Source organism: Zootoca vivipara, chromosome 2, assembly GCF_963506605.1.
Source record: "Zootoca vivipara chromosome 2, rZooViv1.1, whole genome shotgun sequence".
Classification (NCBI taxonomy): Eukaryota; Metazoa; Chordata; class Lepidosauria; order Squamata; family Lacertidae; genus Zootoca; species Zootoca vivipara.
Window position 1 is genome coordinate 67378593 of NC_083277.1, and position 72089 is coordinate 67450681.

A 72089-nucleotide genomic window follows, 5' to 3' on the forward strand; every position below is an offset into this window, starting at 1 on the left:
GTAATCAATAAAAATTATTAGAAAGACAAAAGGGGGAATAGAAAAAAGGTATGGTATTTATGTTGTGGGCTTTTTGTATGGCTCTGGATATGATAGGGTGTAAGTACGGTAGCACTGCGTGTGAATTTTTGCAAAAATAATAATGCCATGAGACTGAGATTGAATTTGTGCAGCTGGACACTTTTTCCATGAGACCCATCTTCTTCACATCCTTTTTCACCATGTCATTGATATAATACATAAAGGAAATTATTCTATTGGTTGGGCTTTGTTGCATGCCAGAGAATAAGACAGGTGGAGTGTGACAGAACTAATTTCCAAATTTATGGAAAACTGCCTTCTGTACTATTAAAGCTTCAAGGAGGCAGAAAGTGACACAAATCTGCTGTGTTAGATCTGTAAGACTCCGAGGGAGGTCTTGAACTGGGGCTTCCAGAAGCCAACCTTCAGGGCTTTACCTCTGTGCCCTGAATCTTTGACCAGCTAATCAGACTAGGCTCCATACTTCTTAAATCAAGCAGTGCCATCAAATGTCATTTCTGATAGTGCTGTTGTTGGCACATGATGTCTTATTCATAGCATCTCCCCAACTGTTTCGCCATTCATCTCCACTGATAATAGATGTGTGTGTGGATGTCACATGTATCTGTTAGCTATACAAATCTGATCTTAAGCCAGAGTCTGACTTTGCCATGATCAAGAAGTAATGTTCCTCATGCCTAAGAAGCAGATACATTGTTTTAATAAACAGAATGAACCAAATGAGAAAGCTAAAGCAATATAGTTCGCTGGCACAGCTCCACTTCTGATAAAGCAGTTACGATGTGTGCAACATGGAAAACATACAGGAAATATTTCGTTGCTTTTATATCCCTGCCCCCCCCCCCCACTCTCCAAAATGTGATAGCTTCAAAGGGCCTCAAATAATTGCCTGTTTGCTCAAGGAAGACATTATTTATGGTGGTATTTTGGATTGCTGACACCTGCCATTATTTTAGACCACTTAAAAATAAATGGAATAACTCCACCCAGAGACACAAGTCCTAACGTGAGAAACTAAACAATCCAGAAGAGATTCCCCTGAGGACATTGAAGAGAATTATTATCAAGCCCTAGAGGCCTTCAAGGGAGAGCAGCCAGAATTAGGAATCCACTCATTTTCATATATAAATTTTATGAGTGTGTGAAGAAATTTAACCATTGTGCTTCTTTAATTTCTTGAGATTTGGCTGCTGAGAGCATGGTAACCCTGCACTTTCTAAGGTGGATTTGTTTTATGAAGCCTTTATGGCTATGGCTGCCTTGTGGGTGGTTCCCTAGACTGGATGGATGTGAGGGTACCTGATCTTAATGGGGTTACACTCCCTCTGAATGAGTGGGTATGCAGCCTGAGGGGGGTACCTATTTCCTGTTGCTTGAGGCTCAGGTGGCCTCAGTGGCACGGAATGCCTTCGATCAGCTTTAGCTAGTGGCCCTGCTGCACCCCTGTCTGGACAGGGATAGCCTAACGTATGTCATTTGTGCTCTGGTAACCCCTAGGCTGGATTGCTGCAACACATTATACATAGGGGTTCCTCTGAAGATGATTCGGAAGCTTCAGCTAGTGCAGAATTCGGCAGCCAGGTTTCTCACTGGGGCAAGACAGTTTGAGCATATTCTATTGATCCTGTCCCGACTCCACAGGCTGCCAATTGGTTTCCAGGTCCAATTCAAAATGCTGGTTTTGACCTATAAAGACTTAAACACCTCAGGGCTAAAAGGAAGCTCTTTTCTTTGCATGGCTCATCCACTAGAGGTCTGGAAGAAGGCAACACGAGAACTGTCCTTCATTGCAGTGGCTCTCCATTTGTGGAATGCTCCCTCTAAGGAAGCTTGCCTGGCACCCTCATTACATATCCTTAGGTGGATATGTAATGAGGCTCATCCTTAGGTGGATATGTAATGAGGCTCATAATGGCTCATCATTGCCATGAGGCTTCTCATCCTTGGCCATGTACTTGGTTTAGGGCCTTGCCTGAGATCCTGGAAGTCACTGGTTCAAGACCTGTTGTGGGGCTCAACCCCTGACTGCAAACAGGATTTGCACCAGGAAGAAAGTGCATGTTTAAAGGATGGCTGCTTAGTTTCCTGGCTGGATTAGGAGTTCAAGCAAGGCTTGTTTTCAATGGACAGATGCTAGAATAATGAATCTCTGGCTGCTGGTGTTGCAGGATTACAGCTCCTATAATCTCTGACCGCTGCCCCAACCACTGGAGGGCACCGCCATGGGGATGGCTTGTAAAATCTCTCTCAATTTTATTTTCTGTTCTTTGCAGTTCTCTCTCTGATAAATCTAAAAAAAGCATGTTTCACGGTCATGTTAAGCACATTTAAGCAGAAAGCTTAAATACACTCTATACACCCCTTTGTTCTGTTTTCTCACTTGATCATTGATAAACGGGGCACCACTTCACAACGTCCTTAAAATGTAAAGCCTTCAGCCTGTGTTGGCCGCATTAGGTACCGAAATACGTGCGAATAATTCCTGCCTCACCCTTGAAAGAGTTTCCTAGCAGCACAAAACAGAACACAAAGAATGCTGAAGACCAACTTGTCTTATCTTGCTTCCGTTCCTGCATGGGTTTGTGCAGACAAGGATATAAATTAAAGGCTAAAATAATGGCTTGGCACTTGAGAAAACAAATTAAAGCACATACGCTCTCATCTGCTCTACACGAACTGAATGCACATTTTTGTGACTTGGGGGTTAACAGCAACATGAAATGCACAGGAGTGTAGCATGGAAGGAACCCCCCATGCCTACTGTCTGAGGGACAAAAGAAAGAAGGCTATGATTATGTATTCTATAGGAACAACTTTGGTTAGAGAGAGAGCTTTTAAAATGTTCACCTCTTTAAAATGGACAGAATGAAAATGAAGGGCAGAATCCAATGGTGGGCCTTTGAGGTCAGAGGATGCTTTTGATGCGGAAGGCACCTCTGCTAACAGAGCCAAGCTACTTTGGCCAATTTGCCTTTCATGGGGGCTTCCCATACCACCTTCCACCTGTTCTGAAGGGCCCCAGAGCCTTATGGAGCTCATGTTCAATCAGGAATGACATAGTTAATCAGCAAATATTGCCTTTCCTCCTCTCCTGTTGATGGAGACATCAGCTGGTCCCAGGCATACAAACTCTAGGGGGCAAAGGTGTTCCGTCCCCTCAGTATTTGTTTGAAGGGCCCCCCGCGCACGCACACCCCAATATTGAGGGGGCCCAGCGCAATGGCATAAAAGGCTGCACCAGCCTGCACAATGTTGGGAAACACTGTGAGGACCACACGCCTGGCACAAGGTCACCCCAGCTGGCCGACACCCAAGGAATCCTGGGAAGTTTGTTAAGAGTGCCAGGAATTTAAGCTCTGAGAAGGGTGAACTACACTTTCTAGGATTCTTGGGTTGGCAGTCGGAAATGTGCTTTAAATTTGTTTTAAAGGTGTGGTCTGTACATAGCGCTAGGTTCTCCCATCAGTTTTCTAGTCCAGAATCTGGCCACACAGAGGGACTTAATAGTCTGTGAAATAAAACCAATGAATCAGCCGTGTTGTAAATCAGGCGTCGCCGACATGATGCGCTGCAGATGCCATTGGCTGCCAAGTCCCAGACAATGTGGCCAATGGTGAGGGATGATGCGAGTTGCACTCCAACAACATCTGTAGGCCCTATGCTGGCTACCACTGCTCTAAATATTTATCGATGTATTAATGTGCTTCATGGCGAATGCACATGCAAACACACGCACCTATACAGGTCCCTACTTGCAAATTCAAGTGAAGTTTAAGTAAGTGACCGGTACGCCTACCAAACAATGGGAATGTGTGTGGAAACACTGCCCAAGAAGAGGCAAATCCTTGCATAATGAACATGTGGTGTGTGTTTTTTCCATTGCTCCCTAGTGTCCTTTGACAGGGTTGCTCAAAGTGGTGACTCACTCCCCCTCCAAGCCAGAACCACTGGGCATGGACATGCCCGTCTCCTTGCCTTCGAAACATTCTCCTTCCACTCCAGCGCAGCAGTCTTGCAGCTCTTCTCCTCCACTGCCTTTCCATGGGATCTTCCTCGCGTGTGTGAGAGCACAAACGCCTCTGCTTAGTCACCTGGTACACAGGCACAAGCAGCCTTTCCCCCTGTCTCTCGCCGCCGCACAAACCCAGAGACAGGATAAGAAATGGAAGCTGCGTGGGCTTAAAGGCTGCTGTATACATTTGAATAAATTGAATTAATTCTACCTGTCCCGTCTATCACCTGGGGAAAGCAGAACAAAGACTCCCAGTTCAGACAGAAAGCAGGCCTGTTAAGATTTTCTAGTCCGGCTACATAAGGCTTCTTATCCCTGGCCCCTTCAAGCATGGGAGCAATTCCTTCAGAGGTGAGGACCATTTAGTCACTATGCAAGATCTGGAGTTAGCTCCCTTAGCTGTCTATCAAGCGGTGGAGGCTGCAAGCATGGAAATGTTTATTTGTTTCACAAGATTTACGTACTGCTTGACTGTAATAAAACCTCAAAGATGTTTACAAACAGATTGAAACAGTAAAGTTTAAAAACTATTTAAAATATTCAAAATGAATTAAAATGAATGATGAGCTGAAAACAAGATTAAAACACTTCTCAACATTCTACTTCTCTTGATAAGCTTGCCTAAAGAAAAATGGTGAAAAGAGCACAGTGAAGGTTACTGCCTGGTTGTCAAGTGCCAGGGAGTTCCAAATAGTGGGCGCTGCCACGTTAAAATATATACAGAATGAGTATTATGTGGCACCTGTAACAAAGCCAGTTCCACAGATTGAAGTGGTCAAATGGGCATATACAGTATGAGGTAAGGCAGAGATAAATAGCTAGGTTGGCAGAATCTGGGAGAGAGCAACAGGAGCTCACCACCGTCGCATGGATAGTAATAGTAACACCGTAAACTTGGCCCAGTAGCAAATAAATAGGCAGCCAGTTCATATCTCTGAGCAGGTGTTATATGGCGACAGGGTCTCGCTCCTGTCAGGAATCACACTGCAGCCTTCTGCGCCTGGATCAAGCTTAAGGGAAGCCCCACACATAGTGCATTGCAGTGACCCAATCCTGAAGTAGCCAGTGAATGAACTACAGGGGCAAGTCTTTCCCGGTCCAAAAATTGCCATAGCTGTTGCATCAGTCACAGATAGCAAAAGGCACTTCCGGGCCCTGAGGCTACCTGGGCCTCCCTCCAGGGACACAGCTGGATTCAGCAGCACGCCCAGACTGCAAAGCTGCTCCTTTGGGGGGAGGGCAGCCCCACCCAGAGTAGGTAATGGACCAATTTCTCGGACATGGGAACGACTCGCCCACAATGCCTTCGTCTTGCCAGAATTCAAGCTTAGCTTGTTTTTCCTCGTGCTTTTCATCACTGTGTCCAGGGCACCGGTCCAGGCACTCGACAGCCTCTCCCAATTCAGATGTTGTGGAGAAATAGAGCTGAGTTTCACCCGCATGCTGTTGGCACCTTGTCCCAAATCTCCTAATGACCGCTCCCAGCAGCTTCGTATAGATATTAAATAGCACCGAAGATAAGGCAGCATGAGAGAAGGGAGCGGATTGGTCAAGATCAGGTCTTGCACACTCATAGAGAGAACCTCCCTATGTGTTTGCCCGTTGCAGTTTGTTAGGCGGAAATGTTTGGTTAAAGCACTTTCTAGGTCAAAGGTTGCAGGTTACAGATTGTATATTTGAGGGAGTGTTCCATTTGCCTGCTTGTTTTCCTCGTACCTTTGCTGTAACCCAAGGATATGTGTGTATGCTCTGAATTCTTATTGTTTCTTCACATATTTTTCTTCATAAACTCTTTTTTTAAACAAAAAAGTGGGAGGGTTCCGTATCCCAGCCGATTGCTTTCGCCTCTCTCATGGCCCCTCTCCCACCTGCACCAATGAAATAGTTTGAGAAGTGTGCGCAGATGTGTGGACGGAACGATAAACATGCAACATTCTGCAGACAGATAGAAGACAACAGCAATCAAATAGCGGAGCCAAATTTTCATGCACTTTGGAATCAAAACCTGAAGTGAATTCCAAGTTGCCTTAAAGAGGCCCAGTTAGGTCCACAATGGCAGGAAATAAAATTGGAAAACAACCATGTGCTTATCCCCAAGATACTTATTTTGTCCCACATTTGCTCAGTTCATATCTTACAGCAGCCTTACCTAAGCTGGTGTCAGCCATATGTCGTTGGACTTCATTTCCCATCAGCCCCACCCAGTAATGACCAGTGGTGAGAGATGAGACCATTGCATTCCAAAGGATATGGAGGGCACCAATTTAAAGAAGTCTGGTTTGTGGAATTGGTCCTGAATTGGATTGGTCAAATCTAAACCTAACTGCCTAGAGTAGATGGAAGGTTCCTGTGGGTGCCACCATTTTAGTTCCTTCTGGCTTGTAATGTGAAATTAATTATTTTCAAATGCTGATTGCTCCACTGTCTATGCCTGTCTGGTGAGCTAATGTCTAGCAGTTCTTCCATGCAAGAACTTCCAAAACTTGAAATCTTCCACATTCTCCCCAAAATGGCATTGGTGAAAGATTACATCTGAGGTTGTTGAGGGTTGGGACTTCTAACATGACATACGGTATCTATTCTCAATTGACTGGAACTAAGTCTACTCTCGACCCACTTGTTTTGATGGCAGCCATTATGATGTCAGTGTTTATTTGGGGAAAGGGTTGAGAGAAATAAAAGACCTCCCATTTTACTCAATGGTTGAACATACATGCTTCACATAATAATAATAATAATAATAATAATAATAATAATAATAATAATAATTGTACCCTGCCCTTCCCCACTCTGGGCGGCTTCCAACAAAGATTAAAATACATTAAAATGTCACCCACAATCAGGAATAAAGAGACAGGACTCGGGTATTGGGTTGATTTAGGGCAGGCATCCCCAAACTTCGGCCCTCCAGATGTTTTGGACTACAATTCCCATCTCCCCTCAACACTGGTCCTGTTAGCTAGGGATCATGGGAGTTGTAGGCCAAAACAGCTGGAGGGCCGCAGTTTGGGGATGCCTGATTTAGGGCCACAACTGAAAGCTGTGTGGGCATATCTGAAGCAAGAGATGGCCTTACCACTTTCTCCTAACCTGCATTCTCTGGGCACACCAATCCTGCCCTGAGAGCAAGTGCCTTGCCAACCCCCTCCTGCTTGAGGGAGACCCCCTCAAGTCTCCATTCCCCTCAAGCCCCATTACTTTAGGGGCATGGTTTGAGTGGGTCTCAGAGGTGGCCCTTTCTCTGCTCCAAATAGTCCTATAGCCCTTTAGGGCAAGCCTCAGGTTCCCCTCTCCACTGCCAAAGTGCCTCCGGGTGTTCACCATTGGTCCTAATTCTGATTTAATTCCTGCACAACCCTGCCATGTAAAGGGGGCAAGCCTCTTCACAACTGGCTGAACACACTTTCAGGCCACACTTGAAAATATAATTGCCCTGGTCAGAAAAGCAGTGCTCACAACATGGTCAGGAGGATGAAAACAATGGTGTAATTTTAGCATACTACAAGATCAGGCTGAGATTATAGAAGTCTAATGAAATACGAGTGGTGATGGATCAAGAGTGAGATACAATAAAAAGACAAACAGGTACAGAACAGTGAACACCACTCCTGATATGGAATGGGGAAATGGCAATCCCAGTGACCAGGACAGCAGTAACATCATAAATAGCCATGATTTAGAGGAAGAAAGTTCATTCGGTGGACTCATAAAAACACAGGAAGAGTCCTGTTGGATCAAGCTAAAAGGCTCATCTAGTCCAGTATTCTGCTTTCACAGTGGCTAAGCAGATGCTTGTGTGAAGCCCTTTGGTTAAAAAATGCGGAAAAATATAGATGGTTTTTGTAGCATAGAAACAAGGAACCCAGCAGTCTTATAAGATGTGCCCTTTGTGCCTTGTTTTAGCAGAGTGCTTTGCATTTTTAAACTTGTCTGTGGACTGTTTCACACAGTATCTCTCACTTGGCGAGTTGTGTTTGCTGTGCTTTTCGCTTCAATATGATAACATTGCCACATGCACGTCAAGGAAAAAGGGATGCTGAGTCATGTTCGTTTCTGCAGAATTGGAGAATGGATATAGCTGCCAACAGTTTAACAATTACAGCTCCCGATAAGATCTTTACCACTACACCTGAAAGCAGAAATTGCTAACCTCAGTTTATTTAATCTTCTGCAAACTCTTCTAAGCAGTTCCTCTATGTTTTTTTCCCTCTGAAATTGTTAGAAAAGAATGTTTTATTACCTACTGACTGTGATATGCAAATCAGAATCAGTTATTCTAAACTATATCGAAGTGGCATAGTGGTGTGCAGAAAATGGTATCACGGTGATCTATCTTAACATTGCTTGCAGGCTTCTTGTGTGAAATTATGTAGAAGTAATCTGGAGCTTCGGTTACAGGTAGGTAGCCGTGTTGGTCTGACATAGTCAAAACAAAATAAAAAAATTCCTTCCAGCAGCACCTTAAAGACCAACTAAGTTTTTTTATATTTTGGTATGAGCTTTCGTGTGCATGCACACTTCTTCAGATACACAGAAATAGAAGTCCCCAGATGCTTATATGTAGAGAAAGGGTGGGGAGGGGTATCACTCAGAAGGGTGGTGGAAAGGGGTGATTGGTGATTGACTGGCTTCAGTGGCAAGGATGAAACTATGGTCTTCCTGGAGAAATGGCCAGCAAATGGGATGGACATGGGGGAAAGGCTCACACATTGCTGGGATCCCTGATAGGGTATGAGTATAGAGATCCACTAAGGCTGCCATTCGTTCAGATTCTCCTGGGGGAAATCATGCTTTTGTGTGTGTGTGTTTTCATAAAGAAGAGCTCAACAACTTCTGGGGTGTCCTGTTGTTTCCTTTTTGAAATATGGCAACCCTAACATCCACTGCAACATGTGGGAGAAAAGCTTGTGAGGAAACGTGCCATGGATCCTTTCCTTTTACGTTAGAGCTGGAAAATGAGAAGGGTCAACCTGGAGATTAGTTAGCCAGCCACCATTAGCCAGCCATGTTCAAGCAGTAATGCTTCCAAATACTAGTTGCTAGAAACCAAGGGAGGGGCGTGTGATCTTGACCTCATGTTCTGCTTCCTGGTTTCCCACAGGCATCTAGTTGGCCATTGTGAGAACAGGATGCTGCACCAGACAGGCCATTGGCCTGATCCAACAGGCTCTTTTTATGTTCTTACATGCTCATACAACAAGTCCATAGCGGCCCATTTCATCCCAAATGCCCTCAACCCAGATGCTGCAGATGTTCCACAGCTTTGTCTCAAGGCAGCATAATGAAGGCAACGACCACTTCAAAGTAAAATCATGCTTCCCATTAATCTCAGTGCAACTTGGTTTCACTGTTGATGAATGGGAGGGATATGATGTGGTGTGAACATGATTTTCAAAGAATCCCAGTTATACTGACAACTCGTGTTTTAACAGCCAATGCTGGCAAACAGATGCAGGAAGTTCCGAGGAACAACTGAATGACTATAAAACTTCCAAAATGCCATTTTAAAAGTTACACTATACAAATAAAGCATGCTTTATTAATTCCACCCTAGGAGAGAGAAAGGGGGCAAGGGCCCAGCCTGTCAGCCATTTCAAGTTTTCTGTCGTTGTGTGGCAAGGGAAGGTTTCCAAGCAGTCGGATCCAGGGGGGGAAATATTTCCAACCCCCAATATGGGAAACGGTAAATTCCAAGCATGAAAGCCCCATTCATCTAATATGTCATTTCAGCGAGTTCTGGTTGTTCATCTTCTCATGTTTTGGAAACACCGTGAAAGTGTCTCTGTTTTCACTTTTTTTCCAGAGTTATTCAAGAAGTGTGGAATGCACCCGATATAAGGAAATCAAGATAAGTCAGACCAGTGGGAATTAAACAGCGTTGTTGCTTTACATAAATTGTCTGTAGTGGAGCCATTTTTCCTCTTAAGGCCACCACTCAGAGCATACGTGAATTGTAACTCTGCAGTTTGCCTGCCTGCTTCTATACGCTGATGGCTCTAAGTAGTTTTGGGCACAGTGTGATGCTTTTGGTTTTCAACAGCAATGCTCTGTTGGCAAGCAACTTTTGAAACTTTGAGAATCTGCCATATGGTTTGCCATACAAAAGTGGGAGCAGGTGGTGGGGTCTGTGTGTGTGTGTGTGTGTGTGTGTGTGTGTGTGTGTGTGTGTGTGTGTGTGTGTTGAAAGTCAAAAGTCCAACTTGAAGACTTCAAACCTCCTGAGTGCACCTAATGATGGGGGCCTTTCTTTTGTCATGCACACTTTTGCTTATTTTGCCTGAGATGACGCTCTTTGTATCTGTACTTCCTTACTCTAAGTTACAGTAATTGATGTGAATTGCTTTATGACTTTGTTCCGCGAGAGCTGAATTTCTATGGTTGCTGGACAAGTATAAACATCTAGGCTATCTCTCAAGCAAAATATGCCTTTTAAAACACACACACACCTGTGAATGTGAGCTATGAAGGGCAGAATCTGCCATGTGCGCAGAGCTTATATGGAGATAAATTATTCTATCACAAAAGGGAACCGCGCTATAACTATAGCTCTAACTACAAAAAAGATACATTTGTTCAGTTTAATATCTGCCTCACCATACCCAAAGCATCTGGATGGATTATATAACATTAAAATGGTGAAAAGTAAGAAGCAAAAATATACACCCTGAAACCAATTGCAGTGTTCATCCACTCATTCATTTCTAAACCTCTTAATATTTTACAAATCTCTAAGCCAGGTACAATACAAAATCGAATAACCTTCATGCATTGCTTATCACAATTACAGCCTCCTGTGTAGCTGCGAGCATTAATGGTAGCCAGATCTGTGGTACAGAAAGCCACAGCATGACCTGCCGGTGCAGGTCTTTTCATGGTTCCAGAAGCACCATAAGTTGAAGCAGATGTTGAAGGTTATTCTTTTTCTACTGTACTTCTAAAAAGGTCCAGGTGATGTTGAACCCTATTTGGTTTCACACTTCATTCTTCCCCATGAATAAGATTGTGTAGTTCTTCAAGGTGACCCTGTTGTTACCTGGATTTGGCCCTGTAAGTCAATACTCTCCTGTAGTCTGTCTTTGCTCCTATCGTCTTGTACTCATCTGATGAGCAATGGACAGAATGGTCTGTGTAGCAATGTCTGTCCCTCAAATTAAGCTTCCCCCATATGTCCAAGAGGACCACAGTCACTCTGGAATACCAGGTCGGGCCACAAACACCACCAAGGCGATCCTGTCCCCTATTTGCAGTTGCAACGTTTGTTACTGCAGACTTGCCCAACATTGCCAATGACTGTAGGTGATTTTATTTTTTTTTAAGGTGGGGGGGCAGATGGGGTCTCCTGCCTGAACTCACAGTGCCAACGTTCAGCATGGTTCTCAGGAGCAGTAGAAGCTTTGCAGGGAATCCTTCTCCAAGAACATTCTTGCCCAAACATTTACAGGTGAGATATTAGGCAGGGGGTGATGATACTGGAGCACAGCTGGATGCTTTGCACAAGGCACCAACCTTCTGCTGCTCAAAAGGGCTATGGGAGAAAAGGCGAGGTCTTTCCAGAAGGGCATGGATTACCGTACATTTAGTAAGCACAGCAAATGATGATTTTTTTAAAAGTTCAAAACTGGAAGTTACAGCTTTATGTGGAACCATTTGTCCACCTGCATACCACCCGTAAGAAGGCATAAAATGATTGATATTGTCTGTCCTGTGCAGAAAACTGGGGATGTGAAGTATCATCAATTTTCAATTTTCAGGGTTTTCAGGAAATCAGAGGCTTGCTAGCAACACTGTGGCTAACATTTGCCCCTTCCGTAGATGTGGGGCAGCTGTGGTTGTAGGCCAGTGACCTATGGATAATGGAGAATTGATGGATGTACAGGGTGCTCACTCTCCACATTAAACAACAATGCAGATGGATTCTCAGGTCTAAATGTAGGTTAGATAACTTTTCATTCAAGTCTGGATTTCTTCATAAGTAGAGTGATTTTAGAAATTGAGCATGGGGGGAGAGCGGGGGCACTGCTAAGCAGAATGGATAAAATGTACAAAGTACAGTAATATAGTAAAGAAGGAACTGGTTGAGAGTTAAGTACTAGAAGAAAAATAAATGGATTTTTCTACTCGACGGCATTTTGGTAAGAAGAAATTAAATATTGGCATGTTGCATTTCCTGCATTCTGGGGTCACAAAACCCTGAGCAGGTAGAGAACAGATAAGCCATTGGCCGTAATAGCATGGCCAGAGATGTATTTTGCAAATGTGTGAAACTGAAGCAAGCTGAAGTCATATGTGTTGGCTGAAGGAGATTTGTTGTTGTGACTTCTTGGAACAATATCCTTATACCTCAAGGTTATTTCTAGTTACTCCTTGCACGGGCAGGCACTGTCATTGACTTAGAGGCACAATAAATTCACATCAGACTGCAAGTACTGCGATTCAAAGTGGCAGGGGCCAACAAGTCCCTTAGCAACGCAGCTTTAATGAAACCGTGATGACAGATGATGGCAGCTATGATCTTTGCGCAATTATACGGGTTTCATGTGCCTCATCGCTGAGAGAGGACTTTCTCCCTCTCCTTGTTTCTCTTCCTCCCTGGACGTTTGGTTTGGTTTTAAATAGCTTGATTATGACATCAGCATATTGTGTACACTTTTGCCAGATCATAATCGGTCTGCGGTTGCTTATGACGGATGCTCCTGCTTTGCATTCCCCATTAGCACCTCGGTGCACAACCCAGTAAGACTGGGAACCAAACAACTCCTCCAGCCACTCTGCAGGCTCAAATAAGTGCCCTCGGTCACATGACCCATTGCACCAAGCCTCTATTCACTCGCTAAGCCGCGTCTCATCTGCTCAGTGGTTTAATTTTCACCACTGGGGCGCCGCAGCCAAGAAACTTGAGGACAAACTCTGAAAAGAAAAGCTGAAAAGAATGTTTAATGAGAATAAACGTTCGGCTCGTCATCCATCTCAATGAGGGAGACAAACAGGGTATTTTTCTTTTTTTTATCTATTCTGAAATTTGTACGGTGCTTTTCTTCCCAGGGAAAACCGCGGCAGCCGAGGGTAAGCGATGCAGACTACAACTCAATCACTGTCCGGTATCATCCGTGAGAACAACAACCCCCAAACAAAAGCAAGTGGTGCCAACATCTGTCAATATCAAGCAGGTGAAAAAAGCCCTCGGCTGGCGGAGGGACGCAGCTCTGCTTCCTGGGTTAGGAATGAACATAGTACTTGCAAAACCTATCCAAAAGGGGGAGGATGTGGGAAACCAACATTTGCACCAAGCAGGGAGCTGTGCAGGCTCACCACACCACCAGTGCAACCAGAAGCCGCACCTCACCATCACCCTCCATGGATTCCGTGTATGTAAGATGAGCCCATGAGCAGAGTTCCTCCACATAAGGGTGATCGTGGGCCAACAGGACCCACATTCCTAAATGGAGGCACTCCACGCGCATATGTTAGTACATGTGGACAGCATCTTCTCATGCGTTTCAAAAGCAGGCATGGTGTACCCCTGCATCCATGCAATCCCCTTAACACATGCATTGAATGCAGGTGGAGAGGCTCCACGCGAAGGAAAATGCATTGGGGAGGAGGGTTTTTACCCAATTCGCAGCTGTGTGGGGCTCACATGCTTTAAACCGAGTCGTGTGATTGGTCCATCTAGCTCAGTATTGGCCACACTGGACAGAGAGAGGCTCTTGAATTCTCCCACAGCCCTATGGATTGAACATGGGACCTTCTGCATGCAAAGCAGATGCTCTGCCACAGACCTTCGGCTCTGGACTAAGTTGCCAAAGCAAGTGTATCAGTTCCTTTCCAGGCTGCTTTTCATAAAGATATGAAAAGTCCAATGTGTTTAGCAGGCTTTTGCAGGAGTTGGGATGCTTCTGCTTTTAGCGAATATTCTATTTTATTCCTAGTTGTTGTTTTTACAGCTTTGCTGGATTTTTTTAATGGTTTTGAATGGTTTTTCCAATGCCTATGATTTTCATTACTTTATGTTACCTTGATCCTTCTTAGAGAGGTGGGATATAAATGGATTTAATAACTGGGGGAGGGTTGGCATGATCTGTAGCAGATATATCACCTGAAAGAAAGTGGTCTGGCGTAGGCCTGATGTGGCTCTTTGAAGACAGAGCAAACTATATTTCCAGCTATACTGCAATACAGAAATTGGGGGGGGGGGGTGATCCCCAATGTTAAAAACTTATCCAATTGGATACTGATCGTGATATTTAAAAAATTATCTTGAACTCTCAAGAAAAAAAGCATTTTAAAAATAAACAAGAAATACAAATGGTGCTTACTTTGAAAGCTGCCGTCTAAAGGGCTATTTCTCATTTATGTTAGGGTCACCTGCACAAATACATTTCAAGCATACAGCTTCCCCAAAGAATCATAGGAACTGTAGATTGTTAAGGGTGTTGAGAATTGCAGCTTTGTGAGGGGATAAACTACAGTTCCCAGGATTCTTTGGGGGAAGCCATGTCCTTGAAATGTATGCTGTGGGTGTTGAGTGCAAAAGGCAAACAGGTGACCTTGGCTCCACAGGTGATCCAAAGGCACTTCTACTTGCTCATGGCTGCCTCCCTGAACTCTGAAGATTTCCTTGTCCCACTCTGGCCCTCCATGCCCCACCCGAGACTTTCTCAGAGGGTCTCTCAAACCTCGGGAATTTTGGTGGGGCGTAGTACAGTGGTACCTCGGGTTACAAACACCTCGGGTTACAAACTCCGCTAACCCAGAAATAGTACCTCAGGTTAAGAACTTTGCTTCAGGATGAGAACAGAAATCGCACGGCTGCGGCGGCCCCATTAGCTAAAATGGTGCTTCAGGTTAAGAACAGGTTCAGGTTCAGAACGGACCTCCGGAACGAATTAAGTTCTTAACCAGAGGTACCACTGTATACGACCTCTGCAGAATCTGTGGTTTATAATAAGTACCGCAATGACCCATAACCCAGTTTCTCTCCTCAAAGCCCCAGTGAAATGTGGGGAAAGATACACACTGTAGATTCATCTGCCCTCACTTCACACCCTAAACTCTTATCCCAACTAGCTTTTTTAAAACAAAAACAAACACAAAAAGCTTTATGAATTTTTGCATCACTTCTCTCCCAAGCAACTGCCTTAAAATCTTCTAAGGCTACTAGCTTAGAGCTTTTCATGACCCTCTTTTGGTTTGGTTTGGTGTGTTTTTTTAAATAAAAATAATAATAGTGGCAATAAAAGGACTTTAAAAATAAAAGCTATTTAAGTAGGTGAGCTTCAGTAGAGCAGCTCATCGGATGTTTCTCATTTTCCATGTTTACTGCCATATCCTGCAACTTGCGAGCGCTTGTTCCTGTGTGGCACACACATACACACGCACACACAAGCATTTGATGGTACACAAGAAGCACGTCTTGGGAAGGAAACAAACACATAGATTTTCATTAGTAAAGCCTCAAGGATATTCAGGATGTTCCAAGCATGTCAGCAGCACGTCTCACATGAATGGTATATAACATGCTGGAGGAGGGGGAGAAACGGTTGCATTGTTCAGCATATTCACTGTGCGTGTGGTATGCATGTACTGCTTAACCTGCCAACACCCAGACTTTGGAAACGAGACCGGATGCAAGCTCAACACAAGGGGGGGGTGGGTGGGAATCATATTAATGGAACAAATTTACAAGGACTTGGGTCATTCTTCTGGTTTGGTTTTGCTGGATATGCATTTGTTAACTAATGGGGGACTGACCACCACCACCACCACCACCACCACCTCCTTCCAGGTTCTGCATTTACTAACGGAGACCAGGATCATCGCTTCCCATAAAGGCCTGCTTTATATAAATATGAAAATTCCACCCCTTTAGCTCCGCGGATCGCAACGAAGGGTGAAAACAAGGGATATAATTCAGCATTCTGCAAAATGAGATTGAGGGTGCACTCTGGAACAGTGAGATCCTTTGAAATCGGAAGTGTAGAAGACTAGGAAATGTGGGAGATAGCAAGGACGATACCTACGTTACACTGTTGGTGTGTGTGTGTGTGTGTCTGCACTTCCAAGTCTATAAGATGTCAAGGACAAAGAGATACATTCATTAAAAGACTTTAAAAGGCGGCGGGGGAGGGAGGTGTTTTGTTGCTCCCCACCAACAATGTGCTCAAAGACATTCCATTTGAATAGCAGTCAGTTATTGCAGGGTGTTCATTCAAGCTTGATTTACTCATGCAGTTGGTGGTGCAATGGCCGTTGCGGTTTGTGCTGCTCTACAAACTGCTGTCCATGTGATATATCTGGGCAGCACAATGCTAAAATAGCCGGAGTCACGCAAGCAGTTGCTTCACTGCATAGCCTGGCTATGATTGTGCAAGCCTTTCTAGCCAGTGCCAGGACTCTGAATAGATATGTGAACTGGGTCTCGCATTGATACAGGTACACAGAAAACTGTGTCAATAGGTAGTCAGACTGTTGGTCTACCAAGCAGTTAGTTTCTAGCGCAGCACTGTCTACACTGACTGGGAGTGACTCTCCAGGGTTTCAGGGCAAGGGGATATCCCAGCCCTACCTGGAGATGCAAGAGATTGTACGTGGGACTTTCTGAATGACAAGCAGATGCTCTACCACTGAGCTATAGACTTGCCCTAAGAAATGACCCTTCCCTATTAAATCTGGAGATGCTGCGTCACTAGTTCCAGAAGAATTAAGGAAAGAAATACAGGCAGAGAAGCTAATGAGTACCAAATAAATCTTGAAACCAGGAAAAGTCCCACGCCGAGGCCTAAAGCCACACTTCCAAGAGAAAAGTTAATTAATTCAAAGTTAATTTATGGCAAATCTGAAAGCAACCATTTATGGGAATCCCATCGGTGCCCTTGCACTTATGGAAGGGATTTAGATTTGGCAGAAGCATCCACTATTGGAAGAGTAATAGAATCACAGAAATGTGTGGGTAGGAAGGGACCCTGATGGTCATCTAGTTCAACCCCCTGAAAGGCAATAATTTCAACTAAGGCAGCCATGACATCCAACCTCTGCTTGAAAAACTCCAAGGAAGGAGAGTCCACCACCTCCCAAAGGAGACCGTTCCACTGCTGAACCGCTCTTACCATCAGAAAGTTCTTCCTGATGTTTAGTTGGACTATCATTTCTTGTAACTTGAGTCCATCAGTTTGGGTCCTACCCTCAGCGCAGGACAAACCAAGCTTGCTCCATCTTCCATGTGATAGCCCTTTAGATATTTGAAGATGGTTCCTATATCTCCTCTCAGTCTCCTCTTCATGACGCTAAACATACACAACTCTCTCAACAGCTCCTCATAAGGCTTGCTTTCCCAACACTTTATCATCTTGGTCACCTTCCTATGCACACATTCCAGCTTGTCAACATCCTTCTTAAATTGTGACACCCAGAACTGGACACAGGACAGAGTGGATTGCTTCCCTTGACCTGGACACCATAAATCTGTTGCTGTAGTCTAGGATAGCATCAGCCCTTTTTCTTTTTTCTTCTTTCTTTTTTTCTTCTTTTTTTGCTGCTGCATCACACTGTTGACTCATGTTAAGATGGTTGTCTACTAAAACTCCTAGAACTTTTTCACATGTACTCCCAGCAAGCTAAGTGTCTGCCATCTTTTATTTGTCCAGCTGGTTCTTCCTGCCTAAGTGTCGACTCTTAATTTGTCCCTATTGAAATTTCAATTTCCCAGTTCTCCAATTTGTTAAGGTCATCTTGAGTCCTGATTCTGTCTTCTGCGATATTGGCTACCCCTCCCAGTTTGGTGTTGTCTGCAAATTAGATGAGTACCCCCTCAGTACTTTCATCCAAGTCATTTATAAAGATGTTGAACAACCCAGGACACTACTCTGTGGCACTCTACTTGTCACTTTTTTCAGGATGACAAGGAAACATTAGTGAGCACTCTTTGGGTTCTGCACCCCCTGAAAATCAGCCCCAGAGAGTTAAAGACCCTCCAACAGTGTGACAGGTGGCATAGGGGTTATAAAGAGAAGGGGACTTGCTCAACAGCCTTTCCACAAATGGGACAGCAGGATTGGATTTCACCCTTTGTTTCCATAAGCATACTTCCCCTTGTTTCCCAAGACATTCGGCAGGAATTGGGTGGGTTGCCATATCAAAACATTGAAACTACAAAGCACAGCTGATGTGTGGTGAATCTTCCATGTCACCCAAAGGATTGAAGCTATTGCAAAATGAAGGATCGTCTTTGTGTTCTACGATTACAGATGAAATCCTATAGAAGCAATTCTTCAGAATGTTCAGATCTGTCAAAAGCCATCTGCCATGCAACATCCTAGCCCCCAAGGTCATTGGGCTTCCTTGCTTATTGCATATCAATGACCTGCTCCCAGCTCAGATCACAGCATTACAATGTATGGTGATGATCTAACAAATTCTGATCTTGAAGTTCCTGTAGCTCCTTCACTGCTTGTGCACATTTTTAAAATACGGTTTTCTGAAGGAGGGAGAGAGACCTATTTTATGGATCCATCTAGCATCACAGAACCAACTGCAACACCACCTTGTTAGAAAGGGCAGCCTTGCCACCTCAGAGACCTACTGGGGCAGAGAGTTAAAAGCCATCTCTTTCTCAATCCCCTCCTCCTCATCTTCTCCTTCTCTGCAGTGTATGTTATCCTCTAAAATACTCCGTGCCTTCAGCAGAATCAGTTATTTTCGTTCCCTGTAAGTCCCTCCCCCCTTTTTTTAGGTTGCGAAATTGCTGAAAGTAATTTAGTCTCTCTGCATATTAATGAGTTTGAGGAAAGGGCAGCGGGAGCTGTTTTAAAAGAGGAGGGAAGCGGCAGCGCGCAGACAGACAGCAGCTGAAACCGGCAGGGCTGCAATAGCAGCAGCAGCAGCAAACAGGAGAGAGCAGATCCTAGGCATTCATTCACATTGCAATCTATACTGTGGCAACACCAAGTCTCAGTCTGACCAGTGCGTCTGATCAAAGAGCCAAAGGAAAGACAGCAGTTATCCAAGTGAAATCTAAGAGAGCAGACCTTTAGGCTCCTTGAGGTCTTCTTATCATGAAGCCCTTGACAGCAGTTTTCCTCTTACTGTTCATTGTAATCTGCTTTACCAGCGTGGAAGGTAAGTTACAGGTTCTTCACTTACCATGCATTTCAGCACCTCTCCCTCATTCCTTCTCTTTCTTTCTTTCTTTCTTTCTTTCTTTCTTTCTTTCTTTCTTTCTTTCTTTCTTTCTTTCTCTCTCTCTCTCTCTCTTTCTCTCTCTCGCACACATTTCACTTTTACCGCTTGTTGAAATAGTTTTGAAATGTACTTAGAAGCAACTGACACCTGAACTTTAAAAAAAAATCCCAGAGCAAATATATTTTAAGCTATAGATTTGTATAGCAAGAACACCAGAAAACTGGAAACCTCAGCTTCTCCCCAAAGTTAGCTGAGCTGAAGTGCGTATCACAGGAAATATTCCCCCTTGCATTTAATTTGTGTGGACTCCTTTGGAATGGTGAGTTCACACACATTAATGCACAATGGAGACAGTAACTAGAACTTTGACCGGGACAGTTTCAGCCAAACTCTGCAACCCATTAAGTACGGGTCCCATGCTCTTGGGAATGGTTTTGAATTGGCCACCCTTTAATTTGAAGGGCTGGTTTTTGCCCAGCTCAGATGCTGCTTTGGCAATTTGTATATCAAACAATTCCGAAAGAATTCAGAAGTCTTTATATTCCTTTTCCAATTTTATAAAAGAAGAAGCAATCAATAGCAAAAGTTATATTTGACCATCATCTGAATAGTGTGACTTGACTGTTTATTTTTCTTAATGTGCAAATTTTTTACAAAGTTTGATCACAGCAGGTGCACTTTTAAAAGCCACATGGCTTCAAATATAAAAGATTGCAGTCCTGTGCACACTTACTTGGGAATTCGTCCTAGTGAACTTAGTGGCTCTTACTTACATAAATTGGTTGGGTAGGCTACTAACTTCAATGGAATTCACTTAACCATATACAGGATTGCGATCTTAAGATCTTGCTCAGTGAAAAACTTTTGTTTTTTGCAATATGTTACTTAGGAACAAGTAGCCTAGATAAATAATACAGTAATGTCCTCTTTCATATTAAACTGTAGAAAGATGAACTTTTTCCTATAATGTATATGTTTAAATAGCTCGTAAATTAAAGAGAATTTGGGAGCAGTGATAAGGGCATGTATAATATGAAATGAATTTTTATATACACAAATGGATAAATACTTTTTCTTCTAGGATCAAAATGCAGATGCGCAAGAAAGGGCCCCAAGATCAGATTCAGTGATATACAAAAGCTGGAAGAGAAGCCAAAGTATCCATACTGCAAGGAAAGAATGATCATGTAAGTCACAACTTTTTATATATATAAAAAAGGGGTATTATCAAAATAAATATGTTTTTATCAATCAGATTGTTTTTCTGCATTTTTAATATTTTAAAGAGAGAGAAAATGCCTATGACAGTATGGTAACATGTTAAACGCAGCACAATTGGTAACTGTTATGAAAATGTTCCATCTGTCCCTGATATAGTAAATCTGCTTAATTGTAAATTGCTAGAAAAGAAGACAAGGCTTATGAGGGTAATATTAAAATGCCTATAAATGTCCTGAGCAACATTAGGTGCCATATATATATATATATATATATATATATATATATATATATATATATATATATTCTTTGTTTATTTATCTTTATTTCATTGAGCTCTCTCTTATTTTTGTGGAAGCAAGGAAGCCAAATATCTGCTGTGCAGTAGAAGGCTGCAATATTGTACAAGTGCTTGACAGTATAATCCTATACATTACTCGGAAGTAAGCCCCACTGAGGTCAATGGGACTTACTTCCAGAAAAATGCATATAGGATCGCAACCTTCGTCCCATTCTCTCCAGTGGGCTTAAAGCAATTGAGTTCAGGATTGCACCATAAGGTTGCCATAAATCCCATCACACTCCGTGGAATTTAACTTCCACATAAATATAGGGTTTGTACATGTGGAACACCTCTTCGTTTGCTTGGAGTAACCGGTATCAATAAATCAAAGTGCTCAGCCTCAAATATAAACATGACCTCTCTATCTTTGGGGACCTGTTTCAACTTGCACGACTTTGAATGAGATCATTTCTGCTTCGGCATTTCTTGTGAGGCATGCCAAATTAAAAGTCTGAAACTTTTGTTTGTTTGTTTTCACACTGCCGTGTCATTTGTCAGAACGGGGCCAAGCCAACATTATGAAATAAAACAATTAGAATTCCTCCTCAGGATGCTGCCTTTGGAACTAGTTACATAACAAGTGGTAACCAACTTGTTCCCTACTTAGAAAGAGAGAGAGAAGGCTGTGTTGCATCACAACTGGGTCGTGTTTGCGTCAGCTGCTGCTAGAAACACAACCCAGCCCTGCTTATGCACGGCAGCCCTCTCAGCCATAGCAAGGTTGCCAGAAATAAGCTCGTTCCCTTCCAAATGGTAAATCTAATGTGGGGGGGGGGAATGAGGTGGGCACATGGAAAGGGAAAATAGCCATTTCCATGACTCACAACATCTCTGTTGTTGTCTGGAACAGGGCCGCTCCACTGAAAGGTTCTGGGAACCTGCTGACTAACTCATGAATGCAATGCTAAACAACTGGTGTCTAATTGTGGATTGGGACACACCTAGAGGTTAAGAACCAGTCAACGTGACTGGGAACAAATCCCAACTTAATGACCTGTATCTACTCACTTTACGGACAGCAGATTAAGGCCTCCAGTCTACCCATCCGATTTTGATTTTTAGCTTTGCTCCAGCTGCCACTGAATGGAATGCTCCTAGAAATGAGAAAGGTTATATGGTTTTCAGGGGTTGGAACATGGTTGGTATGAAAGAACATGACCAGAAATAGCATCTTTGCACTCCTTGGCTTAAGGTCAATGGGTGTGGCCACAGTATAGACCACTTATTTCCACACTGGAAGCAGCTGGTGTCCATTGCTTTCTGTTGCAGTGACAGAAATGCTCAGGTGCCCAAGAAAATGGAAAACACCTTCTGATAGGCGGATAGTTGTGTGAACCATGTGCTAAAAGCAAACCATACTACACTTGGATGAGCTGGTTTGAATCAAAACCCTGGCAATGGATGTTTCAATTACAGTGGTTCTCATAAAGTATTGGGAGCAAAGCATATTAGCCAGTGATCAGCAGTTTAACGCAAAGCTCTGTAGGCAAAGCAATGTTCTTCTATTTTATAGTAACTTTCTTAAAGCCTCCAAACATGCCTATACATCATGATCTGCTTTTCTAGTGGGAAGCACAAATAGCTTTTCTTTGGATCAAACTGAGCCTACCAAGTAAATTGCCAAAACTCATCTGATTATTTTTTTCACAGGGCAGAGTTATACATTTCATGGTGTTCTATTATTCATTTTTTGGACGTTGGGTAGAGGGACTTTTTAGAGCTTTCCTTTTACTCCATTCTCCACTGACCCCTCTCCCTGCAGCTACTTTTACTTATGTTGGGTAAAGCCTAAAAGAGGCGTTTGCTTGTAACTACGTTGTATTCCCTGATTACATTGGGAATATTTTGAACAGGGCAAAGCTTTCTTACAATTATGCTGATTAGCACATTCCCAGTAGGAACCATCAAAGCACATTTCACTACACTTTCCTTACTGATCAAGGCTTCTTTTGCCTGATTCCAGATTATCCCCACTCTCATTGCAGCCCCATAAGACACAGCCCACACTGTTCAGATGCAGAGGCTTTTCAGGGGGTACAGAGAAAGGGGGTGAAGGGAAGAGAAAGGTAGATCGTGTGAGAATCCTACGGCTTGCATGATTGGATGCAACTCATAATGGCCAAGACACTGATTTGACACCCATCTTGATATTTCTAAATAATAATAATTTCCACTTTCATAATCCCAAAATACATTATATGGGACGGACTTCTGAAATGCTGTCACAGTGACTAGGTAAATCTCCTTATAAGAAATAAGTGAGTTAATCCTCATACTGACATTCCACAGCATTGGAATGACCCAAACAACTATACTCATATAGTTTAGGAAGAAGGTTCCCCCTGCCCCCATATTCTGGTTATTTGGAACTGCCTGGCTTGTGCTTTTGGCATTGCTCTTCTCTTCAGATGCCCTGCCTTCAGCACGACTGGCTGCTAACAGAGATCAGCAGGCGCCCCCTTCTTCCATTTCGCCCATTCATTTTAACAGGTTGGCTCTGCCTTGCATACTGCCCAGTTTATCGTTGATAATTCTGAAATTAATTTTAGGAATTGGCACATGCACAATTTGTCATAGTTTAAAGTCTGTGCCTCCCCCTTTTGTGTATTTGTACAATAACATAAAGATTCATTTTTTGCTGTTTTTTTTAAAAAAAAATGCACATATGTGTGCTTCTGCAGATTGCTAACCAGTAAGGGGAGATACAACCTGAAAAACGAGTCAAACCATACGTGTGCAGAATTCTAAACAGAATCCAGAAATCAAAAACAGAAAGACGGGGGTTGCTATTGTATCAGTACTGCTCTGCAAGCAATTTCAGATAATTCAGAATCCAGGGGGAAACGCCAATGGGAAAATTTCCTAACTCACAATAAAAGGTTTTATTTCCGTGAACTTTCTCTCCACTGCGATCTGGAGTCCGGCACTTTTCTCCATGACTCCCTAGCTCAGCCTAGCCTAGTTTAACAGGTTTGTCGTAATACACTAGGATTCTGCAAGAGCTGAACTCAGGTGGATTCAGAGTTTCAGGATTCAACAGCAAACCCTTGTCTCTTTAAAATAGTACAAGGCACATTTTCTGCAAAATGCACAATTAAAAATATTAAAATACAGAAAGCATCATAACAGCACAATTATAACACAAAATGCCACCAGTTACGTCAACCATGCAATCAACATTCAGCCTGGATTAAAAGTATCATTGCTGCAGCAGCAGAGTTAGTAAAACAAGCAGTCAAGAAATGTCCTCTGAACAAACAAATATATTTCCATAAGGGGGGAAAGAAGACAGTGAGATGAACAGGTGGTTTTACCTAGTAGGAAGAATATTCCACAAGTACATAAAAAGCGAATACTGTATGTTCCTTTTTTGTTCACTACTATTTTCCCCTAAGATTTGGTACTCAGGGTATACTGCCTCTGGAAATAGCATTCCGTATAACAAATGTTCTGTGCTCTACATAGTGTTGGATTATAGTGTTGGACTATGATTTCCATCATCCTTGAACACTGACCTCCAGATGATCATAGAAACATAGAATTGTAGAGTTGGAAGGGACCGCAAGGGTCATCTGGTGCACCCCTTGTAATGCAGGAATCTTTTGCTGCATTACAGGGAGATTAAGAGTCTCACGCTCTACTTGCTGAGTGTGATGATAGATTGCATGTTGTTGGACCATGTCAGCTGGAGCTGATGGAAATTCGGAATCACCCCTGTATATATAGAAACATAGGATGGTGCCAATATATGCAGCTACATCACATTCAAAGTGGCAGCATAGCAGTGGTTGCAATTTAGAAGTCCATGGCCAATGAGTGTTGGAGGCTGGACAGCAGAAAACTGAATTTCTGAGCTTCCTTTGTCTCATGCATAGTCTGGTGGGGGGGGGCATGTGATCGAGACTCAGGTGGTTCTCGGATGGTGAGAGAAAATTGCCTTCAGAAACTCCCAGGAAGAACTGGCTAGTTCAGGACAGTAATTCATTGGCATGGCTGGTATTTGTAGCTTAGTGGGAAAAACTGGGCCCGAAAAAGGAGTGGCTGAGCCAGCCAAGAGGAAGGTGGGGATGCAGAATTTTCTTCCTACCTTGTGTACTGGAATAGCAGCCCAGACCGTTCACTCCGTCGCCAAGGAAGAAGGCCACCCCTCCCTTTTTGCTCTCTATTTCCTCCGTCCAAAAATATGAGCCAGAGTTTCTATGTGAACACCAGGAAATGAGTGTTCCACCCTCCCCCCATGTGGACCGATGTGCCAGTGACCTCCTTTCCTGACAGGTCCTTACAAATTAGCAAACTCCCATAAGGTGCGGAGGTAGCAGTTTCCCAGTCGGCTCGCATACACAGTTATGTCTCCATTACATCAGTAACCCAGGGCTGACAAAGAGTTCAGAAACGTGCATCAGCATAACAAAAGCAGTGCGAGAGGCTTTCCTGCCCAAGCCTTGGCTGCCAAGGACTGGAGTCTGGGCCTCGGAGTTTGCCTGCCTGATGGGAAAACCAAACAGCAGTATGCTCTCACAAACAAGATGCCAGCAGTAGAAGGACGCTGAAAGGCCGTCAAGGAAAAAAACAATAACAAGCTTCTCCAGGATGGGTATGGGAGAGACGTGTTCTCCAGACCTTTAGAAGCTCAGCCAGATTTGGCAGCCAAATGAAAAGGCAGAAGCCGTGAGGTACAAACATAAATGAAGTGCCCGTTAGAGAAACTTTACACTCTCCCTGAAAAATCATCAAGAAAACGCACACCGTTAAGCCCGCTTGGGAGTGGAGCTCTAGATATGAATCAAGGTCCGGAGCGCAAAACTCTCCCATCTCTTTTTCAAAAAACAGCCGACGTTGCAGATACATTTTCACAGTCCTAAAAGTTGGTTTCCTCTCAGTATATCTCCTCCTCCTTTCCCTTTCTCCCTTCTTTTCTTTTAAATGTTTGAAACTGCAATGCTGCTCTGGAGGAAATTAGTGTAGAAAAGACAGAAATAGGAACGTTTTTGTGGGTTTGGTTGCACTTTGTTGCAGCATGGAGTGTGAGTTTTGACTAAATTTGCAAACTGCTGCAAGAGCCACCTCTTAAATGTTACATAAATGTAGTTGTTGTTATTATCATTATTAGTAGAAAGAAAGAAAGAAAGAAAGAAAGAAAGAAAGAAAGAAAGAAAGAAAGAAAGAAAGAAATGTGTGGCAACCTTTCCTAATGATCTCCTCCCACATTTCTGCATGTAGAATTACTGCAGTATTTCAGAAACAAACTTTTCATGAAGAAACCATCTTGACACGATCATTTTCTTCATTTTGACTGGAATCCCATTCTTTTCAAAGAAACAACAACAGATTTGTTAACAACTGCTAGATTTTTCTGGAGTCGTTGTGGTAATAAAAAACAACAACCCAAAAGCGATTAGAATCCTTTTTTAAAAATGCATCAGACTTTACGTAGTCAGAACATTGTGTTCTGTCTGTCATTGCTTGTTTGCATGGCTTTGCCATTAAGATATTCCACATTCCGTCTCAGGTAAGGAATTTTAAGGAGTACAGCTGGAAAATATATATCTAGATATATATGAGATCCTGGAGCAGTAGATATAAAAGCTGTTGCTAATCAGGTCTGAAAATAGGAAACTGGGATAATTATTTAGCTGACTAAATAATAGTAAAACTGTGTCGGAAAGCTGAACCTTATGAAGCTGTAGACAAGAAAGAAAAGCTGAAAAGCTGGGGACACAGTACCCTGGGGTCTGAACAGACTGGAAGGAAAGTCATTATACTGTGAAGTAGAGGAAGAGAGCTAATGTCTGGCTGATGCAAGAAAAATTTATTGTTGGCCAGGCAAAGACTAAACATGACATCGAAAGCTTCATAGCTTTGCCAAATCCGGTGAAATTAATGGGCTGCCTGTATGGATATAGGGTGGCCATGTGTCACCGGGCAGTCCTCTGTTTTGAAGGCCTGTCTATCTGAAGTTCATTTAAAAATAAGAAACCACATTAAAAGGGGGAGCAGGAGCCTTGAAGTAGTCTATAAACCTTGACAATGACCACCTGGTCAGCAGACTGAGCACACACATCCCCTGGTGTCTCCCCTACTATGGTGAGCTATTTTGTCACCTGAGATAGCTCAGTTGGTAGAGCATAAGACTCTTAATCTCAGAGTCATGGGTGCGAGTCCCACGTTGTGCAAAAAAGATTCCTCCATTGAAGAGGGTTGGACTAGGTGATCCTTGTGGTCCCTTCCAACTGTGCAATTCATAGATTTGGGGGTTCTTTGGAATATAGTGGTTATTTGCACCCATACATACAAATTACCATGTGCAAATTTTACGCAGGTTGGGGTCCTCTTTCATGGTGATGCAAGTTCTCTTCTTAGGCCATGCATGCACAAGTGGCTACCCCAAGAGGGTGTGGCAACCCTGAGAATCTTCTGGCAGCTGTGGCACCAAAAAGGCTCACTAGATCCCCAGAGATCAAATCTGAAGATTCACTTTGCTAGCCCCAGCAGCTGCTTCCAAGCAGCACATGGTTACCTCAATCCACTAAGAGTGAAAAATAATCCATTTAGCCACCTGGAGTTGTGCCATTGATGACCCATGCATGCTTGATGGAGTCCTATTCTTGTACATTCCCCAGGCAACAAATAGTTGGTCTAGTCAGCTGCTTGCCATTCTGGCAGGAAGAAGGCTGTATCCAGTCTTGCCTTTCTCCCCTCCAGCAGGTGATGGGTGCTGTCAATCTGTTTGCAATGCATGGGCTTCCAAATGGTCTAAACCACTGAGCCTAGGGCTTGCCGATCGGAAGGTCGGCGGTTCGAATCCCCGTGACGGGGTGAGCTCCCATTGCTCGGTCCCTGCTCCTGCCAACCTATCAGTTCAAAAGCATGTCAAAGTGCAAGTAGATAAATAGGTACCACTCTGGCGGGAAGGTAAACGGCATTTCCATGCGCTGCTCTGGTTCCGCCAGAAGCTGCTTAGTCATGCTGGCCACATGACCCGGAAAAACTGTCTGCAGACAAACGTGGGCTACCTCGGCCAGTAAAGCGAGATGAGCGCCGCGACCCCAGAGTTGTTTACGACTGGACTTAACTGTCAGGGGTCTTTTACCTTCCTTTACCTTTATTCATAGTTGGAATGTGCATAAACATTCCATGACATCACGAGAGCCAGTGTGGTGTAGTGGTTAAGAGCGGTAGACTTGTAATCTGGGGAACCGGGTTCGCGTCTCCGCTCCTCCACATGCAGCTGCTGGGTGACCTTGGGCTAGTCACACTTCTCTGAAGTTTCTCAGCCCCACTCACCTCACAGGGTGTCTGTTGTGGGGGAGAAGGGGAAAGGAGATTGTGAGACGCTTTGAGACTCCTTCGGGTAGTGATACAGTGGGATATCAAATCCAAACTCCTCCTCTTCTTCTTCTTCTTCTTCTTCTTCTTCTTCTTCTTCTTCTTCTTCTTCTTCTTCTTCTTCTTCTTCATTTCACAATTAAACATCCAATCATCTTAGGATTAGACTGCTAGCTATCGTTCTGTTAAGAATCCATGTTTGTTAACATTATTACGGCTGCTCCATATTCACAACTTGTCTTTCCTTTCAGAGTCACAATGAAATCCCGATTCCGAGGCGGCCACCAGTACTGCTTGCATCCCAAACTCCCGAGTACCAAAAGATTACTTAAGTGGTACACAATATGGAAAGAGAAAGAGAGGTGGGTATCACTCGTGTCCAGAGCACAAGACAGCCTCCTGTCCCTATGAAGAAGAGGTATCTTGGGTTATTAAGTACATGTGTTTATTCCGGGGAAAGATGTCTCTGTCTAACATGAACACTTGATCCATAATCACAGTGACAAGTGTGACATCGCTGCTGGCTTTCATATCGGAAGTGTGGTATCAATGTAATTTAAAGGGAAAGTGTTGAGCTGTCAAGTTAAATCCCAGGTTTCAAAAAAACATCTAACATTTCAGCTGACAGTTCCATTTTTATTTCACAATTTGGACACAAGGGCTTAAGCACAAATCCAAGCCGGCTTAAGTACCAAACAACCAGATCCAACAACCATTCTAAGCCAAAGTAGTAGCAGAAATCAATCCACAAACTGGAACTATTTCTACTACAGTACTTCCTCTTCCTTTTTTTGCCTCATTTCCCCAAATCCTTGGCTCTTTTGATTTTATTGTGAATACCTTTATGACAGGTGTCATTCTCTTGAATTGTATTGTCACTGTGCAGCTGTTAAATGCATAGTATGAATATGAGTAAATGCAGCAGCTGCAGCTATTTTTGAGCACAGTTAGTTTTTGAGAAAGACAGTGTGGCATAGTGGTTAAAGAGTTTGAGAGTGGCTGGCATAACTTGAGTTCAAATCCACACTCAGCCATGAAGCTCACTGGGCAGTCATGGGCCTATCACACTCTCTGAACCAAACTACCTCACAGGGTTGTTGTGAACATACAGTGGGACACACTTCATGTACTCTACAGCATTCTGAGCTGTCTGGGTGACATTCAAGAACCAGGTCAAGACAAACAAGGCTGGCGTGAAGGCCTTGGCAGGTACTGACTCAAATCCTGGGACAGTAATTTAGCCTGTCTGTGAAATGAAGGTGTTTACTCAGAAGTAAGTGCCATCGAATCCAATAGGACTTGCTGCCTAGAGAGCCTTGTTATTTTTTAATTTTATATTTTGTCCCTTCCTCAGTCATGCTGATAGTTTTGCCTGACTGTCTGCCAGTGCTCTTGCGGTAGTACTTGGGAAGCCGGAGAGAAAATAGTTTGCACTGCTAAATGTCAACTATTATGTAACCTCATTTCCTCTTGTTTACTTTCTAAAGGCTACCACAGAGGAAATAAAATACTCAAGATCTTATGTTTAAATAATGCTAAGAATCTGCCTTCGGCTTGTAAAGAGCAAGGCACGTCAGATGTAAACCTGCCTAGACATCCAGATGTCACACAACTGAGGATGTCTGGTGAGAAGAGGGCTGCCTGAGGCCAAGGGCTTAATTCTTAATTTCTGGATTCCTCTGGGTTGTCAGACCAATCACATTAATTCTTTATTTGACAGGTCACTGTATTTTACACACACACACACACACACGCAAAAGAAGTTGCATAGTCTGATCAGAAATGGCTAACACTGTAACCCCCACATCAGCAAAACTGCTTGGCTGTTTTCACCCACCGTCTAAAGGCTCATGTTTGCTGTCTCGTTTAACTACATCGGAATGCTGAAACAAGTCATATAACTACACAACAAACCTGTAAATGTAAAGCGGAAGCAATGGGTGGTATTCAGCTAGGCTTTGCTCAGAGTAGATCCCCTGAAAGTAACGAGCATGATTAAGTTAAGTCTATTCATTCCAAATGGGTAAAATTTAATTGACCAATGCTTGAGGCTGATGCGAGTTGGAGTCCAACCTCATTTGCAAGAACCCAGACTCACCATTCCTGCTCCCTATCCCTTGAAGTGCATTCACAGACCAGTGGACTGAAAAAAAGCACTTTGTTTATGCTCAGGTGAATTCTTTTCATATTACTTTGCAGCTTCCAGTACTGAGCTGTAGCACTGAAGATGTGCTTTGTGCTAAGTCCTGCTTGCATATTAGCGATGCTAATATGGTGAATACAGTAGATAAAGATCAGACAATGGACCCCAGTTGAATGCTAGTTAAACATTGTACTCTGAAAAGGGTCCTTAACGACTGCTTCCACCTACTCTCCTAAAGTTTTTGAATGAAAATATTTTAAAGGCTGCTATCCTATACCCCCCGAGGGACCCAGGTGGCGCTGTGGTTAAACCACTGAGCCTAGGGCTTGCTGATCAGAAGGTTGGCGGTTCGAATCCCTGTGACGGGGTGAGCTCCCGTTGCTTGGTCCCAGCTCCTGCCAACCTAGCAGTTCGAAAGCACATCAAAATGCAAGTAGATAAATAGGTAAACGGCGTTTCCATGTGCTGCTCTGGTTTGCCAGAAGCGGCTTTGTCATGCTGGCCACATGACCTGGAAGCTATACGCCGGCTCCCTCGGCCAATAATGTGAGATGAGCGCGCAACCCCAGAGTTGGTCACAACTGGACCTAATGGTCAGGGGTCCCTTTACCTTTACCTTTATCCTATACCCCTAACTTTTCCTATAACCCCTTAACTTATCACCAAGCTTAAAACCATGGAGAGACCTGGTTTGAACAGAGACGTTGGATTCTTATCTCATTATACATGATAAAGCGATCTTCAGCCATCTCAACCCTTGCTTTTTCATGCAAGACCATTTGCAGTCGTTTACAGTCGTCTACAGCTATCAGTCAGTCAATCACCCATTTCCACCACCCTTCTGAGTGATACCCCCTCCCCACCCTTTCTCTACATAAGTGTCTGGGGACTTCTATTTCAGTGTATCTGAAGAAGTATGCATGCACACGAAAGCTCATACCAAAATAAAAAACTTAGTTGGTCTTTAAGGTGCTGCTGGAAGGAATTTTTTAATTTTGTTTCGACCTACCTGTAACCCTAACTTTTGAGTAAGCCCTACCAAACTCAATGTGGAGTACTTCTGAGTAAACATATGTAGGATTTTTGTGGATTGTTGTTCCTTTTAATGCTCAAGGCAATAGGAAATTAAACACCTGCAGATTTGTGACATTTCACTTTCCTTACAGGAATCAAATTATTCTCTATACATTAAGCAAATGTTATAATAAAGATGCTATTCATGGAGAATTGACCATTATTCTGGAGTAACAAGGGTGTTCTTAGAAAGAACAGGCTATGCCACATGACCTGTTCTGGCCAATGCATTGCTGGGGTGGCTCCCACATATATGACCTCTCCCCACCCCATGATTCTTTGTTTTGGGCAGAGCTCAGTGTGATGGTACACTGGTTAGATCCCTAATATTATGTAGGTCTTGGGTTTAAGATCTGTGGTAAGCAATTTATGATGGTTAAGATGCCCCATCCATAAGGAGTTCACCTATTTTTCTTCAGACAAAAAGCAACTGAAACTGTGGCTCATATAGCTGTATTTATTATGCATCATGCCACATGAAAGCCTCTGGCTCTGTTTCACTCATGCAACTGCCTGCCGTTCATTTATCATTCTGCAGATAACAGCCCTTTAAGATTAGCAATCAGATTTTGGGAAAGCTCAGTTATGCTCACAGGAATATTTGCCTTATTATACCACCAAATTCCAGATTGATGCTGTAATTTCTGGTGTTACGTTGGCACAGTGGTTGAGCACTGTTGCAGCAAATGTCTGAATCTTAAGTAGCTAAAGCAATATTAGTGTTCCTCATAAATCTTTGTCGCCCAACTTACCCTGAGCTCACGCAAGAGCCTCATGGTGAAAGAACAAAGTAAACTTCTCTTTCCTAGGTTAAAAAGCCAGAACATTGATCATGGGAGCACCTTTGCTTCTGCCTATAGCTTGGATGAATAGAAGCTTATGTAAATAGTGATTTCCTTCAGCATCAGGGTTCATTGAACTTCAGCACACCTGCCCTGGGGTGAAACAGCAGAAGCAGATGAACTATTAAGAACAAAGAGCCTGATTGCTTGCAAACCTCCCTTGTAATACAAGCTTAAGGGACAGACAAAACACTGAACATGCGAGCCACGGAACCCAATCCCACTGCCATAGAGGTCAGTGGGGATTTTGCCAGGAGAAGCTGGACACAGCTCACAGATTAACTTTTTAATTAGGTATTAGAGGCTTTAAAAAGATAAATGCAATGAAAGCCTGCACGTCTCTTTCCCAGAAATAAGGCCAATCCCAAGTGCTGCGTCATAGTTTGCATAAATGCAGCAACTGGATTGCCTCTCTCCAACAATTTTAAGAAGCAGAAGTTTTATGTTGTTCATTTTTTGAGACTGCAACCCTATATGCACTTACATAGAAGTAAGCTCTATTGAACAGAGTGGGACTTTCTTGCATAGGAAATAGGAAATATTTGCACATGTAGTTTCAAAAATCATTCCACGACCTGTTCAGCAAAAACAAGTGGCTGAATATGCACTCTGATATCGTTCCAGTTTGCTGTTATGGGAAGGCAAAAAAGACGAAAATCCATATTTGTTGAATATTCTGTCTTGCCTGCACCAGTTTAAATTCAGAAGCTCTGCCTGACTGAAGGCAAAACTACAGTTGGGATTTCATATCCTTAGCTTTATGTGGTGTTGAGTGGTGCATCGAAGTGTCTGAGAGATTGCAGTCAGAGTCAGGAAGTTCATGGTTCGCATTTTACTCCGGCCATGAACTCACTAGGGGGCCTTAAGTAAGTCACCATTTAAGTAAGTACACATTTGTGTACTTAAGAAAGATAGTGGATACCACTCATATGCACAGTTTCTATTTCTGACCTTGGGCAAACAGGCCAATTGTGGCAATCTCTGCTTCTACAATGGAACCTCGGTTTTCGAACGTAATCCGTTCCGGAAGACCGTTCTACTTCCGAAACATTCGAAAACCGAAGCATGCATTTCCAGAAGCACTTACGTCCGGAAAGCTCAATACAGAAGCTGTGTGGCACATTCAGCTTCCGAAAAGCATTTGAAAACCGAAGCAGTTACTTCCGGGTTTTTTTGTGTTCGGATGCCGAAATGTTCGACTTCCGAGATGCTAAAAAACCAAGGTACCATTGTATTTCCATTTCCAATGGAATTATCCAACATCCCTAGGTGACTCACTTCCATTGCACCACCCACTTCTGCCTCCCAGCCACTCTTGGCAAGTGGTCCCCAAAGGCTGTCCTCAATGCAAAGTGGCTGTTGGGCTAGTAAACTTTTTTCCCCTGCCCCAATTTACAGGGATGAAGATGTGTCCCCCTAATGATTTCTCTGAAATGAATCACACAGGAAGGAGTCCAACACTCCGTACTCAATTCTCCCTAGTTATATAACAACAAACTACAAAGAAGTCTAGGTATAAAAAATAAACTCTGGTGTACTGTATACTATGTATAGACTGGAGTCTTAGGCTATTATCAACTTCCTTTTTACAACACTTCTGTGTCTAGCACAATATTCAACAGCCCAGCTAAGATCTGCAGAATAACAGGCTCACAGTTTCCTTATTTGTTGGCATTCACAGCCTCTCCTGTCATATAACCTCTCTTAGGGCGCTGGTGGAGCTTGAAAGTTACAGCAATTTGATATAAACAAGGCAGGCCCCTGTGCCCAGTCAACTGCTGCTGTTGTACTTTTACACTTGTTCCATGGTAATTGACTCTTAAACTCCTGTTTAAGATTCACAGGGAAGTGCCCTGAAGATGTGTGATAAGGTAACTTACAAAGCAGCTGGTGTGTATTCAAGTCTCCACCCATGGAATTTCGTATTTGAGTAGCAGAGGAGCTAGAATGAAGCAGGAAGAGCCTGGGGAAAGCGCCACGGCAAGGTTGAAAGGCTCACTCTTGCCTTGGAGATTTAAAGCAGCGTCTTATCACTTTAAACAGTCATGGCTTTCCCCCAAAGTATCCTGGGGAGTGTAATTAATAAATTAATCAATTACACTGAGAGTTAATTAATTAATTGCACTGAGAATTGTTAGGGGACTCCCTAGTCCTTTCACAGAGTTACAATCAAGCTCTCTTCCCAGGGGACTCTGGGAATTGTTGCCCTGGGAGGGAAAGAGGGGTCTGCTAAGGATGCTCAGCATCCTTAACAAACTACACTTCCCACAATTCTCTGGGGGAAACTGTGATTGTTTAGAGTGATATGTTACTTGGGGCCAGCCCAAGACATTTTGGCACCAGAGGCAGCTCCCTTAGGGGTTTCCTTTAAGACATGGCTGGAAAGATAGGCATTTTAAATAGGCACCTACCTGCCTTGAGGATGTTGACAGGTATTTTAAGACTATGGAGGACATGACATAAAGGGAACCAGCCTTTTGTAGCAGTCATTGGCTTTGGGATGCTGGCAGGTATTGTGCTTTGGCGTTTAGTTTCCTGGGTGGCTCCGAGGTTGCTTGTTTTGTTGTTTAAATCCAGCCAGCTGAAAAGCAAGTTCTGTTTCTGTTATTTTGTTTTTTGTTTTGTTCCAGCAGAGTTTACGAAGAGTAAGAAGGCAGAAACCTAGCAGAAGAAATGGGATTCTGTGGCAGACACGAGGAAAAGATGGACAATGGAGGGAGATGACTTCTCGCAAGACAAGACACAAAATCTATATTGTTATAAAGCACTTTTTACCAAGGATCACTTTTTACATTTTATAGCTGTAAAAGAAAAAAAAGAAAAAGCTGCCAGATTTCATAAGGGTCTTTTACACACTAGATTTCATACAAGCCCTCTTTGTAGAGAGAAATGTCATGAGACGTAATCTTCATTTACAAATTGGTGTCATTTGTTTTTGTTTTTTAAAACCTTCATTCAATAGCTGTTCATACATCACCATTACTGGAAACTGGGCTTTATAAGCTCATTCAGTGAATCATTAATTTGTTTTGTCGTTGTTGTTGTTGTTTTAAAAAGGTGTTCCAAAATAATATCTCTTCTTTGGCATTTGGGAAACTTTCTATGCCATTGTAAAGAGTTCTAGTTGTAGAAGACTTCCATTTCTGTAGAACAAAAGAAGAGCTGAGGTAAAATTTTCTATGTAGGATGCCTGATACATTCTGCAGTACAATTTCAGAAATAAGGTTTTTCAGTGAACTGGATATAAGCTGTTCACCTGTTAATCCTTGCAGAGGGTATAATATGTAATATGCTACCCTTTTCTTTTTGTTATTTTGTATGGGAAAAATATTTCTAAAGCAGTTTAATACGAAGAAAGCACATTTCCCACCCCACCTGCATTCTTATTATTAAAAGGCTTGAGATATTTTAAGCTTCAGGTATATTGTGTATGGTTCCATCGATTTGTAGTCTGAAACTCTTTTAAAAATGTACCTTTTATGAGAGGTGGCGAATCTCTGATAGGGGAATGGATATATCTGTTTTAGTCACAAAGCAACATCTTTATTTTGAATGTAATACTTTCAATGGTAAGCAGTGCATTCCTCTTTTTTAAAAAAAATTATAAATAACAAAACTACCTTTTCAATTGTAAATATACTGCAGGAGATTTTCCTCTATTATCTTGCCGTATAATGTATTGTACTGCTAAATTATCATATGCTATTTAAATGTTTGAAATATTTAGGAAGTTGCATGCAGATTTCATATTTCTTTCTATGACAAACGGAAACATAAAGAATAAAAACACATTTTAAATGGTTGACGGCCATGGTTTTTATTTTTTTGCTTGATTAAAAGTTCATAAGCGTGCTGGAGGTTAACAATCTCTGCATTGCTCTCTTAACATTTAACATGTTGGTCAACCCCAACTCACCCTTCAAAGAAGACAGTGTAACAATTCTTGTAATCCCCACTCCGAGCCATGCTGAGCTGAGCAGTTATGTTACTGCCATCACCCCCATGGCCCTTTACCTTTTACCGGCACAGGTAAAATTCCTTTTGGTTTCCATTTTGACGCAAACCCACCTAATACACACTCCCTAAGCCAATACATTAGGAACCAAAATGCCACTCTCCTTCAATATTTCCACTTCTCTGATTAAAATAAGAACCCATTTTTAGAAATGGGTTAATTAGTGGCAGGGCAGCGCAAAGCATTCGGCACGTGAGATGACCCACAAAATGGCACTCCCCTAGAGAATAAGGAGTGACAATCTACATCAGGAACAAGGGTGGAAGGAGACAAGTAGCACCTCCTATTCGCCAAGAGGTCACTGTAGAGATGTCATTAGGGGGGTTGCCAAGATGTCAGATCCAGCCTCCTAGGAGTGTGCTGCAGCTGTTGCTGCCACTACCTCCACAGCAACAGATGATGCATTCCCTGGAGACCAGATCTGTTGCCCCTGTGGACTCTGCTGCCTGAGGCGGTTGCCTGACCTTGCCTCTTGGGTGGGACGGCCCTGTATGGCTTCACAATAGTGTGTGCATTAGCGAAAGCAATATGCAAAAACACAATATGCTGCGGGAAGCGGCTGGCAAAATTGTGTGCAAAATTGTATGTATTATAGAATCATAGAGTTGGAAGAGACCACAAGGGCCATCCAGTCCAACCCCCTGCCAAGCAGGAAACACACCAAAGCATTCTTGACATATGACTGTCAAGCCTCTGCTTAAAGACCTCCAAAGAAGGAGACTCCACCACACTTCTTGGCAGCAAATTCCACTGCCGAACAGCTCTTACTGTCAGGAAGTTCTTCCTAACGTTTAGGTGGAATCTTCTTTCTTGTAGTTTGAATCCATTGCTCCGTGTCCTTCTCTGGAGCAGCAGAAAACAACCTTTCTCCCTCCTCTATATGACATCCTTTTATATATTTGAACATGGCTATCATATCACCCCTTAACCTTCTCTTCTCCAGGCTAAACATGCCCAGCTCCCTAAGCCGTTCCTCATAAAGCATCGTTTCCAGGCCTTTGACCATTTTGGTTGCCCTCTTCTGGACACGTTCCAGCTTGTCAGAATCCTTCTTGAACTGTGGTGCCCAGATGTATTAGGTGAATTGTGCTTGAAAAGCCAAACACATTTTTACATTGTATCTGAAGTATCTGAAGAAGTGTGTATGCACACAAAAGCTTATACCAAGAACAAACTTAGTTGGTCTCTAAGGTGCTACTGGACATTTTTTTAAATCTATATTTCGACATTTTTACATACATTTAAATGATGATGATGATCTCACGGGCTGCAGATATGTCACAAACTAAATTTAAGATTGGAAAAATGAGAAGCTTAAATTGACAAGATTCTTCCATCCCTCTTGACCTATTCTTAAGCAAGGCCATTTGCTTCTTAGTGGGCTTGACCATCCGTCACTCTGAGCCTATGCATAGTGAAGGAAGTTAGATGTAAGCAGCTTTAATGAGATTCAAGGGGTAAAGATGCATAAAAGAAGATGAGTTCAGGTTATACAGGTGCGTACCTTTAGTAAAAGTAGGGAAGGCATCCAGCTTTGTCCTAACCTAGCCCTCCCCAGCCTTACGCTTTCCACCACTTTTGACCATTGACTATGCTGGCGGGCTGCCTAATGCAAGGCATCTTACCTAAATCCAGGTTTTTGTCTGTCAGTGTGGGAATTAACTCTCTGCTCAGCTTCTTCCAGGTTCAGAAAGCCAGGAGAGCAGGGATGTCTCACCTTGGTAGCTGATCCAAAACATTCTGAAGCTGATGAGACTGGGGGTTGCTCGATACCGCTGTTTGAACCTAGTCAATTCCCCTCCCTCAGTTCTTCCCACTGTCAGTTCTCTTAATTGTCATTATTCCCTCTCCCTCTCTCTCTCTCTGCCTTTAATTTTAGCATTACATATCATCTGGGCTGCATCCATTCTGCAATTATACTGTATCAGTTTCTGTTTTAATAAGTGTGCCAGAGTAATTCATGCAGCTGTGCTAAAAGCACACTACAGGACCAGGGGGAGAAAGAACATTTCCTTGCCTTTGGTCAACTTTAAGTATTACATGGAATTAGTAATGGGATACAGAACCTGTCACCACTTACATGTCACTTGCTCTTATATGGTCTAGGGCAGGAGTGGCCAACATTTTATTAATAAATGTCTCGTGATCTACATGAAGGCTCTGTGTTTTGCTCTTGTGAACCAGGTGTCCACCATGCCTGAACATACTGGGAAGCCACTGGGACCCAGTGGTGAGGCGTATGTAGCACTAGGAATTCATTAAGCAGCATTGTACGAACAATCTTCATTGAACTTATTAACTTTCCATGGTCCATTGGTGTTAAACCGATGGGCTGTACCAAAATACCGGATAGGAATCTACAGAAGAATTTTTTCCCCTCTACTTAAATTAATCCATGAAAGAAAATTGGCATCAGCTAGTCAATTTCCTAGCAATCTCAGAACTGACTATATTTTTTGTTCCAACAGATGTTCCCAGCTGGATGAATGGATCTTTACCATGAGTGTCTACTTCTTTACAGTTTTAGTGTTATTTTAAAACCTATGGTCATAGAATCATAGAATTGGAAAGGACCACAAGGGTAATCTAGTCCCAAACACTGCAATACTGTATAGGAATCTTTTTGTTCAATGTGGATCTCGAACCCACAACCCTGATATTAAGAGCCTCATGCTCTCCCACCTGAGCTATCACACTCCATCCACTGATGTTTGGGTGTTTTAACTGTTTTTAAATCATCTTATGTGAAAATCGCCTTGTGACACTTGTATAGAATGGGATTAATAAATCCATGATGATGATGATGATGATGATGATGATGATGATGATGATGAAAAGGAAAAGGTGATTAAAAAGAACAATGGCTATCCTCCTCCTACTGGCAATTTTAGTTCACCATCAGGCATCTATGGAAAGTGGGGTACCAAAAGATTCCAAATTGCTCCAGGCCATATCAATCCATATTATTTAGACGTCAGATAAGAGCAAATTTGAACAATCTTTAACTAGGTAATTTTAAATGAGTGAAAAAAGTGGGACCCTTTAAAAGAGGGAAACTGCTAGAAACAGCCCTTAAAAAAGGTAAAAGCAAGTCTCCTCTCCCTCCTCCCGCTCCGCCAGAAGTCACCCCCAGCTGAAAATGTAGCACCAGACTAGTTTTAGCGTGTTTTAAAACTTTGGTTACTTTAAGAGGCAGTGTGGTATGGATGTGTCAACTGCCTTCCTTTCATTTTTACTTAGAATTCCAAAAATAAAAATCCAATATAAACATTCTTACAGAATCAAAAGAATCCAGACATAACAAAGACCACAATAGTAACTGTAATTACTACTACCTGAGGAAAGAAGAATCTCTATGCAGAGCTGAAAACCACAGTCATTTAAGTCAAGACGTACTTGAGTAACAGCGTAATCCTTCATCTACACTGAAATAAGTACTATTAAATTCACTGGGGCTTGCTCCCAGGTAAGCAAGGTTAGGACTGCAGCCTAAATTATCTAGATAGTTTGATGTTTTACTGTCTTTTAATTTGCTGGAAGTCACAGAGTGGCTGGGGTAACCCAGTTAGATGGGTGGCATATAAATAATAAAGTGTTGTTGTTGTTGTTGTTGTTGTTTGTTTGTTTGTTTGTTGTCTATAAAGCAGAGTTGCATGTAGCAATGGTTAGATCCAACAATGAGACATAAGACAAGGCTGAGTTCCACAAAGACCAACCCCTGGCAGAGCTCGGGGGTCTGTATTTATTAGCAGCAGCTTTGACAGGTAAACATTAACTCACGATGTAACTTCCAGCCAATCACAGAACAAACCTCATGCATAAACATGTACAGGTACAGGTCACTTCCTGCCAACACCCTAACTTCTCCACCATAGAGGAAGTGGTGGACTGCACATCCCACACATCAAGTACCTGTCACATGTCCCTCTCATCAAACATCCCCCTCCTCTCAGTCTTGTGATCCTCAGTAACTTTCCAAACTCCCCATAAGGATTCATTGTGCTCTTCTCACCTCAGCATGACCCATTCCGATCTTCCCCTGTCAGGCTAGATCAAACCAGTTTAAACCGAACCTCTCCAGGTCCATCCAGCTTCTCCCAACACAACTGACCCATACCTCACCTTCCTATTCCTAACACTGTACTGGTTTGCCAGTATTACTCTAGCTAAACCTAAGGATTAGCGGGTTTGCCACGCTACTATCATACACCAACCCCACATGTCCCCTTTCTTTTGTTTAAAAATGAACCTAGGCTGACAGGGAAAGAAACAATGTAACGGTACTGAGTGCTTGTGTAGAAACTTTGTTGCTGCTTTTACGAGCACAGGCTGTCAAAGCTTTTAAACATATATAAACTTTGTAACCTTTCAAACCACTTAGCATCAGGTACAAATAGAACTATGTATCAAAACATAAATAAGCATTATAGAAAACAATGCAACAGTCTCTTCAGGTAGACTTTGTATCAGCGCCATAAGATTACTGAGTCTCTCAAGAAGTGAGGGTCCAATAACTTTAACGTATGTTCCAAACTTTAACTAAATAACCCATTTCCTCAACGGAGGAGATGTGTCCCTGAAACAGGCAAGCAGTGTCCTTCAGTCCCCTTTTACTGTAGCCGATGGTAGTCATGGTCACGCGGCCTCGCAGAGTTGGATGTCAAACAAGAAAAAGAAGCAAGGAGATGATTTTCAGGTGTCATCGCAACGCCATGAACTCTCAGTATTTCAGTAACCTGCATGGATAAGGCTTTCACTTGGCCCCAGGTGACTCAATGATGCTGTAGTGGCACACGGTCCCGATTCCTCTGTGGATCCCCCTGCGGCAGTGGATCCTGTATTCGCAGATTCGCCAACTCCTGTAGCAGGCTCGACTCCTGCTGTAACCCTTGATGCCATCGATCCACGGTTTCACCCATCTTGCTATATCTGGATTGGTTTACCTGTAGAAAAAGCACAATTGGAAAACCCCTCCCCCATATATTTCTAAATATTCAAATGATTTAATTTAGTAAATTTAGTAAATGATTTAATTGTAATTGTAATTGTAATGTGACTTAATATAAATAACACTGAAGACCCAAATAATAACGAAGACCCATAGGTATTCCTCCTTTTTTGTTTATGTTTGGCAAGAGACTTACTCTAAGGGGCAAAGACTCTGAGACCTTGAATAGTAACAATGGCATTTGATCATATGTTCACATTTGAGATGCCAGCTACATCTTCCTATAACGGTCCTGCATTTTTTAGCTCCCACAGAATCTTACGCTAATATGTTGAGATAGAATTTGGATTAATATCGTAGCGAACCTCAGTGCTACCTGTCAGAAGTTAAATCTACTATTCTGATTCACACTGGATACAAACCTTATAATGCAAATATACCAGAAAACCTTCAGTCCTGGCTTTCAGCAAGCAAACTGAGATTTAATAATTAAAAATAATAGAATCATATGGAAAAGACAAATTCTTCACATTAATCATGTGGAAAGAAGCTATGAAAAATATAAGCATTCTAAAATGCTGAAAAGACTCCAATTACAGGTTACTGGCTATAGAATATCAAACTTCCTGTTGGGCACCTTCTTAAAAACAGAGCCAAAGAAATAGGCAGTAAAATACAAAATGTATTTAAATAGAGAGCATCCATGGTTTTGAATGGACCAATATAGGTCAGAGAAATAAGAAAACCATTGCTGGAATGGCACATGCACTCTTTGTAGAAAAATTAAACAATACTGTTTTAATCTTCAATAGAATTTGAGATCTGAGAGAATCCCACAGCAAGCTTTTTGGTGACAGAGGGCAAAGAATGGATCACCTCTTAATTATGATCACAAGAGCAAAATACACCATAAACTACTTGTGTAGCCAAGAAAGCCAACTTCAAGAAGAAGCATTAGAGGAAAGAAAATGCAAACTGAAGAAGGAAATAGCAGCAATAGGACTTAACAATAAGAAAATAGATTGACATACTATATCCAGGAGAGCCAAATACAAAAAGACTAAAATCTTCATAGGAAATAACAGCAATATGAATAAGCATGAGAAATAAAGAATAAAATATAAAGAATTGCAGCCACAACACATTAAATCTAAGGCTAGTAATAGATATAGGATTGTATTCTCTGACAAAGAGACCCAGAAGATCACAGGAAAATCCAAGAATCTAACATTTAAGAGAAAGATAAAACCTAAGCACTACTGCAGAAATAATCCCAAGAAATTACACAAAAGAGAAATCAAAGAAGAGATCTCATGCCTTCCAAAATGTTGAGAAAATAAAGTATGCAAATAAGGCTTGTAAAAAATGCTAAAATGAAGAAAGAATACTAATAGACTGCTATGCATTCACATACCCACAGAAATGAACTAAAAAATACTCTGCAAACTGTTTGGTTAAGCTGCATCTATATACTTCAGCAAATAAGGAAAAAATGAATACTGCCAAGATGGTGCAGCAGCCAACATAGAAAATCCAACTATTTGCACCAAATTTAGTCCCAAACTACAACTGAATTAAGATTGTTCATGTAAAAGCCTAGAACCTGCTGTAGCTAAGAAAAAATCCAACCATCTTAGAAAGAAGACAACATACAATAGCTAAGTGTTTGAACTTTACCCTATAGCTGATAAAAGAAAAATCATACAATCAAAAAGAAATAAACACTTTAAATCAAGAGACAATGACTCCTGTAGGTAAGGAACATTATTAATCAAACAAGCTTGTTCCTGGAACTTCCTTCAGAGAAAAAATCACAGTTAATTATTAGTCGCTTGAGCATGTGCAGAGGACAAATCTGTGAAAGGAAAACAATGAGCCAACTCTCACACACAAAGAAGTAGGATTTAAAAGCTCATCCAATGCTAAAAGAAAGAATTAAGTCTTGGAGGGAAAAACATTAATCTAAGAAATACTGAAACTCCTTCTGAAAATAAATTCTAGTCATCGAGTCTGAAAAGGAAAAATTCTATAAAGAGTAATCAGAAGTAAATTTCTTACACAAAGATTGAAATCAGATTTAAGTAGACTATATAGAGAAGAGGTAAGACTTCCATGCTCACACCTGTAAATGGGAAATAAAATACACAAAGCAAAAATCAATTGCCAATTCTACAATTGGAGACTCATTTTAATGCAAACAGTGAAATCCTTTGGAGTTGGGCTACTGGCGATGAACTGGGTAGCTCTTGAAAACAAATGTAAACAGTGAGTTTTCCAGCATTCCCCATTCTTTAACCAAATCTAATCCTGTTAATACCTAAGTGGATATAGGACAACCCTGCATTTGAAAAGAAGGGGAAAGAATTTGTAATACAGACAATAAGCAAGCAGAATATTTTCACTGAACCCTTAAGAAAAGACAATAAAAGCTGACATGGGGAGAGAAAACATAAGCCTTCATTTACATTAGTGTGGAGGAAAAGGTACTTTCTTCAGAAACAATCAGTTGCAGATATTTTAAGTTTTCAGTCTGAACTGGCTACTTTAAGCAGACTGAAAAACTGCCAAATGACAATAGGAAGGTTCCTCTTTTTTTTAAGGAAAGCCTTGAGCAACTTGAACAGCCAAAATCTGTTAACCATTTAAACTACCTCAAGGAAAAGAATGCAGATCAAAGCTTCTCACCTTCCTGGATCAAAAGGAAACATTTACTCAGGCCCTTTAAGCTTAATGCAGTGCTTCTGTGAAGCCTTCGCAAAGCTGAAAAGGAGTAAACTTCAGAGACAGAAAATGCAAAGCACTAGCACTGTTTAAGCTAGGTTTCTGCCCAATGGAAATCTTTTTGTCACTTAAAACAGACCATTCGAGGCTTGACTGCCTGTACTTCTCCTGCAAGACGCACTATACAAAAACAAATAACCAGAAGGGCCAGCAGTGTTTGCAGGACTGTATCTATTGGCAAGGTGTCATTTTCCTCTTCACAATGCTGTGCAGCAGAGAAAGCCACGAGCACCAGGGCAAAGAGTCCAACACCAACCAATCCTTTCCACAGAGAGGCAGCCACCGTAGTTCGCCTCATCCCCTCACTTATCAACATTCCTCTCTGTTTTCCTTCTTCCTGCTCCTTCCTAAACCTCATCTGAACTCCCCTTGCCTGAATACGAGGCAATAGAAAGTCAGATAGGCTAGGAGATCCCTGGGCATTCAAGCCCTGCGTGACCGGAAAGGAAGCAAGCCCTTCTTCCAGTTCTTCTCTAGTCAATGTTCCTGACTCCAGCTCTCTCTTAAACCCGAGCCGAACAGCACCCCCCACCGTCTTTTTCTGGGACAATGGAGAGGTGGCCAGTAAACCAGAGGATTCCAAAGGCAATGGTAAAGCCAGAGCCTCTGGAACTGAGATTGGGAGGTCTGTGGCAGCAGCCTCCACTGAGCAATGAGATACAGAAAGGGGGGTTGCCTTTTCACTTATATAGACCCCTACCAACTCAATTGCGTCCCTGCACTTCCGCCAAAGCCTTAAAAATCTGGCAGGAGCCCGTGGGGAGGAAAGCAACTGCTTTCCTATCCTGTCCCATACTTTTAAATCCAGGGAACCCTCTTGAGAGTACCACGGGCACTGAAACAATATCTCTTCAACCAACTCTTCTAGCTCTGCCAAACTAGCACCTGTCTGACTGAAATTCCTCAGAATTTCTCTCAGTTCCTGCGGGTGTGCACTCCCTTCCTGAACTGACTCAAGAGAACCCATACTCACGAAAAGTGGGCCGTGGCCGGTGGTACCTAGACTGCTTCGAGTCTTCTTATGAGTAGGGCTGGATCACGTCGGAAAGTCACCATTATGTAGCAATGGTTAGATCCAACAATGAGACATAAGACAAGGCTGAGTTCCACAAAGACCAACCCCAGGCAAAGCTCGGGGGTCTGTATTTATTAGCAGCAGCTTTGACAGGTAAACATTAACTCACGATGTAACTTCCAGCCAATCACAGAACAAACCTCATGCATAAACATGTACAGGTACAGGTCACTTCCTGCCAACACCCTAACTTCTCCACCATAGAGGAAGTGGTGGACTGCACATCCCACACATCAAGTACCTGTCACATGTCCCTCTCATCAAACATCCCCCTCCTCTCAGTCTTGTGATCCTCAGTAACTTTCCAAACTCCCCATAAGGATTCATTGTGCTCTTCTCACCTCAGCATGACCCATTCCGATCTTCCCCTGTCAGGCTAGATCAAACCAGTTTAAACCGAACCTCTCCAGGTCCATCCAGCTTCTCCCAACACAACTGACCCATACCTCACCTTCCTATTCCTAACACTGTACTGGTTTGCCAGTATTACTCTAGCTAAACCTAAGGATTAGCGGGTTTGCCACGCTACTATCATACACCAACCCCACAGTTGCAGGTACTGTATTACAGCGATTCGGGTCCTACCTGCAAGGATACTACCAGAAATTAGCAGTAGGAGTTCACTCTTTACCTCCATTACTTGTGCTGTGGGATCCCACGAGGGTCCATTCTGCCTCCTATGCTATTTCACACCTGTACGAAACCATCCAGAGCTGTCATTCAGGAATTTGGAGCACAGTGTCAGCAGTATGCTAATGACACACAGCTCTGTCTCTCCATTCCATCAGAATCAGGAGATGCCATGAAGGTGTTGAGCAGGTGTTTGAAGGCACTGGTAGACTGGATTGTGGGAGAGGCTAATAAACTGAGGCTGAATCCTGATAATACAGAAGCACTGTGGGGAAAGGGTGGTTTCCATGCCCAGGAATTAGTTATATGTCCTCTTCTGGGAGGGTTTGCACTTCTCCTGAAGGATCAGATTCATAATTTGAGAGCAGTTCCGGATTTGGACAATTCATGTGCAGAAACCCTCCCAGGTCACTTGCTTGAAGTTTACCTTTCTCTTTTGCTTTCAAGGGCGTTTTTAGTGGAGTATATGTTCTCTCTCTTTTGCAAGCACATCTGAAGTGCAACCCAAATCAATCTCCTCCCACAATGTAGAGAATAAATACCTTATCCATATGTGTCCCGTGCTTTCTGGAACCACAACGACTGGGCTGGGAAATAGTTGCTGAGATGGGCAAGTGGCTTTATTGACTGCACTTGCCACTTTTGTGATCCCCGAACTTTCAGTCAACATAAGAATCACGTTGGTGCTTGGGATATATCTGTAAGTTGGCATTGGTACATAGATGCTCGGACGAGCAGGTTCTGTTGTGTGGTAAGTATTCCATGGTTGAGTAGAGTCTACAGCAGTGATGGGCAACCTTTTGAGCTTGGTGTGTCAAAATTTGCCAAAAAACCGAGCATAACTCGGGTGGTGTGTCACTTGGAGGAAAAAACCATAATTTCACGATATTTATAGTTCAAATAACAAAAATGTATAATTGTAATATATAACTGTATTTAATAAACCAAAAACTAATTATTTAACTTATTTAAAAAAATATTTAAAAAAATATTTAAAAAGGGGGGGGAGGCAAAACCCAGAGATCTTTCCCAGTGGGACTCTGAGCTCAGGCCTTCCTCCAACGGGTCTGCCGCTGGGGAGGTGGGCTCGGGTTAGGCCTGTGCCTCCTCGTGGTCCTCTTCAGCCCACCTCTCCCCTCACTCAGCTATGCTTGCGCGGCGGCGGGGCAACAGGAAGTGAGGTTGAAGATCCGTGCAGTAGCCGAGGATGAAACGCCCTTCTCAGCATGCGGCTGCATGTCACCGAAAATGGCTATGCATGTCAGTGCTGACACGCGTGTCATATGTTCGCCATCACTGGTCTACAGGGAGCAAACTTTACATTATATGACCTTTCCATGGCGAGTCCAGACGATCACTTTAGAACTCAACGAATGCATAGTTCTTCATTCATTTGCCAACAGAATCTGAGAATCTGTTGAGGGCATATCCTATTTTTCCAGAAGGCAACTTTCCAACTGGGAGTACCCACCCCCAAACCAGCGAGAATGAAATGTGGTTGCATGGTTTTTGTTGAGCAGAGCCTACAAAGTCACTTACGTTGCATGAGGTGAGTCCTATTATTTCAAGGCCGAACATCCACCCTCTGTACTACTCATGTGCAGGAGAAGCCAGTTCTCTTCTCCATTATACAGTCTGTTTTTCTATGCAAATCCACTCAAATGTCAAACTACAGTCTCACTTCCTGGCCGCAGCTCAAGGCATTCAGCCCTTCTGGCTCACACTTGCTCTCTGGAAATTCTCTCTTGCTTGAACATCTGGCTTAATTATAAACTGTTCTTTCCCATTAAAGGTCTCCCCACTCTTGGCTGGCTAATTAGCCTCAGCTGCTTTTATTAATATTTTGTAGAATTCCGTCTTATGTGTTCTCCTTCCTTCAAGTACTTAACGCTGGTCAAACAAGACTGTTCAATTAAACTGCACAGTAGCAAAAGCAAAGTTACAATCTCAGCAGGGTCCCATTCCTAAATGTTCTCTTTGTGTACCCACCACCCTTTAATGACCTATTTTGGGGCAAACGCCTAGCCTTACCCAGAAGGAAATAACCAAATAGTAAGAGAGAAGCGTGTTGTTGTTGTTGTTTTTTATACAGTATATAAAAATTCATTGAGCAGCATTTCCTTGCAGCAATGTCACATTAAGAAAAGTAGATCAAATTAGCCTTCTAGTGTTTTCTACAAAGCCAATCTGGTGGGCCAAAAAAGTAGGCTAGAAAAAGGCAGCTCAGATTTGGGGTGGGGTGGGGATGCATTAAAATATATATGAACATTTAGAGCACAATCCGTTGGCACATTGGCACATGAAAGGTTCACAGGGAGAGATCAGCAGAAGGGTCAACGGAGCCTCACTGTGACAGAAAGGTACATGTCATTCAGCCATTCTTCGCCTGTCCAGGACGGGGCCTACATATCACTCAAGGGCTGGCCAAATTGGAGGAGAGATGGAAGAAAGCTCCATTGTTGCCTCTGCTCTATTCCCTTGCACTCACTTCCAATTTGTTTTCCATTTTAACATTCCATTTCCATAGTACAGTATCTCTTTGTGTAACAGCCATTTGCAGCAGAGCCAAACCATTTCCCCTAAAACAAAGCTACACATATACAATAAAGTTTATTTCCAGTGTAAGAACATCCACATGTTTTACAACTTAAGTATGTTCATTCGGAGAACCACAGATATCCGAAATGGTTTTAGAGGCTGCTAACTCAGGATTTATTAACCCGAGTCAACCTTTTTTGTTTTATGAGCTTGTATTCTTACAAAACTATTCTCTCTGTTTCAAGCTGTCATCAGTGATGTGGGGTAAGGTGGAGAAGGGTAGTCAAAAGTTTACCAAGAATCAGGGCCGTCTTAAGCCTATCCAGCGCCTTGGTTCAGAGATCCCTCCGGTGCCCTGCCCCCCCCTTCCCAGCCAGAAAACCTCCGAGGCGCCGCTCCCCCCCCCCAACACCGCCATGCCATGACTTCTGCTTTTTGCCCGCCACGAGCAGGACCGGCAATGGCAACGCCGGACTCGTGCTCCGCCGGGCAGGGCCAGGCACGGCAGGCCACTGGAGGGGGCAACCTGACAGCAGGGATACTGCCAGCTGTGGTCTGCCTCCGCCTCCACCTCCTAGGCCAAAGCGGCTGGGCAGTGCTGCCATTCAGGCAGCCCTGGCTGCAGTGCCAACGGGAGGCTCGCAGCCGGCTTCTCCACAACGGCGCCCGCAGCCCAAGAAGAGGCGGGTGAGGAGGCTCCAGGCACAGCACAGCATGGCAGAGGTGCCCTCCAAAGCGTCTCCAGAACTTGGTGTCGTGGCACCTTGCACCAGTAGCTTCTATGGCTAAGATGCCCCTGCCCAGAATACAGCTAAACAATAAATAAATAAATAAATACAAAGACAGGAGGAAATACATAAGCATCATTGCTACTTCCCAAGGGGCCGCAGTGAGGGAGTCCGAGGCTCTCTCTAACCACACCACCACACTGACCCTTAATAAGAGACAAGTACCATTGTGGGCTCCACTTGTCAGGAAAGAAAGTAAGGACCCATCAGTTGCTGAACTGAGTCCATAGGTTTTCAAGATGGAAAGAAAAGAGAGTCACCTATCATCTCCTGGTTATATGAGTTGTGGAATAAGAAAGTATTTTTGGTGTGGGCAGAGTTTGTACCTTACTCTTGAACCCAACGATAAAGAAATCCTAGTGCGAAGCTGGCTTTCTCCTTGAACACCAAAATGACTGTGTTTAACTTTCCCCTATGTGTTAAAAGCAGGGAGAAGATAATTCCCTCCACACCACCTTTGAGCTTGGTATGCCACAGTAGTGGATGGGCATTGCATCTCCTATCTGTTGTTGTCAGAACAAACTCCCATCAATATGTGTCCCAGAGCTAAAATACTGTCACAAGTTCAGAAGCTAGACTGACATCTAGTGGTATTGTAAAGCAATTGCATATTGTTTTGGTTTAAATAAGGCAACTCTCTTTGAACCATGACTCTTTTCAGATATTACAAGACTCTTGTGAAAATGGGATCACATCATAGCACCAGGTTTCCCCCCCAAACTTTATGCTTAGGCTTATGATAATAAGTGAAGAATCTGGTCACCTTAATGTATGTGGGCTCTTCTAATGAATGCACATAGGGCAGGGCAGGGTCTTGTCACCATGATGCTGTCCACCACACCACACCTTCACAAAAGTCCTATAACATCCCCCCAAAAAATTATGTGGTAATTTCCCAGAGACCCTAAATAGGGCTGTGTTGTTCTTCACACATTGCATCTCATATTTAAATGTAACAGAGTGACTCTTTGGGGAAAAAATCATTTTTTCCCTCGTTATAGAGGAAACCATATTTAGAGCATCTACACAGCAAAGGGGCTTCAACAGTTAGACACAGAACATGTCCTAACAGCTAAGCAGAATGTTCAATCATATTTGTTATTTATTTTATTACACTGATTTCCCACTTTTTTCCTCCAAGAAGCTCAAGGTGGCATGCATAAATTTCCCCTCACCATTTAAACCTCCCACAACAGCCCTGTGAGGTAGGTTAAGCTGAGAGCCAGTGACTGGCTCAAGGTTACCCAGTGAGCTTCATGGCTGAATGGGAATTTGAACCCTGGTCCTGCAGGTCATAGTCTAACCCAGGGGTCAGCAACCTTTTTCAGCAGTGGGCCAATCCACCGTCCCTCAGACCATGTGGGGGGCTGGACTATTTATTTGGGGGGGGGGATGAACGAATTCCTATGTCCCACAAATAACCCAGAGATGCATTTTAAATAAAAGCACACATTCTACTCATGTAAAACACTGATTCCCGGGCCATTGGTGGACTGGATTGAGAAGGCGATTGGGCTGCATCCGGCCCCCGGGCCTTAGGTTGCCTACCCCTGGTCTAACCACACTGGCTCCCAAGTCATATGCTACCAAAGTGGTGTGATTGCCATTGCAAAGCTGTTCCCCTCAGGCTGGCCACTGTGGTGGCAACAAAGCAACGTATGCATCACATGCACAGGATTGCTTTGGAAGTCCCTCCTATTTGTGTGGCGAGGCCTCACGACCAACCTGTTCCCTAAGGTAAAAATAACTAGACAACACACAGCTTATTGGGTTAGGGGGATCAAATAAGGCCACAAATTTATTGGCAACAGATGTGAAAGGGGGCACAGCAAGCATAAATACCATACCCTGCCGGCCGGGTATTTATCATTCCCCTCGGCACGGTGCCAAGCACCACCACTGGTCAGTTGGCACCGCACCCAGGTGACGCCCCCTACATACCTGCCGCCACTGGCCAATTTGGTGGCAGGAGTACGATATGGCAGGCCATAGGCCGGTTCACAGGGGAGACACAATGCCCACCCGTCAAGCTGCCCGCCTGGGAAGGGCAAACAGACTTTTCAGACTGACATTGCCGTTGTTTTTTCTGAATGGTGCTGCAGAAAGCAATCTTTCAAAGGCTTCTGTTGCAATCTGGAGGATTTAAATTTATTTTTGGAACATTTTCTTACAAAGATTCAAAGGAAGAGATGCACAGATGAAGGAATGAGGCTATACTGCAGTCCTTTGAGGAAATAGGTGCTGGCTAAATGCTCAACAGCTTCCATTCATTTGAATTTAAAGTAAATTGAGGGGACAAAACCTACCCCTCACCCCAAATGGGGCAAAGGATACATTTTATCACCATCCCAGCAGCCACCTCCTTATTTTCTCTTACATAAATGAATGGCTTCCTTTTCGTGTCAGCACTGCACTAAGGCTATGCTCCACCACTGACTCCCATACCTTCCAACATTTCTCTGATGAAAATAGGGACATCCTATTCTTCTTCTAATACTACTACTAAAGCCTGCCCATCTGACTGGGTTGCCCCAGGCACTCTGGGTGGCTTCCAACATATATAAAAACATAATAAAACTTCCGTATACAGGACTGTCTTCAGAGGTCTTCTAAAGGTTGCTACATATCTCCTTGGCTTGGGGATCACATAACTCCATACCCTCCCAACATTTTACCGATGAAAATAGGGACATCCCCAGAAAAAGAGCCCACGAGTGATCAGTGTCCTCTGTGTGTGTAGTCACTATGCAGAGTGTACCAGATTATATAGACCCTTCCTTCACTCATACCTCAGGCATCTTCATGACACATCTTATATGAGTTTATTTTCTGTTTCACTCCATGCTTTTCAAGCCACGTGGTTCTAAGGAACCATCAAAACCAGTGGTGCACTTACGTAAGGTTGGACTCTTGGTTTAAGTGGGGAAGCATTTTGCTTACTTTGGGGGCCCTGTTATTCATTCTGCTGCGTGGAGCCCTGATCCCTTGTCCTGATAGGATCAAAACTCTCTGTTGTCTCTTCTGATGGAAATGATAGACAGAATCAATGTCCAGGAGGCTGCCATACTAAGGGAAATGCCAAGCTGTTATTGTTAGTAGTAGTGGCGGTATTTGATTTATTACCTGCCCCTCACCAGTAGGACCAGAGGGTGGGGTTACAACAGTTTAAAATTCAGCATTAAAAACAAATTACAGTCATGGGTACAGTATAGGGTTGGTTCACACACACCTCAGTTGCCAAAGTCCGGGATAAAGTGGTGCATCTTCAGCATTTGTCAAAAACTGTATCGTGTATGTGCCAATGCACCTCTGTGGGGAGGTCAGTTCCATAGCTTATGGGCTGCTGCAGAGAAGTCCCTCTCCTGAGCTGCCAGAATTTCTAAAGGTGATGGAATGACCAAAAGGGCCTCCTCTGTTGATCTCAGCATCCAAGAAGGTATCTGGAGAAGGAGGTGGTCTCTCAAATTTGGGGGGGCTCAAATCATTTAGTGCTTTAAACACTACAGTGAGCCCAGCAACAAACTGGCAACCAATGCAGATGTTTGAGAACAAGAGTTGTATGTTCTAAAGGCAACTCAAGCCCATGATCTTCTAGTTGAACCTTCTGAGCCATCTTCAAGGACAACTTCCATATAGCTCATTGCAGTAATCCAATCTAGAAGTTGCTAGAGCATGGAGTAACATGGCCAAGTCCTCTCTGTCCAAAGGGGGCCAGAGCTGGCGAACCAGCTGGAGCTGGAAATAGGAATCCCGAGCCACCAAAGCCACAGGTGACCATGTTGGGTCCAAGCAGGGCCGGCGCGTCCATTAAGGCGAACTAGGCAGTTGCCTAGGGCGGCAAAATGGAGGGGGCGCTGGCCAGCCTGCCGGTGGGGGGGGAGGATGCCTGCTCTTGTGAGAGGCAGCAGCAGGATGAGTGCCCCGAAAGGAGCGCTTTCGGGGTGCTGATCCTGTCGCCACCTCTCGCTGGGGTGGGCAGCAACGTCTCCCTTCTCCCCGGCTCACTGTGGGGCGGGGGGAGGGAAAGCGGCCCAGACGGAGCCCTCCCTCGCCGCTCGCCCCAAAGCAAGCGGGCGTCGAGGGAGGGCTCTGTCTGGGCCACTTTCCCTCTCCCCGCCCCACAGTGAGCCGGGGAGAAGGGAGACGCGGCCGCCCGCCCCTGCGAGAGGTGGCGACAGAATCAGCGCCCCAAAAGCGTTCCTTTCGGGGCACTCATCCCGCCACTGCCTGTTGCAAGAGCAGGCTTCCTCCCCCTCTTTTTCTCTCTCCCTTCTCTCTCTCTCTCTCTTACCCACCCCTTCCTTCCTTCTCTCTCTCGCTATTTCCCTCTCACCCCCTCCTCCCTCCCTCTCTCCCTCCCTCCCTCCCTCTCTCTCTCTCTCTTTCCCTCTCACCCCCTGGCGGGCGCCAGAAGGTGATCTGCCTAGGGCGCAAAAAACCCTAGCACCGGCCCTGGGTCCAGGAGTACTCCCAAGCTACGAACCTGCTCCTTGCTGGGGAGTACAAACTGGTCCAGACAGACTGTATTCCCACCTCCTAGTCTTGAGGTTTTTTCAGATTCTGTTTCAATTTGTTGGCCCACATCCAGCCCATCACTGCCTTCAAACACCTGTCTAGCATTTGAGCCACCTCTGATTCAGATGGAACAGAGACATAGTTGTCACTTGTTATGTCATTAGTGTGCAACATGAAAACCAGAAAAAACCTCTTGCTTGCATACCCATCCTAATGATTTTAGGCTGCAAAACCTATGCAGATTTATCCCTGAGTAGACATCTTTGGATTTTGCTGTTCTGGGCTGCTTCTCTGTTCTTGTTAACACTCTCACACAACTTTGTGGTGTAAAAGTTCCACTTCTGATTAAGACATTCAGCTTACAGTTCTACAAAAGGTGAGTTTAAGTCTAGGAAACTTATGGGAGGGACATCATTCTATAAGCACCAAAAAGTGGGGTACAATTAAGCTCCCTGGAAAGAATTTCTGGCAGCTGCTTAAAACAGATAGCCTAATTGTTGCAAGCGTTGTTATGATTTAGCTGTTCTTGGAAACCTTGGAATGAAAAATGTTTTTCAGGGCTTGCGGAAGGATTTTTGGATGGCGAAAAGAAAACACCACTCTAATTGCCCTTCTTTCTTGCATTTAATTAAGGATTCCAAAGCAGTTGAACTTTGTGTCTTTTCATGGTTAGGAACCTACATGGAAAAGAAATCTTTCTGTGCAGCCACCAATCACTGCTTTGTTAGGTAACTAGGTACTAAGTGTGCTATATCTGAGCACTTAGCACTCCCCAGAAAAGATGTTTGCTCAAAAGAAACTGAAGGCTAAACAACAGCCTCCATTGGCCCCCGCAAAGTTCTGGCAGTTAGGAGCTCACTTTTAATCCCCGGGAAATTGTGTGATTCCTTTCTGCATCGCTATATCTGTTATTCTGTGTTATGTAATGCTTATTCCAGATGGTAATAGTGGTGTCACTTCCATTTTCTTAGGCCACATTCAACCCTATTTCAGATTCTTCTTTTTAGTTTGGCAACGTATCTGTCTGCAACTCCTTTGGGCTGTGTGTGTGTGTGTGTGTGTGTGTGTGTGTGTGTGTGTGTGTGTGTGTCTTAAAATAAAAAAAAAGGAAAGGCAAGGAGAGATTTCTATAGCAGCTTTTCCAAGGAGTCGGGCTATTTAGTTTGAAAGTATTGCTTAAAGAGTCTAATTACTACTCTAGAGTCTCCATGTTGGTTCCAATTTCTGAATCAAATGAGATTTATTTATTTGTATATATGGAAGAAGCGTGGCTATTTTGGGAGGGTTTTTTGGTGGAGAAGTCTAAGGGCCACATCCACGCTTGGCCTGCCCTCTGGGAGCCATATACCAGCAGCGGGTGTGGCCAAAAGTGGGCATGGCTGCCCATACTCTCACAAGCACATTATTGTCTGTGGGCACATAAAGATTTTTCCACCGGTACAGTCACAGCCCCACTTTTGTTCAGATCCTCTGTGGAAAGGGGTGTCACCCACTCCCTGCTCACCCACTGATCGATCAGATGACTGGGAAGCAGTTGATTTGCTTCTCCATCCGGACACCAGGTTAGGGGAAGTTCGAAGAAGGAATATGTACAAGAACTAATATGTACAAGCACTAATGAATAGCAATCAGGAATTGATCGATTTGGGTTGGACACCAGAAGAATGTGTTTTAAAATACTTATTAAAAATGCACAATTCTGGAATAGGCTCTTTATAACAGTTATGATTAAAATCCATACACTTGGAGTGGAGGGAACCTGCAAAAGCCAAGGAAATAAATTCTGAGTGAAGTGGTGATCATGATCAAGGGAATCTCTCTCTTTTTCCCCTTTTCCTATCTTGGTCAGCACTAAGGATGAAGACAGCTAGTTACAACAAACCAGGGAAAGGATGTGGCTATAAAATAATAATAATAATAATAATAATAATAATAATAATAATAATAATAATATATTAGAGTAACAAGAGCATGATCTCATGTAACTCGTATTATGTTGACACAGAGCTTGAGTGCATTTGTATGTTGCTACTCTGGCTCAATCGCACAGAAACTTTGATGTCAGACTAATGGTTCAGAACTCAATAAAGCCCATAGCTTTTTGCAGAGTCAAGAGATCTGTTGCCAAAAGAGGACTTTTCACACAACAAGGCAGGATTGCCATCTAGTGGCTTGTACTCAGAACATCCATTACTTTGTCCAAAAGATCATCGTAGTTACTCTGATGGTTGTATGCAGCGGATTAAGGGACACTGTCCATTTCCTTGGAAAGAGCTAACCATCTTAAACAGCTACAAGCTTTCTAAGACTTGCAAATAACGTAGTAATATGGGATGTGACAAGCTGCAACATCTCATGGCTTGCCAGCTGATCTCCTCTAGGGTGCTTTGAGAAGAAAAGAGCTTGTCTGGTCAAGCAGTATTAAATCAGTGACAGTGCATTGAGCTCTGAACCTATAAACAGCTTACATAATGATAGTTGTGAATTGGCCACTTTCCTGTGCAGAATAGGCAGGTAGGTGAAGTCTAAGGGGAAAGTAAGCCATCAGAACACAGGCAGTTTATTAAAATGATGGCGGGGCACAGGAACTAGTTTAAGAAGCATTCGATTATAAATGGAACATCGGGATCACTTGGGTCACTGACTAAAAACCTTCTGCAATAAGATTCCCTCCATATCCATCTCCAAGAGTCCCAGTAGCTGACAAACCCAAACAAATTTTAGAAAGATGTAGACAGATCTAATTTAAATTTATTCTCTTCACTCTGTTCTGTATTCACTGTGTCCTCTTCTGCAATTTCTTGGTCATTTTGTTTTCTAATTTCAGCTGTGCGGGGGAAAGCCATCATTGAAAACACTTTGTAATAACACAATCCTATGCATCTTCGCTCAAAAATAAATCCTGCTGTGGTCAAAGAGGCTAAATTACCTCTGCCCTACAGAACAAACCTTTGAATGTGGTATCCCAACAGATATGATAAAACAAATGTTAGGAAATGTGACCTGATGCCAATGACATTAGGCTTCATTACCGGTGAATACACAAATGCAAACCTATAGGCAGTGTGGTGTAACAGTTAGAGTGCTGGACTAGGATTTGGAAGCCCAGGCTTCAAATCCCCACTCACCCATGTTGCTATGTCTGTGCCATATTTCCTATATATTTCTATGTTTCTATATGACCAGTGAGGGTGGGAAGCTGGTTTTTAAAAGTTTACAGGTTCATTTAAGTTGGTTTTTTTTGTTTAATCCTATGTGCTTTGATTTAATGAACCAACCAACAAACCCAGGGCTCTTCAGAACTCCACAATGTTCTAGACCAGTGTTTCTCAACCTTTTTCCAACCGTGGCCCCCATCTGACCTTGTTTCCTTCCTGTGGGATGGGACGCGGGTGGCACTGTGGTCTAAACCACTGAGCCTCTTGGGCTTGCCAATCAGAAAGTCGCTGGTTCGAATCCCCACGACGGGGTGAGCTCCTGTTGGTCTGTCCCAGCTTTTGCCAACCTAGCAGTTCCAAAGCACGCCAGTGCAAGTAGATAAATAGGTACCGCTGTGGTGGGAAGGTAAATGGCATTTTCGTACGCCATGGCTTCCATCATGGTATTCCATTGCACCAGAAGCAGTTTAGTCCTGCTGGCCACATGACCTGGAAAGCTGTCTGTGGACAAACGCCAGCTCCCTTGGCGTGAAAGCGAGATGGGTGCTGCACCACATAGTCGCCTTTGACTGGACTTAACCATCCAGGGGTCCTTTACCTTTACCTCTTTTTTACCTTCTTGTGCCCGTCCCCGTCCCCCCCCCCGGTCCTACCAGTAGAAAGGTAGCTATTAAAAACAGCCAGAAATACCACAAGGCTGGTTGCAACATTTTGGCGTTTTTAGCTTAGAAAGTATATAAGGAGAGACATTACAAAGGTATATAAAATTACACATGACACAGAGAAGCTGGATAAAGAGATATTTTTCTCCCTCTTGCACAAAACTAGAACCCAGGGCCATCTGAGGGCCACCAACCTGGATGGCTTTAAAATGTGTTAGACAGATTCATGAAGCATAAGGCTTTCCATGGCTACTAGCTGTGTAATAATAATAATAATAATTTATTATTTATACCCCGCCCATCTGGCCGGGTTCCCCCAGCCACTCTGGGCGACTTCCAACAAAATATTAAAATACAGAAATCCATCAAACATTAAAAGCTTCCCTAAACAGGGCTGCCTTAAGATGCCTTCTAAAGGTCTGGTAATTGTTATTCTATTTGACCTCTGGTGGGAGGGCATTCCACAGGGTGGGCGCCACTACCGAGAAGGCCCTCTGCCTGGTTCCCTGTAACTTGGCTTCTCGTAGCGAGGGAACCTCCAGAAGGCCCTCGGCGCTGGATCTCAATGTCCGGGCAGAAAGATGTACTAGCTCTGAAATCAGTATGCCTCTGAACATCAATACCTAGGAAGTGCTTTTGCACACATGTCCTCCTTTGGGGATTCCCATAGGTGGTATATAAATTTAAAGAATAAGAATAAGAATCTGGCACTGTGAAAACTAGGATGATCCAGCAAGACTCTTCACATTTTCCAAAAATTAACTTTGAAATGAAGGATATGGGTGGGGGTGGGGATAGGTCCAGAAACACAGGTCTTTTAGGATTTCTGAAAGTTCCAAGTGTTTACAGTATTTGGATTTTAACATGCTCTGTGGCACAATGGGTCTGTGTCTCTGGCTGTAAAACAGAAGGTTGGTTGTTCGAGTCCAGCAGGAACAGATGTGGGCAGGATTCCTGGACTAGATGATCCTCGGGGTCCCTTCCAACTCTACAATTCTGTGATTGTATGCCCCTTTAACATGTTCTTTGGGCAGAATTACATAAAATGCCAAGCACAAATTCATTCTTAATTCAATATCATCAGTCCAACAGATGGCGCTATCTTCTGCAAAGAGAAGAAATGGAGACGCTTAATGCCAATCATTTCGCTGATATTGGAGACTGTGGAGCGACTTTTAAATAGTGGCACACAGCATCTACCATGTCCTTGCATGAAGCAATCTTCTGAAAGTGCCTAGCATTATTAAAGTCGTAGCAGTAACATTCAAAATGTCCATGCACACAAAGTATCAGCAAATGAACATTCATGCTGCGCTAGGTTTGAGTATCTACAAATACTGACAAAAGAGCAATATGATTAAAGGAATGCCTTGTCAAAAGCAGAGATTCGCTCTTCCCTTTCGGATATGCTGCAACCCTAACAGAAAGACCCACACTGCAACCACTGGGCGGTCAACAAAACAGTTGTGCAAGTACTAGTGCAATGGGATTTCCCCAACCCTGCAGGGAAGCTTTGGGAATGATGTGGACAGCACAAAGCAGGAGGAGAGGAAGTTTGCATCGGCTCTTTGGAGCGTTCTGCAGAACTTCTCTGCCAGTCCCTCGCTGCCCCTAGATGCTGAGATGACCTGCTGCAAGCTGGGTGGTGGAATGCAGGTGACACCCCTTGTGGGGGCGACGCCTGAGGCAGCCGCCTCACCCAGCCTCATGGGCAGGCCGGCTCTGGCAGAGACTACTGGTGAGATCTGAAGTCACAAGTGAATGTAGACAGTTCACGTTGGGTATGCACACACCTCCCAAACACTTGTCATCGTTATGTGCGCTCAGTCTAAAATCAACCTAATGATTTGCTAGAAGCAATGTGTTGTATTCAATGCAGTGCTAAGGCTCCAGCAGGGAAATGACTTTTCCTTGTGCTGCAGAATGTTCTCCCCATTTCCAGCCCCCTTGCCTCCCCCCCCCAAAAAAATCTGTTCTATACATGGATATTTGTGTGTAGCTTGTGCAAAATGCTACATATCTAATTGCACTGTTTATTTATTCATTTTACTAAGAATGCTAGTGAAATACACCCACCACCACCTTTGAAGCAATTTAGAGAATCCCTGCAGCAAGTAAATTATTTTCCCTTCTTCATGGAGGGGCTTTATTCCTCAAGCTTTCTGTTTCAGGGTTGCTCTTTGCGACATTTTTACACAACTCTCACAGTGCCAACAATACTCTTTTTTTTTACAAAGTAATAATCATAAATAATAATAATAATGTGCACCCCACTACCGAGACCATTCCATTGTAATCATCCAACCTCCCAAGATTTCAACATCTCTTGCGATGGTTTGACCCCTTTCCACGTTAACTGAACAAACTCTACAGACACCCTTCATATCTCCTCAAAATCATTTCTCCTGCATATTCCCCATCTTACCTTAATGGCACATGTTAATTTATCATTAATAGCTATATCCACAAGTGGTTTTAAAGGGGCTTCTTGGGATTTGCAATGGTGGAAAGAAAGCTTTGCTGCTTCTCCACAGTTCCTGCAGCCTTTGCATGAGGACTATAGCAACTGGTGAGCCAGCTTTCTCATAGGCAAGTGATGGAGCGGGAACAGACACTTTGTGAAGAAGAAAAAAATCCAAACATGTGAACAGAAGCTATTTGGAAACTGTGTAGAGACATGAGGCACTCTGTGGAGTTTCATTAGATATGTGAAACCAGCAGTAAGAAGTTCTGAAGAAATAAATGGATAAATTCAACACGCCCCTGTGTGAAACTGCTCATTACCAGCAACCAAACAACTATAGAACATCACTCTCAAGGATGCAATAAAGCAATGTGCCAAATATATAAGCCATTTCATCAGGCTGCAAGAGAAGATGCAGGGCCACAGACAGCTCTGCTGAGAGCCAGGCTCTTCTCTCCATCAGCTTTCACCTGGCAAGATCCCTCCTCTTCAGGGAGGGGGGAATTTGCGGGCTGGACCCGCTCTATGCACCGAGCAGGGGGGGGGGCGTGTTCGGCCCCCTGCTCTACCTATACCTGCTGCCGCGCTCAGAGCCCTGGCTGGCCAATAGGGCCAGCTTGTGGGCGGGGTTACCTGCTTCAAATGAACTGCATAGCATGGAGGGCCATGTTGTGGAGCACCCTGAAATTCGGTTCAGTGAGGCGGCTCTCTTCCGTGATGATGGCGTACATCTTTCAAATCAAGGAAACGACATCTGACTAGCTGATATCAAACGAAGTATTAGGGCTTGGTTACAGCGGTGAGGGTATTGGCGGCGAGCCATTTTGGCCCGGGTGGCGGTAGGCATTGGAATATGGAGTTGTCTGGTGTGTTTGAGGACTGGTTGTGGCCATCATCCAACCCTCCTCTTATAGGGGTATCCCCTTAAGGGATCCGGCGGTCATGGATCCCGTCTGACGCCCTGCTGGTGGCTAGGGCCATGGCACGACCCCCGGTGACACCAGGGGGAGCTTTCAGTTGTATTTGCATCAACAGGCTCCTTCCTCGGGGTGTTAACCTGATATGACCCCCCCCCTGCCGAGCGGGGTGGAGTCACGCTTGCTAGCGAGTCCAATGCCTAAGCCAATACCTCTCACTTCCTCTAACCAATAAAGTTGTGGCCTTATTCTACCCATTAACTCTAATACCATGTGTCACTGTGTCTTTATTTCTCGTGGGGGGGGGCGGGTCCTCGAACCGCAACAACCATTACATCTGGCTGTAATAGAGGAGAGGAGAGATGCACAGGTAAGGCACCAGCAGCTTTTTGCTTCCAATTTTCCTGAACTTTTCCACCTCAGAAGTCTGTTATGAAGAGGACTCAGGGCCAGCCCAAAACATTTTGCTGCCTGAGGCAAAGAACAGATGGCATCCCCTCCATCTTCTTTACAGCAACTGACTAGACTTGAAATTGAGTCTTATTGCAACTGTGGTGAGGGAACAGCTTCCTCCACTGCACCTGAGGGCAGTGGGCAGGCCCAAGAGTACAGGACTGGCTGCAAGACAGCTCTGTCTAGTCCTGCACCTCAGCATCCACCACCTGAGGCAGCTGCCAAACTGCCTAATGGCAGAGCCGGGTCTGGAAGGACTTGCAGCTATGAACCTGTACCTGAGTTTTCTTATTTCCCTCTCCACCCCAGCCCACTTCCTTTGTGTTGTGTCTTGTATATAAGCCTGAGGGCAAGGACTGACTTGTTAATAAAGATCTATAAGCTGTTTGGGGAGCCCTTTATTTTGGCTAAATAAGAGGATTAAAAAAAATCTTTTTAAATAAAGAAATAGTGTTCCACCAGGCAGCAATTGGCAATTTTCTCATAGACCTTAAAAGTGGCAATCCTCAAACAAATCCATTTGGGTGGTCATGTGGAAGGTGAGGTTGGCAGAACAAGAACTGATACAGAAACATAACTGATTGTCCCAGAAGCTGAAAAGGAACCGCGGGTGTATTTTTCGTTTCGAAGTCGGATGGAAGCAATAGCGTTACATTACTTTAAGATCCCATCAAGGCGAACCTTTTGAACTTCAACACAGCTTCCTTTGTGTGCATGCTGTTCTCCAACCCTTTTCAGCATTTGGCCAAATGAAGTATATAGACTGCAAAAAGCCTATGCCCTTTCATTTCTTTCTTTTTAAGTGAAAACTTTAAGATGCTATGATGTCTTTTCGTTTGGGAAATTAGTAAGTCAGCCGACTCAGTGGTAGTCCGTGGACTGCAGTTCAGCAACAGGTTGAGGAAGCAGGACCTTTTTATGGAGAAAGGTGAAAGCAGATCATCACTCTCTCTTCCTTCCCCACAAAGGATGCGAAAGGCTTTCTTTGACTGGGTGACACACCAACAACAGCTTGCTATTATTCGCCAAGGACTAATGGAGCCGGCCTTTTAAACCCCCTAGAGGCAATGGAAGGATTGTTTGCCACATTTGTCCCCCTGAATGCAGCCAAGGATACAGATCAGGGTAGGTGGAGGTGATAATTGCTGCTTCCATTGTAACACCTGTTGGGGTTTGGATTTTTGTATAAATTACAGGATGGATGCTTCTATCAGTGGTCAATGCCGGGTTACAGGAATGTGGTTAATTCACTCTTTCGTTAGATAGTGAGTGTTTTCTAATGCCCTCCCCCCAAATCAGATACACAGATGGCATGACAGTGAATCACTTTGAAGACCTAAAACGCACTACTAAGGTTGTTTATTTAGCCCAGCACCACTAGTAGCTCTGCTATGCTCCAGTGCGCATTATTCACACAAATTATGAACAGCTCAGGCAAGATGCAAAAATATGGGGAGTTCAGCTTGATAGGTAAGGTGGTAATTATATTAGGGCAAGACCAAACCACAAAGTAGATGGCATTCCAGCTGGGGAAGAACATGGTCTGTAACTATTAAACATAAATTCACATGCTTATGTCTATGAAAGAAAATTGGGGGAGGGAGAGAGATCTAGGATCAAATAAACGATAGATGTAAACATAATAAATCCCCCCTTCTCTCTCTCACACACACACAAAAGGAGGAGCTTTGGAGCAAATAAGGTATACCGTACATGAAATCTGAGTAGATAATGGAGAGAATGCCTGAAGCGTTGCCAGAAATGGTGCCCTTTAAAACATCTCTCCCCTCGCCCTCCTCCCCTTCAGATGCAAAGCAAGTGGACATATGGCTCATCTCCATCTCGAGGGGGCGGCTCCCTTCCTCGCAAAGTTTCGGATTGTATGACAAATCACGTCCTAGGGAAAGAGACTCTCGCACCAAGCAGAGGGGTTGAAGCGTGTGCCTCATTACCCCCAGACAACGGCTTCATTAGACTGGAAGGGGGGCTCGCAGCCCCACCCGTTCGGCACCACTGACCTCTCCTTCTCAATTTCCCTATTGTTTGTGCATTGCTGGTTATTGCTCTCCAAACCATATGGTTCAGCTGAACTACTTTTAAAAAGGGGGGAAAGTATAGAGTAAAATATCCATGCTGTCTGAATTGGGACTTTTCCAAACTTTTCGTGAGCGAGTTGGGTATGGAAATGCTCTCCAAATGCAGAGATCTGGGCATCCTTTAACCCTGAGGGACAAGAAGGCTCTCAACCATCTATCCTGTAACTTATATTTTTTTAAAAAAGTGAACTGCAGTCAGCTTACAAGGAAGCAATAAATTACCATTCTTTCCTGATCCTGGTCTGCAGCCTTACCTGAAATCAATAAGACAAATTTCTCTGTTAATATTTCATCATGACTGCCATCCAAGTGACGGTGCGCTAAACTGAACATGCCTTTTATGTGCTGTCTATGGTGCAGTTTGATGTGCTGAATGTAAGGGGTGAGGAATGGAATGGGGGAGAAAAACCCACTGACTTGAATGAGGTTTCTGTGTCCCCCACTAACCATGGAGTGGTCTTCCTGTGATGTGAGTTTTTTCGACAGATTAGTTTATTGAAACTGCAGCCTATGGCTGTGATCCCCAAAACAATCCTGAAATGTTTCCACAAAAGCCACCGGCGTTACTGCAGAACAACTGCATTGTGGGTGGCAATTTTGAAGACATGCTTTTCTTTAAATCAGGGGTTCTATTTTCTACCCCATGGGCACTATTGAGAAGGCTGAAAATTCCTGAAGCCCAGCAGTCACAACATGGAAGTGGAGTTTGGCATAATTGCCTGGCAATTACTGTCATAATTTTCTAGCGATAGTTAATCTACCATTGGAAATTGCCAGTTCCCCCTCAACACACATGCATGGCTATTTTATTGTGGCAAGGAGTTCCAAAGTTTTGGCTTTTCTCAAGCGAGTTCTGGCAATTATGGGAGGGATTTGACACTGAGCTCCTCTGATTGTTCCATCAGTACAAGAATTTCATCAGGCCAGACAGGATTCCCTCTTCTCCTCTCCCATTGTACTGCTCAGGGGGTTATCCCACCCACATCATGTTTGGGGATAGTCAGAGCAGGCAGAGGGGAAGCCCTCCTGCACAAATGAAAATCCTTCTGCAGGGCTTCTGCTGATAAAACTCATTAGGTGACTCCCACCCACAGTGACTCAGCCTCACTATTTTAATTGCAACCCAGAGGCTCTAAGAGGAGTTGCTTTGACCTTATATATGCCCCCCACCCAATGCCTCTCAAAGTGGTCTTACTCATCCCCTGTAATTTCTTCTCCCTTTCACTTTCCACACTTAACTTGTACCTTATCCTCCCAAGCTGCCACGTTCTTCTCCTCCCTGCTCCTTTACACATACTTCTTGCTCCTATAACAGCTTTCCTTTCTTACAGCCGTCCTAAGGTGGTGGTGGTGGTGGTTGTTGTTACACGTAAAAACCTTTTACACAGTATGCCTGTTTCCTTAAACACCTCCTCTGTCCTTTTCCTCTCGGAGACTTCTTTTCCCTCTCCAAAGCTCTCTGTCTCCCAGTCACCTTAAGTCAGCATGTGAGGAATTGCTGGTCCATTGTGGATGGGGAATTATTATTATTATTATTATTATTATTATTATTATTATTATTTATACCCTGCCCATCTGGTTGGGTTTCCCCAGCCACTCTGGGTGGCTTCCAACAAATTATTTAAATTACAATAAAACATCAAACGTTAAAAACTTCCCTAAACAGTGAGTGAGCACGGGCCAAGCTGGGGCAAAATACCCCACATGAAAGTGGCCTGAGCTCCACTGGCACATCCCATTGTTTGGGGAATGTTGGGATATAATAAGTAGGTAAGTATCATCCTCATCTTGTAGGTGATACCTGTATCAAAGCTGTTTTAGATACTGGGAGATGTTTGGCATTAATGAATTTCTTCAGATTTTTTCCCTCTCCCCTGCATTTATAAAACAAGCATTCACGAGTTAATAAAAATGAAAAGTGTTGTAGCCAATGCTAATCCTACCCAGAGCAGACCCATTGATTAATGCACCTAAGAGAGTCACATTCATTAACTTCAATGGGTCTACTTTGGGAAGGATACAACCCAGAAAATATTTATTCTACAACCCAGAAAATTTTCTGGGTTGTAGAATAAATATTTTCTGGATATTTATTTATTCTGGATAAATATTTATTCTAACTGGCACATATCATTAAATCACTTCCCATCCCACTTCTTGATTTCTATCAAAAATGATCTTTCTGTTGTAATCTAAGGCTCCCACACAACTAAATCATTTTTTTGGAGGGGGGCGGGGTTCCAGCTTTAGAACCCTGCACATCTTATGCTGCAGTCATCATATCTGGCAGCAGTGGAATAAAACATTTTCAATGGAGAAAGAAGGAACCAATTTCTTTGGAAAATACATTAAATAATAATAATCACACACCCATAGCCATCTTTTAAATTCAAATGCATTAAAGAAGCTTCATACTTTTATCCATTCCCATAAGGCAATGCTGCTTACAGGAGACAAGGGACATTATTGCCCAGCAAAGGAGCATTAAGGCCCTGACCACTCAGTTACCTGACCACAGGCTCTTTCATGGCCATCCAGACAACTAAACTAAACTCAACAATACCATATATAAAAGAAGCTCAATATCTACTCTATTGCCTTGCCGTACTTTGGCCTTAAATTAATAGGAATGTAATGCACATCTCATTAGAAGTATTGTCCTCAGCAACAGCTGTGAATTAGCCAAGCTCTTGAATTAATTGGGATTAAATGTATGCTGAATTGAAAAGGGCTTTAAAAAACCACCCAAGAATCCTAAACAGAATATCCTCACTACGAGATTAACTATGCCTTTTGATTACAGTGCATATATCGTACTCATTCACGCTTCCATGTTTCTTCAGAAGTTATTCTAAAAGATCGCTGATAAATATACTCTCCCATAATGTTTCTTTAGAAATTATTCTAAAAGATCACTGATAAATATGTTTTCACTTCCACACTTTCAGTTAAAGAGGTTGAACATAAATGTGGCAGATTTGCTCACTATGATGTCAAATAGTCAAATACTACTCAGCTGGTCTAAACAGAATTTCTGGTCCCGACCAGAGGCGAATGGCTGATGAAGATGATGGACTACACTGAAATAGCGAAAATGACTGGGAAAATCAGAAACCAGGAAGAAAGGAACTTTAATAAGGAATGGGGTGAAAGTTACAATTTACTTAAGAGAACACTGGAAACAACTAAAAACTTTGGCAGGATTTGAGTAACGCCTGTAATATACTAAAAAATAAGGTAAAAACGGATTATTTTAAGAAAAATAGAGAAAATATGTAATGCAGTTGAAAAAGATTAAAAATGGAAACCATAGAAGGGTGGAGGGGAGTCTAAAGATTTGGGGAATCCTAAAAGCTGATGATTATGTCTAATATTTGTATTTAAATCTGTAGTGTGAAATTGAATTTAAAAAGGTTGTATAAAATAAATAAGTAAACAGAATTTCTGGAGGAGTAAGAAGAGAAATTCATGTGCTGCCATGAACAGACTTCTTTGTAATGTCGTGGGGCTAAAACTTTTTTCATCCCAAAGAAAAGAGGAGAATGTATTCCAAACATGTCAGCCATCAGATATTTAGCAGTCCTCAGAGCAGTGCCACGCTCCTTGTTGCACAGGTGCCTTTTAAGTTGCTATACTCACAGATATGGCCATGGATATGCCTGGAAATGTATCCCATGACAAGTTACAAAACTGGGAGTTCACAAGCAGCAGGTAGCAGCTCAAACCACATCACATGAAGATGCTTTGGACTACATTGATGAACTCTTCCTCAACAGAGAAACTGGAAAACTAAGGCTGCAGTCCTATGAATACTTAGAAGTAAGTCCTATTGAATTCAATTGCAGTTACTCCTAGGTAAGTGGGGTTACCATTGCAGCCCAGAACAGTAGTTTTACTATTTAATACAGTGAATTGAAAAAAGATACTGATTTTCTTCCAAATGTCTCCTAAACTCTCCTCCCCCATCTACTTGACATACAAGTTATCAATCTTCTTCTTCGATCACTCATAACCGAGTAAGATTATCTTCCATAAACATAAATTGGCTGTTCTCCAATTGGAGCACTCGCAGGCCAGTATTCCCCAGTTGTCAGTGTTTATACTACATATTTTTAAAGATTTGCCTTGAGAGAGTCTTTAAACCTCTTTTGTTGATCACCAGCATTACGCTTTCCATTTTTAGGTTTGGAATAGAGTATTTGCTTTGAAAGACAATCATCAGGCATCCGCACAACATGACCAGTCCAACAAAGTTGATGTTGAAGAATCCCCCGTAATATACAGTCAGATCTAATAGGCATGCTTTTCTGATATTAGAATCATAGGGTTGGAAGAGACCTTGGAAGTGAACAAAAAATGCTGCTAGGATCTACATGGAAGGAAGCAGCTGCCATAACTCTGAGAGATGGCCATCGGGCTGGATCCAGTTCCCCGCCCCTGGTTCAGAGAGACGAGAGTAGAACCCCCTTGCTGTTGTGTCATAGCTTCTTCTAGTCTTGGCCCTAGCTGTTGCAGTTCCATCTAGACTCAGTCTGATTGCATTATTCTCTGCTAGAGAAGTTTCTAATGTTTGATGTATTACTGTGCTTTAATTTGTTGGAAGCAGCCCAAAGTGGCTGGGGTACATAGCTGCCAAGTTTTCCCTTTTCTCACGAGGAAGCCTATTCAGCATAATGGAAAATCCCTTTAAAAAAGGGATAACTTGGCAGCTATGCTGGGGTAACCCAGTCAGATAGGTGGCATCATCATCATCATCATCATCATCATCATCCATGTCCCTGGTTATACCTAAAATTCAGTGACAAAGAAGCAATGGGAGACCCTCATTTTTTGACACATAAAGCCCAGCGTTTACCCATATTTGTCTCCAGGCTAAATACACACAGGATTCTTGTGAGACAGAATGCAGAATTTAAAAACACTGCCACCTTTTAAATCCAGCAACTTGAAGAGTCCAGAAAGAGGGTTGGAGATATAATTTGGAGATATTATTAAATTCTTGGACTCGGTGAAAACTTAAGTCCTGCAAAATTGGCCAAATTCTGTGGTGACATGTCCAGCACCCTTAAGTATCTCACCAACCTCCGGCCTCTGCAGAATGTACAGTAAGTGCCATCTCTCTCTCTCCCAGGGTATCAACAAATTTAACATTTTACTTACAGAGCCAGTCCCTGACAGCTACTGGGAGCCCTTAGCTGAGCATTATGACTGTAGCATCACAACCTCCAGAACCATAGCAATGTTTGTTCACACATTTTCAGTTGATGCAGTTTTGGGTTGTGAAGCACCATTATTTCACAGGCAGGCTGATCTTATTTGCAGTGGCAAGAAAGCAGGTGTTTGCACAGCTGCAGCTAATGCGACATCTTAAGCGTAGCAAGTGCATCAGAGCCGGCCGACTTGTCTCTATTTATGACCTCTCTGAAAGAAATCCTATTCTCTACATTCCTATTTGCACTCCATGGCAATACCTTGCTTAATAGTTCTAAACCTTAGCTGCCATTTTAGGCTAGTGATGGAGAACTGGCACAAGACATGTGTGATCTTAGGATCTGGTCCTCCAATTCAATAGCTACTGTGTCTGTGAAAAAAATGGTTGGGACTGCGCCATAGGGGCGAGATTTTCTCCTCTGCTATTGGAATTTATGGTTTTCAGAGTTGTACCGCCCAGGAATAGTATCACAAAGCGGAAAAACTAGTAGTTCTGATACACATGCTTATGGCATAGATTCAGCATTACAGTAGTTACATTCAAGAATCAGTGGCCCCAGAAAACACATTCAGTGTGTTCATAAGCCTGGCTCACTACCAGCATAGATATAGATGTACAAACTGATTTCCAGATCCACCTCTGTACTCACACCAACCACAGAAGCCAGTTTCCATATGCAGATTCCCGTTGCTGAAGTGGGAAGTACAACTTTTTGTGGGATTGGTCTTACTCTTTGGCCTTTAGGGAAAGAGCCAGCTGCCATGAGGCGTTACTGAGGAGAAGAGGCATCGAGTTTGTCAGTAAATCTCTGGGTTTATTTCAGAGATTTCAGTTTCCTTCTGACTTTTCCCCTGTTTCCTGCATGCTGTTCAAGGGATGTTTAAGGACCATGATGGCAATGGAAATTGGTCGTGTTTTCTCATCCTCCGCCCCACACACTGCTGCCCTTAATCCTATCTATGAAGACTAAAACATGCCATTTATGGGATCCTACACAGGAAACTTTTATATGCCTGTTGTCTTTGTCCATGGAGTTTTCTTGGCAGTGATACTGGAGTGGCTTGCCAGTTCCTTCTCCAGGTGGATCACGTTTAGTCAAAACTCTCCACTATGACCTGTCCATCTTGGGTGGCCCTGCATGGCATAGCTCATAGCTTCTCTGAGTTATTCAAGCCCCTTCGCCATGACAAGGCATTGATCCATGAAGGGGAAGGACAGCTCCTGAAGCTGAGGCTCCAATACTTTGGCCACCTCATGAGAAGAGAAGATTCCCTGGAAAAGACCCTGATGTTGGGAAAGATGGAGGGCACAAGGAGAAACGGATGACAGAGGATGAGATGGTTGGACAGTGTTCTCAAAGCTACGAACATGAGTTTGACCAAACTGCGGGAGGCAGTGCAAGACAGGAGTGCCTGGCGTGCTATGTTCCATGGGGTCACGAAGAGTCGGACACGACTAAACGACTAAACAACAACAACAACAACACAGGAAACAGTGGCGCTCTCTCTCTCCCACTTCAGGGATCCCACTGCATGCCTTGGGGGGGGGCGCTTGCTTCTCTCCAGGCTATCAGCACCAATGACGTGAGGATTTATGCTTGCACAAAACCCACTGCCAGCATACAGCAGTACTTTTGCGCATGCCTCAGACGAGTCTGAGCCTCCCCTCAAAATGCAGGATTTGTCTGCAAAGCTCAGAGGGGACCGCCTTCACTGCCTCTGTTCATTTTGGAGTCCAGCCCATCTGCTTGTGATATATCCACTTCACTCCTGGGAAGAATGATTGAGATAGATTAACATGAGATGCTTTCATTGCCTGTGTACAGGAGATTCTGTGTGAGTTCCATGCACAGAAAACCCCCGTGTCCTTTTTTGTTTTCCATATATAATGGCATCTTGTAGGGAGTTGTGCTCTTAGAACATCTATATCACATGGGAAGAGGGCCTTGTGTACATTAAAAGTACACCTCATTCTTCACCTAACAATAGGTGAAGGGCCTGATAAATAGTTGTTTTATTATTCCTCTGGCAATCCAGGTAGATTTAGATTATCCATTCCAATCCTCTTTCAGCCTTGGTGATCCTGGGACTGGGACCCTGGTGATCCTCTTGAATCTCCCAGCAGGTTTTGATGACCTCAACTATGGTATCCTCTGAGTTACCTTTCCTAAGTAGGTCTTGCAGGTGCTGTGTGTTAATGGAGGCCCCAGTCCTTTCTGGAGGGGCGTTCTCCATTCTCAGATGGTAGTGCTGAGAAACCACCTCATGGCCTTGGTGTCAACATTAGTTGACAGGGACTTTTTAGTGGTGGCTCCACAGCTGTGGGCTAATTCCTTGGGGAAATATTGCCAACTTTAGATGTGCTGGGAAACTCTTTTTGTACTCCCAAGCCATTTGTTTGCTTGTTTCATGCTGTCTTTTGCATTCTGTTTTAGAACTTTTTCATGCCAATGTACTTTAGTATGTTCCATTTTAATTGTTTTGACTGCTTATATTTCAAGGTGGGATATACATGAATAAGAATAATTGAAAATATTTGAGATATCATCACGCCTATGTGGTATTCTGTGGTATTCTGGAGTGCGTGTGACAGGTTTTTGGGGGGGTTTGGGGGGGGTTGTTTGCTTTTTGGCAATGAAACTGGCAACAAAACAAAACAAACAAAACAAAACAAAATACCAGTGCTCTAAGGAACTGAAATTTGTAAACATGAGCAAACATGAGCAAGCCAAATTACAAGGAAGAATAATTCTTCTTGTGTGGAACTTTGCAGAGGTTGTCAAAGAGAAGACATGATACTAGTTTCCAATGGGATAGTGCCTGAACACCAAGTTATAAAGGAATCAACTACTACAGCAGTTGTAAAATCACCAGCGTTCTGACCCCCCCCCCGGCAATTCCATCGCTGTGCACACACTATGCCCCCCCCCCCTGTCAGCCCCTCTCCTACCAAGATGAAGGGGAGCCCTCCCAGGATCGTGAGCCGCAACGAAACACAATTGAAGCACTGAAGTAAAGCATTCATTATGATTCCAAGCAATGGGCCTATTTTGCCTCTCTTGATTCCCCCCTCCTTTTTCCCCCCTTCAAAAAACAAGAGAAGAAAAAAAATAGGAAAATCTCTTGTGGCTGCAGCACTTGTACAATGCCAAAGGAAAGGATTATGCCAGGGATTAACATTTTAAACTCTCCTATCAGAGTTTCTGACTCAAAGATCTGTGGGACAGTAATCGTATTACTGTCTTCTTTGGGATTATTGCTTAACCAGATTCGAGCTTGGATTTTAGGGACCGGCCGAAGAAAGTTATTTTGTTTTTACTGAACTCCAAGAGAAAGTGCAGAATATTGTTGCTGTTGTTTATCATTTACGGTCTTTCACTCTAGCTTTTCTCTTTTTTCCTTCCAGGCTGGGAGAAGCCTATGCACAAGTCCCCTCTGCTTATTTCCTGCCTCCACCTAATTCCTAGCAATTTATCCCATATTAAAAGTTCTTTAACTAAGAATGAACAAGAATCAAGCACCTGCTATGCAAATGACAGCAAATCCATCCACCCCAGTTTTGCTGAAGGAAGGCGGGGGGGGGGTTGAGGGGGAGAAAGGAAGAAGAGAGTGGCAGGGCCGAAAGCAAGCACTGTGCATTCATTCTGCTTGAAGGTTAGGG

At 43.4% G+C, this 72089-nt stretch overlaps 1 protein-coding gene across 2 annotated transcripts; it reads left to right on the plus strand.

Moving 5' to 3' along the window:
• The first annotated feature begins 18851 nt into the window (after positions 1-18851).
• CXCL14 (C-X-C motif chemokine ligand 14) lies at positions 18852-35223 on the plus strand. Of its 2 annotated transcripts, none has more exons than XM_035105484.2 (4): positions 18852-19168; positions 20313-20418; positions 28370-28480; positions 34808-35223. In XM_035105484.2, the coding sequence occupies exons 1-4, from the start codon at positions 19105-19107 to the stop codon at positions 34824-34826; spliced, it is 300 nt and encodes a 99-aa protein (XP_034961375.1). In that variant the 5' UTR covers positions 18852-19104; the 3' UTR covers positions 34827-35223. The 2 variants fall into 2 exon arrangements, with proteins under 2 accessions (XP_034961375.1, XP_034961376.1); XM_035105485.2 differs by having other exon boundaries at positions 18860-19168; positions 34811-35223.
• Positions 35224-72089: the final 36866 nt, after the last annotated feature.

Bases quoted from the DNA above. Each gene is read 5' to 3' on its own strand.
- CXCL14 (XM_035105484.2), top strand. From the start codon at position 19,105: ATGAAGCCCTTGACAGCAGTTTTCCTCTTACTGTTCATTGTAATCTGC. The intron at 19,169-20,312 runs GTAAGTTACAGG...TTTTTCTTCTAG, and splicing joins CTGCTTTACCAGCGTGGAAG to GATCAAAATGCAGATGCGCA. The intron at 20,419-28,369 runs GTAAGTCACAAC...CTTTCCTTTCAG, and splicing joins TGCAAGGAAAGAATGATCAT to AGTCACAATGAAATCCCGAT.